Source organism: Ochotona princeps, chromosome 10, assembly GCF_030435755.1.
Source record: "Ochotona princeps isolate mOchPri1 chromosome 10, mOchPri1.hap1, whole genome shotgun sequence".
NCBI classification, from domain to species: Eukaryota; Metazoa; Chordata; class Mammalia; order Lagomorpha; family Ochotonidae; genus Ochotona; species Ochotona princeps.
In genome coordinates, this window is record NC_080841.1 from 31998271 (window position 1) to 32069531 (window position 71261).

A 71261-nucleotide genomic window follows, 5' to 3' on the forward strand; every position below is an offset into this window, starting at 1 on the left:
AAAAAAAAAAAAGAAAAAGAAACATTTATTCATGTATTTATTCAAAAAGTAGAGTGACAGAGAGGCAGGCAGAGAGGGAGAGATCTTCCATCCAATGGTTCACTTCTCAAATGTCCTTAGCAGTCAGGAATGGTCTGGGCGAAGCCAGGAATTTCATCCACGTTGCATATGTGGGTGGCAGGAACTGAAGTACTTGGGCCATCATCCACAGCCTCACAAGGTGCGTATTTGTGGGAAGATGGATTGGAAGTACAGGGTAGCTGGGACTTGAACCAGGCACATTCATATGATGTGAGTATCCCAAGTGAGGGCTTAACCCACTGCACCACAGTGCCAGACTTTTGTTGGCTACTGTTCTCCAGACTTATTTTCGTGTTTGTTTTCTCTAAAATCCCAAGCAGTGTTGGAAAATCACTTGTTAAACACGATCAAGGGATAGCCCCAGACCCTTGTGAGCCTGGGGAAACCTGGGGGATGCTGTGAAATTTGGTCTGGGGCTTCAAAAGAGTCACAAGAATCATCATCTTCATTCTGGACTCTTTAAGTCCCTTTCACCTGAAGATCTCAAGACCAGTGTAAACATTAATTTTTCTCACAGCACTGCTGGGAGGTAAATGGATACTAGGATTCTATGAGCTTCTCACTGAGGTTTTTCCTACATCTTCAGACTTTAGGTTTCTTCCCATTATTTACTTCAGAAAAAGAGTAGGACCTGGTTCAATTGGATAATGTTCCACCTTCAAGTGCCCGGACCCCATACAATGCCAGTCGTGTCCTGGCTGCTCCAACTTTCCATCTAGCTCCCTGCTTGTGGCCTGGGACAGCAGCAGAGGATGGTCCAAAGCCTTGCCGGCACCTAGGTGGGAGACCTGGAAGAAGTTCCTGATCCCTGGCTTCACAACAGTTCAGCTCTGGTTGTTGTGGCCATCTCCTTCTCTCTCTGTTAATTGGCCTTTCCAATGAAAACAAACAATTATTTTTAATTTATTGGAAAGTCAGATATACAGGGAGGAGGAGAGACAGAGAGGAAGATCTTCCGTCCGATGATTCACTCCCCAAGTGACTGCAACTGTCAGTGCTGCGCTGATCCGAAGCCAGGAGCCAGGAGCCTTTTTAGGGTCTCTTACACCGGCATAGGGTCCCAAGGGTCCTCGGCTGTTTTCCCAGGCCACAGGTAGGGAGCTGGAGGGGAAGCAGGACTGCCAGGATCAGAATTAGTGCCCATATGGGATCCCAGAGTGTGCAAGGTGAGACTTTCGCCACTATGCCATCACGCCGGACTCCCTCTTCTGTTTTCTGAGGCCACAAACAGGGTGCTAGATGGGAAGTGGAGCTGCCAGAACATGAACCGGTGCCCATATGGGATCCCAGCACATGCAAGGTGAGCATTTAGCCACTGAACCATTGCACCAAGCCCTGTGAATTGTTTTTAAACCTGGAAAGTTTTTCAATTCACCCCTATATATTTAAATTTAATTTAGATAAAATAAGCAAATGTACTTTAATTTTTTTTTTTTTTTTTTTTTTAAGATTTTATTATTATTGGAAAGCCGGATATACAGAGAGGAGGAGAGACAGAGAGGAAGATCTTCCATCCGATGATTCACTCCCCAAGTGAGCCGCAACGGGCCGGTGCGCGCCAATCCGAAGCCGGGAACCTGGAAATGTACTTTAAAAGAATATATTTTAATTACATTTTAATATTTATTTACTTATAGGATAAGTAATTTTATTTAAAATAAAGTTGTATTGAACGGAATAAATTTATCTTTTTTTTATGATCTTTGTCTATATTTTATACAAATACAACAGTAGTTTGTGAATACATTTTAAGCACATGATATACATGATAAGCCACTTGATTTCCCAATATCACAGAATAGCAATTTTAAATGCAATAAAAATATACAAAACTCAAGAATAAATTTATCTTAAATAAAGTAAAATATTTCTTTGAAAGGAAGAGTGGCAGAGAGGGAAAGACAGAGATCTTCATCTGCTGATTCACTCTGCGTGAGGCTGCACAGCTGGGGTTGGGCCATGCTGAAGCCAGGAGCCAGGAACTTCAGGTAGATCACCTACGTGGGTACAGGGACCCAAGGACTTAATGCCATGTTCTGTTTTCCCAGACTCAGGCATGGAAACAGTAGCTTTATCTGCTCTACTACAAAGTTGGTCCCCCTCCCTGGCATCCTAATACCTCAAGACCCCAGATGTTATTGATTTCATTTACTTCCTTAATCCTTTTTTGGAGGGAGGAAGAGAGGCAGTCTCCTCTCTCCAGTTCTCATTAACTCTTTCATTTCTTCTGCCCAATTTTACCCCACTTCTCTCTGGGCCATTCCACAAAGCATCACTTTATGATGGTTTATTTAGATTGGTTTTTAAGGTTGGAAACAGTGTAAACAAGTTGATAAAATGTAAAATAGAGTCGACTGCTTTGGAGATAAGGACAATTCCAAAAATAGTTGTCTGTCTCTCTATTTTTTGTTCTCCCAGTAATGAAGCTCACTGCCTTTAATTATAGTTTGAGACACTGTGTTGAAATATTTAATCTCTGAGTAATGACTGGATTTTAGTTTCCTAATTGGCATCTGTGTGCTTGGCATCTCTGCCAAAGCCTAAATCTGAGACTGAGTGTACAATACAAGATGTGGCTTCACTTGTTTGTAAGTATTTCTGATACCTGTCACCTTAGCTCCAGGCCATAATATTATAACCAACAAGGCAAGGATAAGAAATGGTGTATTTTATGATTACATATATTTTTAATGCCTAATCAAGAATCTGTCAGGGTTCACCAGTCAAACCAAGGGCCCAGGTGTGATCAGTACACCGTGGCTGTAATTGTAGCCTGGTGGAGGCCCTTGGCCCAGGGAATGTATCTAGCTCATTCTCCAGTGGTGTTTCAAGTACCTGGGAGTGGTTCCCAGACAATGCCCCACCCATAACTGGGTGACTTATTTAAAACCTTGTAAAACCAGTCGGAAAGGACTTAAGGACTTGGAGAGGTGGAGAAACTATTGTCTCTAGCTCTGTCCGCCGAAATTCCTTTGTGTTTGCCTGCGTGGAGAACCCAGAGAAGTGTCACTGGGCACATTCCCCATGACAGTGAACCTTCTGGTGTTGTTGGAAATGAGACACCAGTCATTATCATCTACCACCCAGCTCTTGGCTGAGTCCATGACACACACTGTGGGCGTGGAGTCTGCAAGGTCTCCCTTCCTGAATAATGCATGTGTCTGGCCTGCAGTTACACCTAGGCAAAGGTGGAGCCAGAGGCGTGGTGCGGAAGCTTGCTGCCTCTGCCCACGGAGAGCGTTCCTGCCATGGGAGGCCACCTGTAGACTGACGACAGGCCCTGTGGGCGAGTGAACATAGCTGCCTGTTCAGGTGTGGGGAGAGAGTGGTTCAGCTGTGCTCCGGTTAACATGCACATGCTGACCCAGTATCTTCACCCAGCAGTGTGAAAAAACCCTGACTGAGAACTTGGGATGAGGCAGGGAGCCTGTGGCGTCAGGGGCTCCCTCAGCACCTCCAGCCAGGTCCGTCAGGACTCCTCTGAAAACGAAACAATTTGTGGGGACACAGTGACCAGAGGCCACTCTCAAACACTACAACGTCTGCCAGGCTCACTGAACAGGACTGAAACTGGGCACCCCTCTCTGTGGCAGGCTGGCAGGCTGCTAGAGGACTGCAGAGGACTGTGGAGGCCTGTGGGCAGTGTGGCCCAGGGGGTGGGTGTTCCTGACACCTCACTGTCCCTGAATTCTCTCCACTGCACCTCAAAGGGAATCTTCTGGAATTGTGCAAGACTTGGAAGCCAAGGCTTAGAGCATTGAAGGCGGACCCAGCAAGGGGACAGCATGAGGATCAGCACCAGCTCTGACTCCAGAGAGCACATCCTACCCACTCCCTCATTTTTCCACCAAGAAAAAAAAAGATGAAAAACAACCTGTATCAGTTTTATAGATTTAAAAAAAGCACTATTGTTTGTCAAAACCTCACTTTAGGCTGCAAATGTCACTGTAACGGAGCTAATGATGCCCAAGTGGATCTAGGTAGAAATAATGAAGCACACTGAAACATGAGGCCCTAAGATCTCTCAGCATAAAATCAGTCACAGGAGTGAATTTGTGGCTCAGTGGGTTAAGCTATTGCTTGCAATGCCAAGAACTTGAGTCTTTTCTAGGCTGAAGCCAGGAGCAAGGAGCTCCATCTGGGTTCCCTACATGGGTACAGAGGCCTAAGGACCTGGGCCATTTCTGCCTCTTTCTCAGGTGCTTTAGCAGGGAACTGGATCAGAAGTGCAGCAGCAGGGACTTGAACCATCACAATGTCATCTGCAAATACACATTCCTTAAATTCCACTTTCCAAGAATGTTTGAAGTACTTCCCTGTTTCTCTGAATTTAATTTTTTTAAGACTTACTTATTTTTATTGAAAAGTCAGATTTACAGAAAGGAGAATAGAGAGAAAGATCTTCCATCTGCTGGTGCACTCTCCAAGTGGCCACAACGGCCAGAGCTGAGCCAATCTGAAGCCAGGAGCTTCTTCTGAATTTCCCACATGGGTATAGGGTCCCAAGGCTTTGGGTTATCCTCAACTGCTTTCCCAGGCCACAGGCAGGGAGCTGGACAGGAAGTGGGGCCAATGGGACACAAACTGGCGTCCATATGAGATTCTGGCACATGCAAGACGAGTTAGTCACTACTGTACCAGCCCCTCTGAATTTAATTTTAACATAATAAAATGTATTTAATATTTATGACCTTTATGTTCTAACTTGCATAGCTGAATAGATCTGTGAGAAGACCTATGTGAATCCTCGAGAAGGACAGCATGCCAAAGACACTTGTCTAAGGCAGATGCTGAGACTGGGGAGGGTCTTCTTACCTAGAATGTATTAGGGTTTCCAAGACAGAAGAAATCTGGGGGAAGGAGAGGGAGAGACTGTCCTAATGGAATCGGCTCACGCAACTGTGGTGGCTGAGAAGTCCCACAGTACGCAATTGCAAGCTGGCTTGTTTCCAAGGCCAAAGGCCTGGAGGTCTGATAAGCAAGTTGTCCCAGCTCCAGAAGAGAAGCTTGACCTTTCCTCCTTGTGATGAGATGACATCTGGCAGCATTGGGTCTGGTGGGTCTTCCTCACTTGTCCTCTGATTTCAATGCCAATCTATTCTGGAAACATGAACATATTCAGAAATACTGCTATTTCTTCTGTCTGGGTATCCCTTCATCCAGTCAAGTTTCTATCCAACATTAACCATGCCACAGAGATTGTGCCACTACTTAGTGGGAGTCCAGGGATGCCTTGCACCAGGTAGTCACAGCAATGAGTCTTAAAGAGGTTAAACCACTTGGCCTCAGGGGGAAGGAAGAGAAAGAAAGCAGCCTGAGGTCTCCCTGATTGACTTAGATGCATGGATGAGTAGTGGTAGTGCCGTCCTGACCTATGGAATACTGAAAGAAGCCCCAAGGTCAGCAAGGAGACCTGTAGAGCTAATTTTGGACTTGATGATTTTGAACTAGTCAGGGAAAACCAGGGTAAAATTAACAGTAAAGTGGCGATAGTTGACACTCATCTGAAAATTACTATTCGTTTCCACTTTACTAATCATTGGGGGATTGAAGCCAGGCTCACAGGTTTGGTGCCCTCTGCTACTTTTTCCCTAAGATTTATTTATTCTTTATTGGACAGGCAGATACACAGAAGAAGGAGAGACAGAGAGAAAGATTTTTTCCATCTGCTGGTTCACTCGCTACGTGGCCGCAATGGCCAGAACTGAGCCAATTCAAAGCCAGAAGCCAGGAAGCTCTTCCAGGTCTCCGACATGCGTACAGGGTCCCAAGGCTTTGGGCTATCCTCTACTACTCTCCCAGGCTACACGCAGGGAGCTAGACAGGAAGTGGAGTAGGTGGGACACAAACATGTGCCCATATGGGATGCCAGATGAGCTCTTTAGCCATTAGGTTACTACACCCTTCTTCTGTGATGCATCCAAACTATCATCTCAGAGTTAATGTTTAGAATATAAAACCCTGCTTTATTTCAGTTGAGTTGTCGGTAATTCTGAGCTCAGGCACCATTGTCTACCTCCTGGATTATTATGTCTTTTTTTTTTTTCTTCATTTCTTACTCTTCTACCACAGTCCTGCTAGACTCCTTCCCTACTTCCCAGTCCTGGCTGATTTTAGATTCCTTTCAGTTGGACTCTAGGTATAAATAACCCTCAAAATACAGCTTGTAAGCTTTTTTTTTCTTATGTTTCCCAAAATTCATAGTGACTCCTACTATCTGCTATCTTGGGTTAGGCTGTCCCAGAATCAAATCTTAAAGCAGAATTTGAATGCAACAATTTTCATTTTGCTTTTGTCCCAATTTTTTATTGTAGTAAAACACATATAACATAATTTTGATCATTTTTAAGCGTACAGTTCAGCAGCGTTAGATATGTTCACAATGTACAACTATCAGCACCATCCATCTCCATTATGCTTTTCATCTTACAAAGCTCAAACCAAAACCTTTACACAATAACCTCTTTCTCCCCTCTCCCAGGTCCTACCAACCACTCTACTTTCTGTCTTTATGATTGATTTAACCAGTTTATTGAAGAGGTGATTCCAGGAGGATCCCAGGGAAAGCAAGGCAGGGAAGAGAAGAAAACCAAGGAAAGAACATTATATTAAGCAAATTTCTGCTGTATAATTGCCACTGGGGCTTCATCCTGCTGGGTTGTGGGGACAATGCAGAATATGTCTGTGGGTTTTCCTATAAGAGGAACTATGAAACCCAGGAGCTTCCCATCTATTATTGGCTGACACTTGCTCCTAGGGACATTACGTTGCAAGCATGCCAGTTGCCCTATGGAAGAGAAGCTGTCAGATAGTATACACAGGGCTTAGCTTTTTTTTTTTTTTTGAAGCTGTTTGGGGCATGAACCAGCAGGAGGATGATCTTTCTGTCTCTTCCCCACTATCTATTGTTCTGTCTTTCAGGTAAATAAACTTTTAAAAAAGATTTATTTATTTTTATTGGAAAGTCAGATATACAGAGAGGAGAGACAGAAGATCTTCTGTCCAACGATTCACTCCCCAAGTGACCGCAATGGCCAGAGATGCACTGATCCAAAGCCAGGAGCCAGGAAAGTCTTCTGGGTCTTCTACGTGGGTGCAGAGCCCCAAGGCTTTGGGCCATGCTTGACTGCTTTCCCAGGCCAAAAGCAGGGAGCTGGATGGGAAGCAGGGCCACCAGGATTAGAACCAGCATCTACTCATAACTGGTAACTCATCGGCAACAGACTCGAACCAGCATTAGACAATAGCAAAACTACAAAGGCATATAGGGGGAATCAGGAGCAATCCTAACAACCTCTTAACAGGAGGTCATATGCATAGAGCAGGGGGGACCCCAGAGTGGAGCAGGAGGACAGGAGGAGGCTTTTATCCCAACCCTGAAGACTCCAAGATCCGCACCAAGGACTATCAGTACGAGCACCGAGGACTACATACATCCCTACTGCCAAGGAGACCACAGGGAAATGGAGTGCCTTCGGAGACCAAGAACTCTGAGGTCACCCACCCCCATTTGGATCTACCACATGGGATGGAAGAGGCCCAAGTCCTGCCTTGCAGGATCCAAGGTCACCGGAACGACAACCAGGATCCCTGAGCGGTCCACAGAAACAGAAGAAGAGTAAACTTCCTTCGGGACTAGGGAGAGGAGCTTTCTCTGGTCCTTGCCTGCTTCCAACTTTGGGTCCCCACTCCCTCTCCCGTAATGACATCAGGATCGCTCCAGAAACCCCTCAAAACAAACAAACTAACTAACAAACTAGAATAGATAGCAGAGAATAACAAGGAAAGCTTAGAAACAGACAGGAAACGGTCAGCGGGGATACACTTATAACTCACTGGGTGGGACACAAAGATTAGTTACACCTCACTGGGGTATTGAAGATTTCTCTGCACACCCCTCCTGTAACTGTTCACCTAAACTGTTGACATATGTCTTGTAATAGAGTTAGACTACCCAAAAAACAGCCAGGTTCAGAGAAACCATGCTTCAATGCTATAAACTGCTAAATACTAAAATTAAAATAGGCATGAGACAGCTGAATAGCAATCTAAGCCATTTTAAGGTGTATAGAACATGGTTGAATATAAACCAAAATTGAAATGTCTATGAAGAAGTCACAGGTTGTGGTTGAGAACCTGCATTTTCCTATTAACATACTGGTTAATCAATACCATGTCAATTAATGCCATAATGTCGTAATTGGTTGTAAATATTATGTTGGGGCTTTTAATTGATTGGGATGATACTCTGCTGGCTCTACCTTCAGACCAGAGATGGTCTCACCAAGAAACCATTGAACTTACCAGGACAATAGGATGCTGGACTCTAGGCTTGGTAAATACCTCCAATGAAAGAATCTCAACTGAATTTGAACTGTGGAAATGCAATAAGGTGGAGCAATCCAACGTGGAGGGAGAGTTTGGGGAGGGGTAGGGGGAATCCCAGTGCATATAAAAATGTGCCACATAATGCAATGTAATTAATAAAAAAGTTAAAATTAAAATTTAAAAAATTTAATATCTAAAAAAAAAAAGATTTTAAAATTTTTTATTGGAAAGTCAGATATACAGAGAGGAGAGACAGAGAGGAAGATCTTCCATCCATTGATTCACTCCCCAAGTGGCAACAATGGCCAGAGCTGAACTGATCCGAAATCAGGAGCCCAGAGACTCCTCCAGGTCTCCCCTCCAGGGTCCCAAGACTTTGGGCCGTCCTTGACTGCTTTCCCAGGCTACAAGCAGAGAGCTGGATGGGAAGCGGAGCCGGCAGAATTAGAACCAGTGTCCATATGGGATCCCTGTGCGTGCGAGGCGAGGCCTTTAGCTGTTAGGCTACTGTGCCGAGCCCAGGGCTTAGCTTTGGGATAGCCACTGGAATGTACTGGAATTGTGAGTGATGAGGGGTTATAGATGTTACAACAATTTTTTTTCAGCTCCCTCTAGGAACAAACTCTAGGGTGGTTCCCATGATCACCACATCCCAGCACCCACACCCTTGTGTAATCCCCTCTCCTGAGTGTGGGTGGGTCCCCTGACTGCTTTCAACCAATAGAATATTGCAAAGGTGATGGGATATCCATCTGTAATTAGCAAATGCAATGGAAGAGTCCTTCTCACTAGCTCTTCCTCTCTTCCTGGTTTTGAGGAACCAAGCTATGATTTTTAAAGACAAGCTCTGGAGCAGCTATGTGACATGGAACTCTAAGGGCTTCTTGGAGCTAAGAGTGGCTTCCAGCCAACAGTCAGCAGAAACCTGGGCCCTTGGTTCCAGAACAGCATGGAATAGGATTCTGACAACACCTTCATGATTCTGGAAGCAGCCTCCGGATGCAACTGATGACAGCTGTACAGGGGTCCACCCTGTCCCTCAGGGAATGAGAGAACAAATGAGTGTTGTGTTAAGCCACTAAGTTTGTGCTCATTTGTCACAAAGCATGGAAATCAAACACACTCCCTGGTTTATAAGTCTGGACAGAGTGGGCTCAGCTCCTCAATCTTTACTTCTTATTAAACCTTAACTCCGTATCTACCAGTCAACAACTCTCATGGTGTAAAGAAATGTATTGCTCTATAAAAGTAGAACATATTCCTAGTAAAACATATATAAAATAAATGTTAACAAAAAAATTAATGGTCCTTGCTGAGATTTTTCTTTGGGATATTCAACGTTTCTTTTACAAAGTGCTCTGTCTTTAATTTCTGTAATTTATTCTTTTTCATCCCTGCTCTGGAGGAGCCTGTACTCCAATATAAATGTATAATTAGAAAACGCTGTGTTCACAGGATTGTTCTTGAACTTTTCCAAAGAGACACACATGGAAAGAGGCCTTATTCCCAGAGGGAGAAGTTCCCATGGAAGTAGGAATGCCATTGTCCAGCCTTTGCTCAGACAAACTCTCCCTCTACCTAAGAAGAAACAAGGTGTAAAATGTCTGAGGAAGCTGACCCCAAACATCTTTTCAGCAAAGGGCCTCTAAATGTAGATTTGTGCTGCAGGGCTTAGCAAAGGAGGCCCAGTAGCCCAAGAGCCTTGTGTCTTTTCACTTCCTTTCCTTCTTCCCCTCTGGACTGCAGTGAAAGAATCTCTTGATTCTTCCCGAGGAACTATTTTCCCACTTCCTTCCTAAATTTCCCTCTTTCTGCTGCTCATGAAACAGTTTTAGGAGCCGGGGAAATCGCTTCATTGGCTAATGCTCTACTTCCAAACGCTGGCATCCCAATATGAACACTGATTTGTATCCCAACTCCTCCACTTCTTTTTCTTTTTTATGATTTATTCATTTTTATTGGAAAAGCTGGAGCCCATATGGGATCCTGGCAAATGCAAGGCAAGGACTTCACCCACTAGGCTTCTGCACCAGGCCCCATCTGTTTTACTTCCCATCCAGCTCCCTGCTTGTGGTTTGGGAAAGCAGTGGAGGATGACTCAAAGCTTTGGGACCCTGCACCCATATGAGAGACCCAGAAGAAGCTCCTGGCTCCTGGCTTCAGATCAGCTCAGCTCCTGCCATTGTGGCCACTTGGGGAGTAAACCAGCAAATGGAAGATCATTCTATCTCTCCTTCTCTCTGTAAATCTGATCTGCCTTTCCAATAAAAATAAATAAATATATTTTTAAAAGCAGTTCCATTTTGGCTATAGTGTAGCCACCTTGAGACCACCTGCTAGTAGGGGAAGCTCCTCACTTTCCTAGTGCACTTGGAGTTCCTTATGGGGAATCATTGGGTGTTTTGGTTTCATGTCACATTTAACATGATTCAAGTGACTACTCTGTGTGTATGTATGTATGTGTGCCACACATCACAGTGGATGCTGAATGAGTGCCTTGTATCTTGACAGCAAATTTCTGAGCCAATAGAGACTTGGAGGTGTACTATGACAGCCAACTGACCTCAGCAGGGTTTCCTTATCCTTGGACAGCGCTATCAACAGCATCTCAGAACTACTGAAAACACATGAACAGAACCCTCAGAAAATGGCCCATAATGGGAGCTGGGATGACATCAGGCAGCAGTTCCCCATCCCCTGGGTAATGCAGTGGTTGGGAGGTGGGTGTGGTTGCTCCTCTTATATTCCCCTCTCCCCAGTATCCAGAAAGAAAAGGAAAATGGGTAAACAGTGGTCTCAGCCACTATCTCCTGATTCTTTTCCCTTCCCATGCTGATCAACTATGTAGACATCATCACTAATAAAAAAAAAAAAAAAAGGGCTTGGGTCAAGCCCAGATTCTGCCTCCAATCTCAGTTTTCTGCTAATGTGCACCCTGGGAGGCAGTGGGTGATGGCTCGGTTTCTGGGATCACTGCCACCAATGATGGAGGCCTGGATGGAGTTCTGGGCTCCCGGCTTCTGCCTAGATTATTATAGGCATTTGGGGAACTGAATGAGTCAATGGGAAGTTTCTCTCTATCTACTATATCCCATATGTTTCTCTGCCTTTAAAATAATAAATACACCATATTTTTAAAGAATACTAAAAATGGTAGCATGTTTGTTCCAAGCATGTATCATGTATATAAACACTCATAGAACAGTATTCATAATAGCCAGCAAGTAGACACAATCCAAATGTTCATCAACTTCTGAGCATATAACCAAATATAGAAGTATATCCACATGCTGAAATACCATTTGGCTACAAGAAAAAATGAAACACTGACATAGACTAGAACACACATGACCTTGAACATCTTATGTGAAGTGAAAGAATCCGGAAAAATCCACATATTGTATGAGTTCACGTGTATGAAATATCTGCAATAGACAAATCCCCAGAGACAGTGAATAAGTGGTTGCCAGGGACTGGGTGGGGAGAATGGAGGAAATGATATGGAGTTTCCTTGGGGGTGATGAAAATGTTCTAAAACAGTGGTGAGGTTACACAACTCTTGTGACTGTACACAAAATTTCTCGAATCATGCATCTGGAAAGAGTGAATCTTTGGGGTGGGTGTTGTGGCAATAGGTTAAGCCACTGCTTGGGACACCTGAATGCCATTTGAAAGTACCTGGTGCGAGTCTCGGATGCTCCATTTCTGATCCAGTTCCCTGCTACTGTGCCTGGGAAGCAGCAAATAATGACTCAAGTACTAGATTTCCTGCTACTCATGTGGGAAATCTAGAGGGAATTTCTGGTTCCTGGCTTCAGCCTGGCTCAGCTCACAGTTTGTTGCCATTTGGGCAACAAACCCATACTGGATGGAATATCTCTCTTTCTCTCTGTCTTTCTGCTTTGCAAATAAATACATGTATTAAAGAAGGAGCAGGAGAGGGACAGTGGGGAGGGAGAGGAGATGGAGGAGGAAAAGAAATAATTTGGGAACGGTATCGTGATACAGTGAGCTGAGGCTCAGTCTGCAACATCAGCATCTCATATAGGTGCTGATTAGAGTCCCAGACACTTCATTTCTAATGCAGCCCCCTGCCAACATACCTGAGAAAGCAGCAAAAGATGACCCAAGTTCTTGGGTCTGCACATGTGTGGGAAACTCATATGGAGGTCCAGGCTCCCAGCTTCAGTGGCTGTTGGGCCACTAGAAGAATGAGGCAGTGAATGGAAGACCCCTCTTTCTCTTTTTCTCCCCCTCTGTTATTAGATCTTCCAAATAAACCTATAAACCTTTGAAAAAATATGTTTTATATCTCAATACAATTTATTGTAAAAATAAGTAATATAGGGCCGGCAGCGTGACCTAGCGGCTAAAATCCTCGCCTTGCACATGCCGGGATCCCATATGGGCCCCGGTTCTAATCCTGGCAGCCCAGCTTCCCATCCAGTTCCCTGCTTGTGGCCTGGGAAAGCAGTCGAGGACGGCCCAAAGCCTTGGGACCCTGCACCCGTGTGGGAGACCTGGAAGAGGTTCCCGGCTTTGGATTGCCACAGCACCAGCCGTTGCGGCTCACTTAGGGAGTGAATCATCGGACGAAAGATCTTCCTCTCTGTCTCTCCTCCTCTCTGTATATCTGACTTTGTAATGAAAATAAATAAATCTTAGAAAAAAAAAAGAAGTAATACAGAGAAATCCTATCTACTCTTCATCCATCTTCCCCTAATGACAACTTTTTTTTAGATTTATTTATTTTTAATTGGAAAGTCAGATATACAGAGAGGAGAGACAGAGTGGAGGATCTTCTGTCTGTTGATTCATTCCCCAAGTGGTTGCGACGGCCGGAGCTGAGCCGATCTGAAGCCAGGAGCCAGGAGCCTCTTCTGGGTCTCGCATGTGGGTGCAGGGTCCCAAAGCCCTGGGCTATCCTCGACTGCCCTCCCAGGCCACAAGCAGGGAGCTGGATGGGAAGCCAGGCTGCCGAGATTAAAACCGGTGCTCATATGGAATCCAGCACATTCCAGGTGAGGACTTTAGACACTAGGCTACCACATCAGGTCCAATGACAACATTTTGCATGACTATTGTACAATTTTGCAATCTGGAAATTGACATTGATAGAATCCATCAATTTTACTCCAAGGTTAGCAATTTTAAATAGATTCGTTCACGTATGTATATGCATCATTCTTTTTTTTTTTTCCTCTTAAGTTTGCTGGATCTTAATTGAAAGCCAGAGCAAGAATGATTTTCCATCTGCTGATTGACTTCTCAAATGCCTACAAAAGTCAGGGCTGGATCAGGCTGAAGCCAGGAGCCCAGAACTCCCCTGCTTGAATGACAGGGACTCAAACACCTCCGCCATCACCTGCTTTCTCCTAGGATGCACATTAGTAAGAAACTAGATCAGAGGCAGACTGGATCGCAGGCACTCAATATGGAATGTGGGTCTCCCAACTGGTGGCTTAACATGCTGTGCCACGACACCTGGCCTGTACACGTTTTGTGCCATGTTAGCACCTGCATGAATGGTGCGGCCAGCGGTGGGAGCAAGCTGCAGGTGAGCGTCATCACACAGATCCCTGCACTCCTTTTTAAAGGCCACAGTTGGACCTGGTGCGGTGGCCTAGCAGCTAAAGCCCTCGCCTTGAATGAGCTAGGATCCCATATGAGCACCGGTTCTAATCAAGTCAGCTCCACCTTCCCATCCAGCTTCCTGCTTGTGGCCTAGGAGGGCAGTTGAGGATGGCCCAAAGCCTTAGGACCCTGCACCCATGTGGGAGACCCAGAAGAGGCTTCAGGCTCCTAGCATTGGATTGGCTCAGCTCCAGCCATTGCAGCCCTCTCTTCTATCTGACCTCTGATCTGTTTTCCATTTCTATAAATTGATTACTTTCAGAATATTATCTAAATGGGTTCAGACATGATATAACCAATGGAGACTGACTTTTTCACCCGGAACCATTCTCTGAAGAATCTCCCAGATTTTTTTTTTTTTTTTTTTGTCCTGCTGAGTAGTGTTCTATGCTATGGATGCCCTATAGTTTACTAAAAGACGTTTGGGTTCCTTTGATTTTGGGGCCATTATGAATCAAGCTGTTATGTTGATACATTTGCTCGTTTTGGAATGTATGTAACTGTCATTCTGAGATAGATGCTCAGGTGTGCATTTGCTACATCCCATGTCGAGCACATATTTGGTATTGTAACAATGATCACAGGCTGCTAGAAAGCCCATACTATTCACCTCCACACCAGCAGTGCAGGAGTGACCTGATTTTACACAGGCTGTGGAAAGAAACCAAAAGAAAGGAGAGAGTCTGCTACCACCACGGGGAGGGCTGGCTGGCTGGCCTCTGTCAATCACAGACCCTGCTTTTCTACTCTGCTGTGTGTTCTGGGAGATCCGTCAGCCACTATATCTGCCCTTAGCTTTCCTGAGTCATTGCAGCACTAGTGGGCAAAAGAAAGAAAACAGAGGCAAGGCTGGCCGGCCTCGATCACAACCACCCTGAGTGTCACTCTCAAGCCCATGCTCTGCGGTGCTTGCTCTCCCCAAACTGAAGGTCACCCTTTACCACAGTCATGGCCTAGTCCTAGTGTCGCCCCCACAACCCTAGGGTCACCTTTTACTGCAGTCACAGCCTGGGCCCAGTGTCCCACCCTGGGCTGCTCACACCCTACAAATGGCCTCTTCATCAAAATTCCTCAGTGAACCCCTGGTGCTGCCTGCCAGTCTCATTTCCAACCACATCCCGCCTCTCCTGCCAGGAACCTGCTTGGCACTGGTAGCACGGGAATCCCCCAGTATACCAGGAGAGATAGTGTAAACCAATAGCTAGCATAGGAGGAGGCCCGGCTGCAGGACTAAAGGAAGGCAAGGATCTGATGGAGAGTCCTTCAGGTGAGCCAAGCGGGTAGAATCCACATCACAGGACTGGTGTGGTTAAAATGATCCTGCAACACTGGCACCTGACGTCTGAGTGCCTGGTTCAAGTTCCAGCCACTCCAGTTTCAATCTAGCAACCTGCTAATGTTCCTAGGAAAGCATCAGAAAATGTCCCACGTGCTCACCCCCTGCCATCCATGTGGTAGACTCAGATGAACTGCCAGGCTTCTGGCCTGGCCTGGCCTGGCCTAGCCAGGGCTGCTGCAACCATTGGGGAATGAGCCAGTGGATAAAACTACCTCCCTGTATCATGCTGCCTTTCAAATAAATTTAAAAAAAAAAAGAATTCACTCTAACTTGAGCTGGGATTTACTGAATTTCTCCACCAAAAGGCTGAGAAGTGATAAGAATTCACACTTAATTCCCCTGATCCTCTTAGTGAATTGGGAGGCAATGACTTGTGATAGGTCCTAGGACTGGAGACCAGTCTTTTGAAAAAGATGTATTTTTTTTTTTTTATTATTTATTGGAAAGGCAGTGTAGAAAAGAGGAGAGAGAGAGAAAAGATCTTCTGTCTGCTGGTTCACTCCCCAAGTGACTGCAATGACCAGAGCTGAACTGATTCAAAGCCAGGAGGCAGGAGCTTCTTCCAGGTCTCCCACATGGGTACAGGGTCCCAAGGTTTTGGGCCATGCTCTACTGGTTTCCCAGGCCACAACCAGGGAGTTGGATGGGAAGTAGAGCAGGTGAGATTCAAACTGGTGCATATATGGGAGCCTAGCAGATGCAAGGATAGAATTTAGCCACTAGACTATCATACTGGGGCCCAATCACTCCATTTTATAAGCACACATCCAGAAGGAATAGGCTTGCTCTTTTTTGAAGAATAAAGAGTTTTTGGAGCTGGTGTTGTGGTGTAATGAGTTAAACTACTATACCTGCAGTGCTGGCATCCCAGATAGGGACTAGTTTGAGTTCTAGCTGCTTCACTTCTGATTTGGCTCCCTATTAACATGTTTGGGAAATCAGTGGAGGATGGTCCAATTGTTTGGGTCCTAGTGCCCACGTGGGAGATTTGATGAAGTTCCTGGTTTCAGCTTAGCCCAACTCTGGCTGTGGAGGTCATTTAGGGGATGAGACAGCCAATGGAAGCCCTGTCTTTTTATCTATCCCCTTTTCTCTTCATAATGCTGCCTTTCAAATAAATAAAATCTTAGTAAAGAATTGTCTGTGCTCCTTTATTTAGGCTACTGAGAACTGCTGGGCTTTATCATCACTAAACTTAATAAGGGGTTAAGTATGTTGACTGGAGCCAGCCTGCCCAGCTTGAATCCTCATTAGTTGTGACCTTGGACCAGTAACTTAGTCTGGGTGTCTCAGCCTTCTCACTTGTGAAACAGGAACGGTAATAACAGGACCCACCTCCTAGACCGGGGTGGGGGTGGAATGTGTGTGAATTAAAGGCATACACACAGGTAACACACTCAGAATAGCACTGAGGGAGAGAGGGCTGTGGGAAAGTAACTGGAGCAGGTGGAACACCAGCAGTGACAGGCAACAAGTTGCTGAGACAAAGTTTAGAGACCCTGGCTGAGGCTGGAGACAGCAGGTTGCATCCAAACACTACCCTTGGGTGTCAGGAATTGAACCCGGGGACCGAAATCACAGCCACAAACAAAGTGGAGTTTCAGCCCACACAGATGGAAGCGTGCGGTCTTTCTGCTAATATTTTCCTCAGCACTGGCTTCCTGGCTTGCTCCACAGGCATGGACAAGATGCTGCTGCAGGCATGGAGACTTGGGCCACAGGGTCAGGTCCCTGCTTCAGACAAGAGCGATGGGCGTGGCAGAGGGCGTTAGGAGGGCACACTAGCTGTCTCAGGCTGTAGGATTCAAAGAGCAGGACACGAAGCACAACAGATGGAGTCTCAGGGTCCCTGCTACCCAGGGTGGGACAGGAAGGGAGGTCCTGCCACCTGGCTTTGCTGTGGGCACTTCCATTTTCGGCTCTGCCTCTGTCACATGATTGCGGCCGAGAGTCTGCAAGTCTGTCCCCATTCTCTGGGGACAGCATCCCTTTCTCGGTGCAGGCAGTGACTGCTCGGTCTCAGGGGGCAGACAGACAGCCCTGGTCCCTTACCACCAGGCACACCAGGTACAGCTTGGCACACCCTATATCTGAAATTTGTGTTCCTATAAGATGAGTTTGCTATGCTTCTCTCATGGTCCAGGGAGTAAAAAGCAGGAACCCTGTGTGGTTTCATTGGGTTGCATTTTTCTTTGCTTTATCAGAGCTTCCTCTGGCCACGAGAAAAACAAATGCAGGATACATGGGGACCTGTGTTTTCCCTGGCCCACCTCTCCTTGTGTCTGTTTTGTCACATTCCAGTTCCCTACCTTCCCAGAGCCTTTTTCCTACCTGTCTCAAAATTGTCTCATCCTTCTGAATTATCTCCCAGTCCTCTTGGTTCTCTGCCTTGGATGTTTTTCTTGTTTCTTCTTCACTTTCATGAAAGTTCTTAATTTGAACTTACATGAATAGCAAATGGACTGGCATTGTGCAGGGAGTGATACTGGGCCATTAAAAGGCACCAGTTGGTGTCCCAGTTGCTGCATTTCCCATCCAGCTTCCTCAGAATGGCCTAGGAAAAGTAGAAGATGGCTCAGGTGTTTAGGCTCCTGTTACCCACAGGGGAACGTCTGATGGACCTTCTAGCTCCTGACTTCAGCCTGGTCCAGACCTGGCTGTTGTGGATATCCTGGTAATGAACCAGCAGATGGAAGATTACTCTCTCCCTCTACTAACTCTCTCAAATAAATAAATCTATAAAAAATAGCATAGTCAGCAATTCCCCGTTGTCATATTTGCAAACTTTCATATCATTATCATAGCTATTAAAATGACCAGTTATTCCTTGTTATCGTCTTAGTCCCACTTCGAGCTGCTCTAACAGAAAACCAAAAACTGGGTGATTGGCAAAAAATAGAACTTGATTTCTCATACTTCTGGAGACTGGAGATGCCAGGTCAACACACCAGCACTTGCTGGTCTGAGGCAGGCTGCTGTCCTCCGACAGAAGGAATGGTGTGTCCTCGCATGGTGGCAGGCAGAAGTGCCAAAGAGTAACCTAGTCAAATGCCAGGGGAAGCCTCTTTAACACAATCCTTAATTCCACTGATGAGAAGGCGCCCTCCATGATCCAATCACCTCTTAAGGGTGCTATCGCTTACTGCTTCACTTTGTCTATACCTTAATGTGGTTGCAGACATATTCAAGCCATATTGTCTAATATCTGGTCCATATTCAAGCTCTTCCAATTGTCCTAGCTGTTTGATTCACTGCTCCTGAATCTTCCTACCTTAAAACTACATTCTGATGCTTATAATCCAGTTGCCCTTCCTCTGCAGTAAAACTTTCTTGGAAGGAACCAAGAATGTTGAATTAATTACAACGACAAAGGAATCTGGGATAAAATGTGTTCTCTGTATCTGCCAATGTTCTGCTTTGGCAAAGGAAAAGTCAAGGCATCTCTTTGATGTTCTGTTTACATTCTGTGTCTGCAGAGTTCCTGGTTCGCAGGTTTGCACAATGATGGCTCACAAGGGACCTGACCATGGCCATAGGTAGTTCTGATGAAGCAAATTCTTGGCAAGATTCTGTACTGGTCTTACTTGCCTCAGGAATTGATTGAACCATTTGTAAGAGAAGACTGATCTCAGCAATTTCCCCCGGTTTAATTCTCCGAGGGTAGTCTTTGCTTCATCTGGCCTTGGGAGTGTCTTCAGGTTGAGCTTATGTACCCACTAGAGACCCAACCTGAATCAGTAACTGATAAGTTGCGGAGTGGGTAGGAGGGAGGGTGTGAAGAGTGTTAATGTTTGGATAACTAGTATTGTGGGTGGATTTTTCTTTTCTTGACCTATTCTCTGTTTTCCAATGCTTTGTGAGGTGAGAATGTTTCTTTCATAATTAAAATTTCTCACATTAAATGTTTTAGAGTTAGAGGGACTGAGTTGTTAGTGTTTACTTCTGAAAGAGTTAAGATCTTCCTTTCACCTGTTTGGTCCCAGCACCTCCAACCTTGCACATACTCATGGGAGGCAAGATTTGACAGGCAACCTGTAATGAGCCCCAAACCTGCTCTAAACACAGCAGGGATCAGGCCCATGACCCAGGGCTGGTTGCTTCATCTAGCTGATCCATTCCACACCAGGCTGACTTTGGAAACTGAGTACCTCAGCAACCACATGCACTTCCATAGAGGAAGCGCAGAGTTTACTACAAAAGGCAACGAAGTAAGAATGGATTTTCTGGGGTGACCATTCCCTTACCCCTCAACTTCCTAATCCATTGGGGGGCCAACATGGAGAGTGCCAGGGGAGAGAAAAAGAGACCATGTAGCCTAGACCACCATAGAGGCCAATGAGGCATGGGCTTAGTGACTGAAGAAGCAGCCTGTCGTATTTCAAGTCTCTGATGGAGAAAAAAGCAATCAGCCATACCTGTTGATCCTAAGAATTTTGTTTTCAAGTTGAATCTTTGAGAATTTGCTCAGACTGACTCTTGCCAACGTCAAATCCCAGGCATCAAAGAAATTTGCTTAACAAGTTCCTAGGAAGCCTTCTGGACAAGTGGTCATGAACAGATTAGTATTAGCAGAATCTCTCCAAGGGGACCGACCTCCAGAGCTGCCTTCAGAGAGGAAAACAGCCACTCCACTGCTCCGTTATTCAAGAGACACACTTCATTGAGTTTGTCTAGTACATGGCACCTATCCCCAAGGTCTTCTGCCCTCCTTTTTAATTTTTTCTTTTCTTTGTTTAAATATTTGCTTATTTGTTTATTACCTGGAAAGGCAGATTTACAGAGAGAACGAGAGGCAATGAGAAAGATCTTCATTCTGCTGGTTCACTCCCCAAAAGTCTGCAATAGAATTGAGCCAGTTCAAAGCCAAGAGCCAGGGGATTCTTCCAGGTCTCCCATAGGGTTGCAGGGTCCCAAGATTTTGGGCCATCCTAGACTGCTTTCCCAGGCCATAAGCAGAGAGCTGAATGGGAAGCGGAGCAGCCAGGACACATATTGGCACCCATATGGAATCCTGGAGCTTACAAGAGGAGGATTAGCCAATTGAACCATCACTCTAGGCCCTATTTTTTTTTTTATTTCTAAAGCAGGTTTACAGAAAGAAGGCGAGACAGAGAGATCTTTCATCTGCTAGTTCACATCCCAAATGGTTGCAACAGCAGGAGCCAGGAGCCAATCTGAAGCTGAGCTTCTTCTGGGTGTCCCATGCAGGTACAAGGTCCCAAGGCTTTGAGCCATCCTCCACTGATTTCCCAAGTTACAAGCAGGAAACTGGATTGGAAATGGAGCAGTTGAGACCAGAATTGATGCCAATATAGGATGCCAGCATGCACATAGAGGATTAGTCTTTAAGCCACCACGCTTGCCCCTGCCCTCCCCTTTCTGAATTTTCCTGTCGGTTTCCAGCCAAAATCAAAGCAATTGAGTAGGTCCAATAAGGCTCTGTAGGCCCTCTTCCATTTGAGCCATGCTCCCTGATGAGCACGTGGTCCCATTCACCTAGGTCACCCCCACCCACCTCCCTGATAGCCTCTGGAGTAGAGTGCTAAAGGTCTTCCGGTTGTTGCCCTCTAAGAGCCTGGGAGGCATGGCAGTGTTTTCCTATGGTCTTTAAAAATATATAATTATTTATTTTCAGTTTTATTTTTAAAATAGAGAGAGAATCAATCTTTTCATTTGTTGGTTCATGCCAGAATGCCAACAAAATCCAGATCTGGGCCAGCCCAAATCAGGGACCCAGAACTCAGTCTGGGTCTCTTATGTGGGTAGCAGGGATGTTAGTATTTGAGCTGTCATCTCCCGCCGCTCAGGGTGCACAGTAGCAGGAAGCCAGAGCTGGCATTGGAACTGGTCTTTAATTCCAGCATCTAGTGCATTACATCTGCTTTAACCAATCCTTAATAAATGACCAAATGAATGAATGAGTGAATCTTTAGGACATTCATCAGTGTCTTCCAAAATTTTAAAAATTTGTTTATTTGAAAGGCAGAGTTACAGAGAGAAAGAGAGCTTCCATCCACTGTTTGGCTCCCTAGATGGCCTCAAGGGCCAGTGCTGAGCCAGGCCAAAGCTGGTATCCAGGAGATTCATCTGAGTCTCCCAGGTGGGTGTAGAGGCCCAAACACTGGGGCCATCCTTTGCTGCTTTTGTTGAATGGAAATTAGAGCTGCCAGATGGTGAACTGGCACCTCATGGGATGCTGGCATTTTAGGCAGTGACTTTACTAGCTATGCCACAATGCCAGCCCCAGTACCTTTTTTATTAAAATTTAATTTGGAATTTATGTTACAGAAGAGAGAGAGAAAACAGTACAGATAAGCATCTGTTTCTGGCTGCTGGCAGCAGTACTGATTGCTGGAGGCCAGAGGACATGTCCTCTGCCAGGGTGGACTGAGAAAAGTGTGAGCCTTTAAACTCCAAGGAACAACTTCTCAGTCACTTAGTCGCACATTTAGGTTGGGACTAGCCAAACTGACCTGGATGCTGACACTACTACCAAGAGCCAAGTTTCCTGGGTGAGACAATTGCAGAAAAGACACTTTTCGCCACATGAAGGGGTCAGTTTTATTAGTCCCCTGGCAACTTGGGGTGATGGTACCATGGGAGGCCTTGAGTCATTGCTCACACAGTGAGAAGGGTTCCCTTAAGTCAAGCTGGATTTCTTGAGTCACTTCTGATTTACAGCCATCATGGCTAATTTACCTATGCATGTGTATATTTCCTGGTGTAGGAAATCATCCCTGGGTCTCTGCCTGCTACCTGGTGGGCGTGACCTAGAGCTTGTCTGCCTTGGTCTAGGGTGTGACTTCCAACCCTGTCTATAGTATGTGACCTCTGATATGATTGGAAGGTCAACAGGATTAGGTATGCCTTTTTATCCAATCACAGTGTCTTTATTAGATGAAGGGACTACTGAAAATGCCTTCATACCTTCCCTTTTCTTAGCCTTTCATAAATCTGGAACTTGGGCTGAATAAACGACATTCCTCACCAGCTTGTCTCTGGTGGTTCTTGCGGCCAAAAGCCACCATCTGCCTCACCCTCGGTGGCCTCGGGGACTGCCGACAGGTCTAAATTCCAAGATCATGGATTTGGGGAAATAATTCCAATTGTAATCCCCGCAGCCTATTGCCAGGTTGTAAACCAGTCCATATGTTCTGCCGTCTTCAAGTTATAAGAAATTTCATCATAATGACACATGGTTCTAACTACATGTAACAGAGGTTTTTAAAAATTAAAAATCTTTCCATTATAAAAATAGTGTAATAACACTATTAAAATTTTGGAAAATTAGGAAGAAAAGCACATTACCCACAATACTATCATCCTGGTGTGTGGGAACATTCAGGTGTGTAATTTTCCCAGTACTCTGCCAAAATACTAAATGTACAGTTTTATATCCTACTTCTCCAGACAGCATTACACGTAAAAAATTTCTAGTAAACATTGTTAAAGATAGCATTTTAATGCCAAGATAGTATTTCATTCAGAGGACTACTCAAATCTGTTGATCATATTTCTGTTTGTTTGTATATAATTTTTCAGTTATTAAAAACCAGCAATAAATAATATTGTAGCCACTTTTACATGTTTAATTTTCCCTTACTTTAAATTCTGGAACTGGAATTTTAGGCTCAAACCAGAAATAATATGGTTTTAACTCCAGATGCCTATCATAAATTGTTTTTCATAAAGGCTATATCAATTTACACAGCCATCTGCAGTGGCTGAGGGAGCTAGTTCATACCATTACCAACAACAAACCAAAGTGCTGAGATGAAGTTTGCCAAAGATTCTCATGACAGTTTTCCACTCCCATGTGCCCCTGTGTTGGTAGGTAAAATACAGGCACAAAATGTGTACTAAACAGATGCTATACTGAGCATGATAAAAGGAAGAGTGATATCATTTAAAACCAGGAGATTATTAAAACACACACACACATACTTGAATGATGGATGGTTCAAGACAATTTCCCATGATGTATCTGTGGTATGCTAGGAAACAGATGCTGGCAGACACACTCAGCGTCTCGCTCGGAACAAAAGGCTCCTGCAGATTCAAGTCTCAGGTGGAACTCAAACTCATTCCTGGCACACCACCTTCCAAGAAGCGTGTAAACACCACAGAAACACTGCTACCACACATGCGTTTTGAAAATTCTACTCAAAGGTACAGTAAATGAATGACCACTGCTTTCTAATATAACAATACATGGTGTCTAGGCCCTAGCCTACCAACTATTCACCGGCAAAGGAGAAAGTCTACAGAAGGGTGGGCTTCTCTCATTGGCTTGTCCATTTAACAAGCCTGGGTCCAGTGTGCTAATTTTTAGCCTCATTTGAAAAACCTCATTGTAAAAACCATGTTTTGAAAACATTTTATTGTATCTCTACTTTCAAATCAAAGATGGACTCCCAATGAAACTGTTAAATATATCTTAACAATAGGATGCTGGACTCTCTGTCATTGTCCATACCTACAATGTCAGGATACAATTAAATAGCAGAATGATGAACTTGTGACTATTTATGAAAGATTATACTATTCTAATGATATAGGTGAAATTACTAGGGGGAGAGGGAAAGGGAAATCCCAGAGCCTATGGAATTGTATCATAAGATAATAAAATAAATCAATTAAAATTTTTTATTCACTTATTTTGTTAAGATTTATGTATTTGAAAGGCAGAATTACAGAGAAAGAAGGAGACAAAGGAAGAAACAGAAAGAAAGGAAGAGAGATCTTCCACTACATAAACGACTCCAACAGCCAGGGCTGGGCCCAACCAAAGCCTGGACCTGGAACTCCATTTGGATCTCCCACCTGAGTGGTAGGGGCCCAAGCATTCGGGCCATCTTCTACTGCTTTCTCAGGCCATTACCAGGGAAATAGATCAGAAGTAGAACTGCTGGGACTTGAACAAATGCCCATGTGGGATGCTGGCACTGTCTATGTTCTTTGTTATACAAACATTTCTGAATTTTAGTTTATTGCTGCAACAGCCAGAGCTAAGCTAATCCAAAGCAGGGAAACAGAAACCTCTTCCAGGTCTCACATGTGGGTGCAGGGTCCCAAGCACATGGGCCATCCTCATCTGCTTTCACAGGCCGTAAGAAGAGAGCTGGATTCAAAATGCAGCAGCCAAAACTAAACTTGGCACCCATATGGGATGCTGGTGCCACAGGGTGGAGGATCAGCCTGTTGAGCAATGGAACCAGCCTCCATTTCTGAATTTTAGTGACTTGTTGTAAGGTTACTTTTTTTGTGACATGCTAGAAAAGTGAATCCTTTAAAATTTTTTAATTTTTATCCAAGAAACAGAGAAACAGCTACAGAGCTGCTATCCACTTGTTCACTCTGCAAATGTCTGTAGTGACCAGATGTGGGTTGCAGCTGAAACCAGGAGTCAGAACTTCATGGAATTTTTTTCACAAGGGAGCAGAGACCCAACTACCGGAGCCGTCATTACTTCCTCCTGAGGTCTGTGTTAGCAGGGAAGTTAGAGTCAGGTGCTAGAAGCAGTTAGCAAATCTAGCAAATTCTGATGTAGAATGTCTTAACCAATAGGCTAAACACTTGCCCCAAATTGGTCAAATCTTAATATGGAAAATATGATCAAACATGGTTATTATAAGGTTTCTGTTTCTTTTTTCTTTCTCTTTCTTTTTCTTTCTCTCTCTCTCTCTCTTTCAGATTTACTTCATTGATCTGAAAGCCCATTATAGGCAAAGGTAGAGAAAAAGAGAGAGAATGACTCTTCTGCTGCTCGCTCATTTTCCAAATGGCCTGGCACAATGGCTCAATGGCTAAATCTTCACCTTGCAAACACCAGGATCCCATGTGGGCATCAGTTCGTGTCCTGGCTGCTTCACTTCCCATCCAGCTGCCTACCTGTAGCCTGGGAAAGCAGTCGAGGATGGCTCAAAGCCTTAGGATCCCGCATCCATTTGAGAGACCCAGAGAAATCTTCTGTCTCTTGGCTTTGGATTGGTTCAGCTCCAGCAATTACGGCCACTTGGAGAGTGAACCAGTGGATGAAGAATCTTGGCTCTTTTTCTCTTCTTCTCTCTGCAAATCTTATCTGCCTTTCCAATAAAAATAACTAAGTTTTAAATAGATACATAGATATAGGTATGTTTATTTGTTGAAAAGATAGAATGACAGCTTTTCAGCCACTGGTTCATTCCCCAGATGACAGCAATAGGCGGAGCTGGGTCAACCTGAGGCCAGGAGTTCCATAGGAATCTTTCACATGGTTAACAGGAAATAAGGAATTGAACCATTCTCTGTTTACTCTCCCAGGCAAGTCAGCAGGAAACTAGATTAGAAACAAAAGTAACTGGGACATGAACCTTAGGTCTGATAGGTGAAACAGGTGCTGCAAGCGTTAGCTTAATCCTTTGAGCCACAAAGTCCGCCTCTCAGAACTCATTTTAAACAAAATCAAGTGCAGGAACCAGAGTGCGGGCTCTTAAGCCAGTGCAGGGATGGAAACCTAGTTCTACCACTAGCTAACCTGGCTTATTAAACTGATCCACTTAGCCTGTTTCCTCAACTGTAAATGAGGCAGTATAATAGATACTTGTTACTACTGTTAGGAAAAAATAATAATAAATAATGGCCAAGATTTTTATCCATTTTTTAAAATTTTTGATTATCTTGTCATAGTTGATTAGGCTCAAAGGGTCAAGGGTTACAGGAAATTGGTTAAGACCATTGTTTCCACATTCTCTTTTTTCCTTCCTGTATGTGGGGGAAGGGGAAAGACAAAGGCAGAAGCCACACCCACCCTCCCAACCAGACCAGGGTCCCTGATGTGGGGCATGCTCCGAGGGTACTGCTCAAATGGTTTTTTGATCGGCCAAGATTTTTACTGTAGTTGTTGCTAGTCCATCAGATAGATGAAAATGCACAATATAAACTTGAATGCTTCATTCCATTTGAATTCCATATTATCAAGCCATTTGATCATCTTTGCTGAAAAGCTAATTATGTAAATTAATTATAAGGTGAAAATGACTGTATCTTTATCCAAAGAAATATGTGTTCTTACTTTTTCCTCATGAGTTTCTTCATCTTCAGCCTTAATCTCCTCTTTATAAACACACCACTCAGCCTACTGCCTGCATCAAATTCACAAAACAAAATGAAATCCTGTCGGGGTCTGCATGGTGACTTAGGAGCTGATATTCTTTTTTTTTTTTTTTTAATTATTATTATTGGAAAGCCGGATATACAGAGAGGAGGAGAGACAGAGAGGAAGATCTTCCATCCGATGTTTCACTCCCCAAGTGAGCCACAACGGGCCGGTGCTGTGCCAATCCAGAGCCGGGAAACAGGAACCTCTTCCAGGTTTCCCATGCGGGTGCAGGGTCCCAAAGCTTTGGGCCGTCCTCGACTGCTTTCCCAGGCCACAAGCAGGGAGCTGGATGGGAAGTGGAGCTGCTGGCATTAGAACCGGCGCCCATATGGGATCCCGGGGCTTTCAAGGTGAGGACTTTAGCCGCTAGGCCACACCGCCGGGCCCAGGAGCTGATATTCTAACTGCAGCACCAGCATCCCCTATGGGAGCTGGTTTGAGTCTCGGCTACTCCACTTCCAATCCAGCTCTTCGCTTATGGCCTAGGAAAGCAGCAGAGGATGGCCCAAGTGCTTGGGTTCCTGTAACCCACAGAGGGGACCTGGATGACTCTCTAGGCTCCTGACATTGGCCTGGTCCAGCCCTAGCCATCACAGCCATTTTGGGAAGATACCTTTCTCTTGGTGCCTCTGCTTTTTCTTCTCTTTTTGTAACTCTGCCTTTCAAACAAATAAAATCTCAATAAGCTAATCCAAAGCAGGGAAACAGAAACCTCTTCCAGGTCTCACATGTGGGTGCAGGGTCCCAAGCACATGGGCCATCCTCATCTGCTTTCACAGGCCGTAAGAAGAGAGCTGGATTCAAAATGCAGCAGCCAAGACTAAACTTGGCGCCCATATGGGATGCTGGTGCCACAGGGTGGAGGATCAGCCTGTTGAGCCATGGAACCAGCCTCACAAAAAGACTAACATAAAATTATGCTCAGAAAACCAACCTGTCATTAAATCTTTGAAAATATCTTATGGGGCTGGAACGATGGCTCAGCTGATTAACGGACATCAGTTTGTGTCCCTGCTGCTCCACTTCCCATCCAGCTCCCTGCTTGTGGCCTGTTAAAGCAGTAAAGAATGGCCAAAAGCCCTGGGACCCTGTATGCATGTGGGAGATCTGGAGAAAACTCCTGGGTCTTGGATTGGCTCAACTTCAGTTCTTGCGGCCATTTGGTGAGTGAACCAATGAATGGAAGATCTTTCTCTCTGTTAGTCTGCCTTTCCAATAAAAATAAATAAATCTGGGCTAAAGTCCTCGCCTTGCACATACTAGGATCCCATATGGGCACCAATTCATGGCCTGACAGTCCCGCTTCCCGTCCAGATCCCTGTGGCCTGGGAAAGGAGTTGAGAACGGCCCGAAGCCTTGGGACCCTGAACCCACATGGGAGACCTGGAAGAAGCTCCTGGCTCTCCTCCTCTTTGTACATCTGCCTTTCCAATTAAAATAAATAAATAAATAAATCTTAAAAAGAAGAAGGAGAAGAAGAAAAACGTCTTGTTTGAGAGTTTTATATTTCATACCTTTCCTAAAAGCTGATACTTTCCGCTATAGTAATTATTTTTTCTAAAGATTTATTTATTTTCATTACAAAGTCAGATATACAGAGAGGAAGATCTTCCGTCTGATGATTCACTCCCCAAATGAGCACAACGGTTGGTGCTGTGCCAATCCGAAGCCGGGAACCAGTAATCTCTTCCGGGTCTCCCACGCGGGCGCAGGGTCCCAAGGCATTGGGCCGTCCTCGACAGCTTTCCCAGGCCACAAGCAGGGAGCTGGATGAGAAGTGGAGCAGCCAGGACAAGAACCGGTGCCCATATGGGGTCCCGAGGCATTCAAGGCAAGGACTTTCGCAGCTAGGCCACGCCACTGGGCCCTCCCCTATAGTATTATATAACATATACACACATATAACTTGAAGTTTATTTGTAAAAAATGGTTGTTTGCTTATTTTCATCTACTTGGGAGGCAAAAGGATAATTTATTTTATACACTGGTTCATTCCCTCAAATTACCCTAATAAGTTTGGGCTACACCAGCAACCCAGAACTCCATTGGGGTCTCCCACCTGGATAGTCACAATGTATTAGAAGAAGCTGAATTGAAAGCAGGCTGCCAGGATAAACTGGCATTCTGTTATGAATGAGGCCAGCCTAAGGGGTGGCTTAACCTGCTACACCCTAACGCCCTCCCCTAGACAAATGTTTTAAATCTCCAAATCCCTTCCACTGTGCCCTAAGGTATCTTACACATAGGATCATTTTCTAGCAAAAGTACACAGCAGACATTGGAAAGTCAGCTTTAGAAAACACCATGCCGGCTTTAGTAGGCTTGCATGTGGGTGCCTGCTCGTGTCCTGGCTGCTCCACTTCCCTTCCAGCTCCCTGCTTGTGGCCTGAGAAAGCAGAAGAGGATGACTCAAGGCCAAAGCCTTGAGACCCTCTGCACCTGCATAGGAGACCTGGGAGAAGCTTCTGGCTCCTGGTTTCAGATCAGTTCAGCTCTGGTCCTTGTAGCGACTTTGGGTAGTAATTGAATCAATGATAGAAGATCTTTCCGTCTGTCTCTCCTCCTCTTCGTAAAACTGACTTTGCAAGAAAAGTAATTAAATCTTAAAAAAAAAAAAAAAAGAAGTCGTGATCCAGTCCTTCGAGGAGCTTGGGGACAGTCTACAAGCCTGAGAGAAAGCAAGTGCAGTAGTAGTTCAGAGCAACAAGTTCAGAAGTAGCGAAAGACTGACTGGACCCAGGGGCTCCTGGGCAGCACAGGGCCTGGGGGGAGATAGGATGCATGAGTAGGGCCATAGGTGTGCAGTTTAGTCAAGGTCCACGAGAGGCTGTTGAGCCGATTTAAGCAATGGTGAGACCTAAGCTGCTTTAGGACCTATAGACACTAATCTGGGTTGTCATGAAGAAACTGGAACGCAGAGGAGCAGAATGGAGAAAGGGTGCCCAGGAGGTTCCTGGGGGAGTGGCTGGGGGAGGGGAACAGGCTTCAGGAGAGGAGTAAGTCATCTGCGACACTGACACTGACCAGGAGTGTGGCAGGCAAGCTCAAGGCTCAAGCAAAGTGTCTGTAACTGGAGTTCCAGAAACTGAGTAAGTGACAGTGCCATGTTCCAGGCAAGACTGGAGAAAGAACTGGAATCAGAAGCCTCACAGCCAACAAAATGCAAATGTAGATGACTCCTGATATCTGATGATTCAATTCATATTTTCTCTACTTTACGTTGATGCAAAAGTGAATGGCATACAGTAGAAAACTGTACTTTAAATTTTGAGCCTCTCCTGGCTAGCTGTGCAATGTGTCTTGGGGTGCTGGGTAGCAGTACCCTACAACATGAGGGTGAACCTATAGAGTACTGTGTTGCTGCGTTGGGGCAGTTCAGGTAAGGTGGGAAAGATTCAGTTTTTTACATATATTTTATGATCGATTTAATCAAGTACAAAGAAAAAAAATGTAAGAGAAGAGGTACATCAATTGTTTATTTGGCTCCTATGATGTATACTGAGAGATCTACAAATGCAGTGAGGTATCCTGGGACTTGCTTCAAATAATTTAAGTGGGAAAAGTAGGAGTAATGAGCGGAAACCCAGAGAGATGAGCTTGAATCTGAGTGATGGGAACCGGGGGTTCATCATACCAGCCCTTCCACTTAGGTGCATGAGTTTCCATACAACTGGAGGAAGTCACATGGGAATAATACAAGTGTGTACCAGTGTGACTGTGGAGGGGGTGGGCAGGCAGTAGGGTCAGGGCCAGCAGAGAGACAGGTAAAACCACTGCTGTCCAGGAGTGGACATGGTTTAGGGAAGAAACAGACCACAAACAAGCATGTAAGTGAGAGACTGAATCAGAGTGGCAGAAATTGATGACGTGATGCAGTGCGCAGAGGCAACTCTGGAGGGACCAGAGACATCTCCACGAGGCAGAAATCTCCATACCTGGCACAGAGGAGCCACATGGGGATGGAGAACAATGCTTTTAAAATCCCTTCCAGACTACTCCTTCACTGATAACCAAATGTAAATTAGTGTCTTTAAGTGTTCTATTACAGGGAAAACATTTTAACTTAAAAGCTTTTGCTCCCTTCCCCACCCCTTAAAAAAAAAAAAAAAACTCCAAATGTTGAGGCCATTATTAGCCCGGAGTTCTAGAAGTAGGGCAGACTCGGGCACAGTGGCCCTGAGGCCCATGTAGAACTCCTGCTTACCCTGGCAGCTCTCCTTCCCTGCGACCTGCACACTCTCTGCCCCTCTTGGGCACAGCTTTTGCCACTCTGGGGATACTCAACTCTACCCTCCGGCAGCTGCTGCCTCCCTGTGCCAAGCCTGGCTACCAGGGATCACAAGCCCCAGGAGGACGAGAACGTGGCTGGTGTGGTTCACCACTGCAACTCCAGCCCTGGGAATTGTGCTGAACACAGGGCCGGCACTCAGTAAACATTCAGTGAGAACCTCCCCTTCTCCTCCCCTCCACCTTGCCCACCCGCCAGGCGCCAACACTCAGAGAGTAACCCACCCCCAGGTGTTTAAGGACTCTATCCTGCAGTTACAGCTAGCAGCCCACAAACATTGCTTCCTTGTTAGACGAAGCATTGAATTGTTCAGATAATGAATGTATGGTCAAAACCTGAAAGTCTTTCCTACCTTAAAAAATTAAGCCAAAACTCCAACATATACAGGGCCTGGCACTGTATCCCAGCAGCTAAAGTCCTTGCCTTACACACGCCAGGATCCCATGTGGGCGTGGGTTCTAATCCTGGCTGCCCTGCTTCCCAACCAGCTCCCTGCTTGTGGCCTAGGAAAGTAGTTGAGGATGGCCCAAAGCCTTGGGATCCTGCACCCAAGTGGGAGACCTGGAAGAAACTCCTGACTTCTGGTTTCAGATCAGCTCAGCTCCAGCCGTTGGGGTCAATTAGGGAATGAATCAGAGGATGAAGGATCTCTGTCTCTCTTCCTCTCTGTATCTGCCTTTCCAATAATAATAATAATGAAAACTAACAAAAAAATCATTACTCGGGGCATAAAACAGTTTCTGAAGATATGATGAATGATAACTCATGTAGAACAGCGTTCCTGGATAAACCCAACTACAAATATTTTGATTTCCTGAAAGCAAAACAAAACACACAAAAAACAAGAAAAAAAAAAACCTTCTTGGCTCAAATTATAGAAACTCTTTGCTGGCAGCTCAGCCTAGGCTTTCTGCATACGTGTTTTTCGGATCTCAGATTGCATGTGTTCTGCCCAGCAACCACGGACACTTAAGAGTCATTAAATAATAATGAAACAGGAGGCCTGAGGTTTAAAAAAATTTTTTTTCTTTGTTCGTCCAGGTTCTGTTCCATACTTAACCGACCTTACACAAATCCATTCCTTCCCTCCTATCTCATTTCCACCTATCTACCTGAGAGATGCTCTGTGAGCTACTCAGATGACGGTCGGTCCCTGGCACCCTTCACCTACATGTCTCCTATTCACTATCCTTTGGGACGTCTGCAGGAGACCTCCACACGCACAGCGAAGCATCGCAGCTGACAGCCTGAACCTGGCTGTCTGTTTCCTGGCTTCTGAGAATGAAAAACTGCCAATAAATTGCCAACGTGAGAATTCTGAAACCGCAACTTAGGCCGGTTTCAAGTCCCTTCTAAACTATGCAGAAGCCGCTGACGACACTCCTTAGGCGAGTTCTCGCCGAAGCAACCAACCCAACACCGAGCGGCTCCAAGGCCCGCACTGGCTGGCAGGACGTGCTGCCGAGCCCTGGCCCAGTTGACTGTGTATGCCAGCCAGCCTTTCAGAGGCTTTTAAAATACAGCCATCTTGCGTCAGCCACCTTGGCCCGGGGAGACGGCGAGCTCCGTCCCAGGTGCCCGCCACCTTGCAAGAGGTACTAACCGTCAGGAAAGAGGCTGCAGCGCTCACCCCCCGGGCTCGGGCTCGCAGTCCGAGCCGCCCAAGTTGGTTGCGGGCGGAATCAGGCCCAACCCGCAGACCCGGAGCGCGCCGGGTCGCCCCTCCCCCGCCCGTCGGCTCCTACACCGGGCGGCAGCCTGAGGAGAGCCGCCCGCTCGCCCTGCCAGCTGCCGCGGCGGCCCAAACCGGGAACAGGGGCGGGACAAATCCACTCCCGAGCTTCCTGGCAGAGTGAGCTCCACTAGGGCACGGCGACCCGGCCGGCCGTGTCCTTCTCCCCGCCCCCACGCCGCCCGGGGCGCCTCGGGGGCGCGCGCCGGGGCCCGCGCGGGAGCGGGGGCGGCCCTTCCCCCTTCCGCCGCGGCCTGAGGCGACCGCAGGCCGGGCGTTGATCCGGGCCGCCGCCTCGTGCTCGCCCCTCCCCCACCTTCCTCTCAGCGCCCCAAACCCGGGCCTCGAAGTTGGGCGAGTGGGTGAGGGGCGGGGTGCGAGGCCGAGAGCGCGGGCGCGCGCGCGCTCGTGGGGTAGGGGGCGGGAGCCGGCAGCCCCTCGGCGTGTCTTTTGTGTTTGTACACACACGGCGCGAGGCGGCCGGGAGGAGCGAGCGGGCGGCGCGCGGGGGAGGAGCGAGCGCGCTCCGGCGAACGGGCGCGCGGGGGGAGGGGAGGGGGCGGGGCGCGAGCGGGGGAGCCCGGGGGCGGGGCCGAGCCTTCCCTCCATTGTGTGTGATTGGCTGGCGCGCGGCGCGGGGGCGGGGCGGCGTGTGTCGGGGGGGTATAGCCTCGGTGTCAGCCATCTTTCAATTGTGTTCGCAGTTACCGCCGCGCCGACGTCGCTCTCAACGCCAGCGCCGCCTCTCGCTCGCCGAGCTCCAGCCGAAGGAGAAGGGGGGTAAGTTTCTCCGGCTGCCCGTCTCCCCGGAGCCGAGCCCCGCTCGCCGTCAGCCCCCGAGCGGGGCCCGGGGCATGCGGAGAGGGGACCCGCGGCCCCTCCGGCTTAGCCCACAAACTTTTTGGCCCAGAAATGGAAGTGAGGGGCGAGTTTCCCTCTTCCCTCCGGCGGCGGCTCCCCTGCCTCTCGCCGCCTCGCTCCAACAGCAGCAACCGCCGCGGCGCCGAGCCTGTTCTTCCCTGCTCCCCGCGCCCCTGGCTCCCTTTTCTTCGGTGAAATCCCGCCCGCCGTCCCTTCCCCGGACCCCAAACCTTCACCACGACCCGCGCGGGCTTCTCCCCCAGCGCCCCCGGACCCCGGGCCCCAGTTTAAGGGCGGGAAAGGGGTGGAAATCGCCGTCGCTTCCCACCCTGGGGTAACTCGCTTTTTTGCTGCCTCCCCACAGTTGTTGCTAAGCTTCACCATCTTGTCTTCTCTGGTCACCGACCATATTCCCCCCCCCCGTTTCTCTCTTCCCCATTTTAAAAAGGAGGAAAAAAATTTAAAAAGAGGGACATTTTTTTCCCTTTTTTGGAGAGGCGGAAACTTGATGCATTTGAAATGCAAAAAAAAAAAACTTTTACATTTTGGAAGGCGGCACGTGGCAGGGGATTGAGGCTATTTTGGAGCGGTTTGGTTGTTTTGTCTTCTCTGGAAGGGAATCGGAGACGTTTTGCGATTGTTTCCATTTTGTTCTGGTTTGGGAGCCGAGTTGGTGATTGCGCGACGTGGGCCGGCGGAGAGGCCGGAGGAGGCAGAACCAAAAGTTTATCTGCGGTGCTGGGTGGACCGGTCGGCGGGTGTCGGGCGGTAATTAGAGCCCAGGTGTGGGGCTCTTATCATTTCAGCCCGAAGCCGCGAGGACCGGGCTTTGTAGAAAGCTCGCTGGTGCTAGCTTTTTTTTTTTTTTCCCCTCTTGTTTTCTAGACGGCTTTTCAGTCAAACTGTTAAAGATGAAACAAGAATGTAGTGTTTTCAGACATTTACAGTAATCCCTCAACTGCCAGTCGCAAGTGGGGGGCGGCGTGGGGGGGGTGCAAAACCTTTTTTTTTCCCCTGTAATTTGATTCGACCTTTTCTGTGGTTTGTGGTTTCGTTCTTTCGACTTGTTTGTGGATCGAATGTTTACAGACATTTCTGATTTCTTCTTTAATTAGAGAAATTAGATCAAAGGCTTTTAGGGGTCTTTTTGTTTTGCCGTTTGGCGCTCAGAATTGGCGTTTGGAGACGTAATTAAGGCTAGCGATTTTCTAGCATTACAGTTTGTTTCTTGAAGTCATATTTGGGTGGGAGATATAATCTGCGCCCTTTCAAAATTATATAACATTATGGACATGTAAGAAAATGCATATGCTGATCATTATTTTCTGATTTTGGCGGGTGGGGGAGGTGACACTGGTAGGAAAACTTCAGTAGTCGCATATGGTGATTTGCTTTTTTTTTAAACGCTAGTAGGTGAGTAAGGAAGTACTTGCACCATGGCTCGTACAAAGCAGACTGCCCGCAAATCGACTGGTGGCAAAGCACCCAGAAAACAACTGGCTACAAAAGCCGCTCGCAAAAGTGCGCCCTCTACTGGAGGGGTGAAGAAACCTCACCGTTACAGGTATTAAAGGGAAAACTGGACAGTGTCTCATTTAACAAAAGAGATGGATAACAGGAAAACTTTAGGGAAGGTGGTATTTTCTTTCTTGGAATATTTGGTGATTCTCAGAAAAAAAATAATTTAGTGTTAGGTTCTATTGAAAATGTGTTTCATTTGAAGCTGTGGTCTGACCTAGAGGTTTAAGGGGATTTACTTAATACATTGCTGATGTTGATCGGATATATTAATGTTTTCGTTACTTGTAATTCTTTTTTAAAATAAAACTGTTTTAGTTTCTGAGAATCTCCATGTTTTAATCAAGATAGGATTTTTTTTGTTTTCATAAACTTGTCCCTCATTTGCCTGATTGGCTTTTTCTGTACTAGCTCATTTGGTTCTGAACTGTTTAGTGCTGTTAAGGGCATTTGCCATTAGAGGGCAGAAGTTGTCCAGACTTAAGTAATCTCTGTAAATTTTACTTAATCAAAAGTAAAACCCCAAATAGTGGAAGAAATAAAGCAGAATTAGAGGTAAATTCTTTGTTGGCAGTTTGAAAAACAAACAAAAAGCAGAAATTTGTCTCTGAAGTGGTTGAGAGACACACAATCTGGAGTATTGTAAATTATTTATGAAGTATGACCGATAGAGGAAGTCAGGTATTCTGGAAACTCAAAATACCACAATGTTATTTTTAAATGAGAAGCCCATTGGATTGTGTTGGTAAACCAGAGGGCTTTGAGATAATTAAGGATACAGGTAGGAATGAGAGTGGTGCTAAGTTGGAGCAGGTCACGGTTTATTTATTGGCAGCTGATTAATACTATTCCAAGTTCTTTTTTTTTTTTTTTTAAGATTTATTTTATTTTTATTACAAAGTCAGATATACTGAGAGGAGGAGAGAGAGAGGAAGTGGAGCTGCCGGGATTAGAACCAGCGGCCATATGGGATCAAGGCGAGGACCTTAGCCACTAGGCCACGCCGCCAAGCCCCTCCAAGTTGTTCTTACACATTTGATCATTTTTATGTATGTACTCATGTGTGTATGTTTGTGTGTTTTAAAATGGAAATAGGACTTTGACAAACTCCTTTCCAGAAGTGTCCCAACATCTGTATTGTGACTTACTAATAGACTCATATGTTTGGGTCGTAAGTGGAATTGGTTTTGTACTAGGGATGATGAATAGTTGAGTGGATTGCTTTTTGAGAAACTGCAGTATGTGTTTAAAGCCAACCACTTTATCCTTTGTGCTGTTTTTATGCTTGGTAACAATTTTTTTTGTTAATTTTTTATAGGCCTGGTACTGTGGCGCTCCGTGAAATTAGACGTTATCAGAAGTCCACTGAGCTTCTGATTCGCAAACTCCCCTTCCAACGTCTGGTGCGAGAAATTGCTCAGGATTTCAAAACAGATCTGCGCTTCCAGAGTGCAGCTATTGGTGCTTTGCAGGTAAACTGGTGAATGGGAGAGGGGACTACTTGAGGCTGTGTTCTGCCATATACGAAGAACAACAGTCGAGTCATGTAGTCATCTGAAAATCAGATGTAGTTGATACTGTTATTTGTTAAGGATACTTAGGGAAGGTTAAGTTGCTCAAGGTCATTTGCATAGAGAAATGGAAGTAGAAATTTAAACCTATTTGATTTCAAAGCTTAATGCATATTCCATTATGCCGTTTTTAAAATTCACTGAAAGCTAATGTTAAAACACAACTTGAACTTCATGGGATGCTGTGGAACATCAAGATGATTGAAGTCTAGAGGTTACGGTGTTTGCAAGTCACTGAGACCAATGTGACTAGTATAAGTGGTATGTTTTGAATACCCTTTGAACCTGAAGAGACAGTTACAGGTGGAGAGCCTAAATTCTAGGCTGGAGTGGCAGTATTATAACCATGCTGCATTGAGTGGTGGTTAGCATTGGATTGATTATAGGGACAGATGGTGCTCAAACATGATGCTGGACATGTGAAGAGACAGGGATTTGATGGTTGCAATTTGCTAAGAGAGACTTTGGACCTTACCTAAATAGGAGCATGTTGAGTTTCGGCTTGGATCCACAGTGCCAGGAATTTGAGAAATGTCATTCTAGAAGTGGTTATGTATTTGAAATGTGGCGTATGCCAAGATTAAATCTTGACATTTCCATGTGTTAAGGTATTTTATTCACTATATGGATGTAATTGTTAGTTGCTTAAGGTAATCTACATTTTATATTGGCATTCTTTAAATGGCTGTATCTCAAAAATGTAGTGAGACCTCCACTGGAATCCTGGGGCTGCAGGGGTGGGAACATTGCAGAGCTGAGAGTCTCTTTGGTGGAGAAGGTCTAGATTTGCACACAGCCATTGGAGGATTTTCAAGGCTGCTGTTGCTGTGCCAGGCTTTTGCTTTATATGGGGAAAAGATTTGATAGGTGGATTCTACCCTGATGTATAATTGGTCGAGCTGTTTCTATGGTTAGTCTACACTTGAATTGATTGGTGAGTTCCAGGAGTAGGCATCCGTTAAATTCTCAGTGGGTTGAAATTACTGAAATTTCAACTACTAAAATCTTTGCATGCTGGTACTTTTAAAACTTTATTTTCTGTTTTAACAGGTAATTATCTCCAGTTTCCATTTCCCTATTTTAAATGCAGAAATATTAAAATATCCAAGCATTGGTGCAGACTTGCTCATTATATTTTCTAGGTACTGTTAGAATTGTGCCTAAAGAACACAGCACTATACTTTAAAAAAAGTCCAGCATGTTTTTAGCTTAAATGTAATTAAAATTAATGAGACAGTTAGGGATAAAGGACTTTAAATTAATCAGGTGGGAGCTTCCATTGTTGCGGTTCCTGCCTTGTGTATTTGTTAAGCCTGGCTCTGTAGGATTTGACCAAGATGTTTCTCTGCTGCCCCAGCTCTCTTGGATTTTTATTGAAAGTAATTCTTGTACTTTTTTGGTTTCTTTTATGCCTAGTTTAGTTCTCTGAAGATGGGGAGTGTTTGATAATGAAAATAGGGCAATAGAAGCTGGTGGTGAAAATGAAATTTCAAAAAAAAAACAGATAAATTTTAAAAAGTGGAATTTTACAAATAGCTTTACTTTTGATTTTACAGTTTAGTGCTTTTCTAATAGAGTGGTCTGCCCATGACTGTGTGGGAGGAAATGCACCAGGACCTGCAGTGCTGAATCTTGAATACAAGGGAACTTCAGAAAAATTGGGGGGAAATGAAACAGATACATTTTAGTGCAAAAGAATTGAAAACCTTGGATAATCTTTTCCTAAAATATCATACATAGTCTGAGCTTTCTGGAGTATACTCATACTGTCTTCATAAGTATAATTTAACAGAGTTCAGCTATGAACTAAGCACGGAAATACAGTAATGACAGTAAAAACAGTAGTGTAGTATAATAAGTATTTGAATTTTATGTCTGTGATATCTGTTTAATACCATTATGGACCATGATATGCAGCAAAAACAACCTACTGAGTGACTGAAGGAGAAGGTAGTCCAATGAGAATAGTATGGGAGTTTGCATCTGTCATGCTGTGCATTGACTTAAAACTTTTACTCTACTTTTAACTAAAGTATATTAAAAACGGAGTTTTGGAATAGTACATTTGATATTGAATAAGGCTGCATATTTTCTTGTATTAAAACCTGTGTTCATTGAGACTTAAATTGGGTGGTTTTTAGTTCCCTCTACAAAGAGCCTTGATGGGACCTGGCGCAGTAGCCTATTGGTTAAGGTCCTCGCCTTGCACGCGCAAGGATCCCATGTGGGCACCAGTTCTAATCCCGGCAGCCCCGCTTCCCATCCAGCTCCCTGCTTGTGACCCAGGAAAGCAGTCGAGGATGGCGCAAAGCCTTGGGACCCTGCACCGGCTTGTGGGAGACCCGGAGGAGGCTCAGGACCCCTGGCTTTGGATCGGCTCTGACCGTGGCGGCTGCTTGGGGAGTAAATCAGTGGATGGAAGATCTTCCTCTCTGTCTCTCTTCTCTGTATACCTGCCTTTCCAATAAAAATAAGTATTTTTTAAAAAGAGCCTTAATGCTTAAAAAACAATATGATGTTATTAATAGGTCATGGTCAAACTCAGTCTGGATATTGAATCTGTCCAGAGCTGACCAGACATGACCTTTGGAGGCTGTATTCATCAGAAAGAGCCCCAGTTACCATGCGCCTCCTGAGCAATCCCCTGAGAAGCCAACAGGTGATCCTGGATTGTGGTCTCAGAACCCACGGTACCTATTGGCTTGGCCACACATGGCAGCTGCATTTCACAAAAGCATTCTGCATTTCCATAATCCTAGTTTCTTTCCTAAAGAGTTTCAATTTAGTTTTTTTTTTTTTTTTTTTAAGATTTATTTATTTTTATTACAAAGTCATATATAGAGAGGAGGAGAGACAGAGAAAGATCTTCCATGTCCGATGATTCACGCCCCAAGTGAGCGCAACAGCCAGTGCTGTGCTGATCAGGAGCCAGGAACTTCCTCCAGGTCTGTCACGTGGGTACAGAGTCCCGAAGCATTGGGCTGTCCTCAACTGCTTTCCCAGGCCACAAACGGAGCTGGATGAGAAGTAGAGCTGCCGAGATTAGAACTGGCGCCCATATGGGATCCCTGCGGGTTCAGGGCGAGGACTTTAGCCGCTAGGCCACACCGCCAGGCCCTCAATTCTAGTGTCTAATGTACATTATGAACCTCTAAGAATGGGGTATTTTTTTAAAAGCAGGTTGGAGAATGCAGTGTTTTCCAGACTTAAGCATATTTGTAGATTATCCAAAGAATAATATTGCCTGAATGATGTGGACTTTGATACTTTTGGAATAAATAAGGAAACCCTGGTAATATCCGAAAACACTAGCAAATATTGACCATCTATTGGAGAGTAATGGATGCATTGTGAGTGGAAGGAGCCCTCTGATGAGCTAACTCAAAGGCGTTACGAGACAGCTGAAAGCTACACGGCTCGAGAGCTGCAGAATGTGGAGTTCCAGGTCACCTTCACTGGGGACAGGGGCAAGAGGCTTTCTTTCTACATTGTGGAATAGTTTGAACTAGGCCTTAAAAGATAGGTAGATAAGATTAGGTATTAACAATAGAGAAAGCCATGTATAGGTAGTAATATGTGAATGACACATTCTTGAGAGTTGCAGAAAAGGATGGAAGCATAAATAATAAAGAGCCATTTTGAGTTAATTGCTGCTTTGTTAATGCTTTAAAGCGGAATTCCAATTGTTTCATTTGCCTTTTAGGGAAATTGTCCCATTTATCCTGTTTATCATGTAGCATTATAGGAATTAAGTTGTTCCAAGATTTTTGGGTGGGGGGGGTCTTTTTAATTGTTATTATCCAAAGGGATATACTTTATTACCATGTAAGGAACAAGAATAAAAATCTGGCCTTTTCTCTATATTTTGAACAAAGAAATAACTTCCTTTAGACAAAGGGCCAAATAATCTTATGCTCCAAACCCAGTACATTAGGGCTGATGACCATTGAAACAAAATGAAAAATGAGTGAAGAGATGTTTAAACTGCTCTAAAACGTGCTGACAGTTTGTGTTGTGAGGTTTAAGTGGAAGTCCTGCCTAACAAGCCAAGTACTATTGAGTGATTGAAACACTAGCGCTGTTGAGTGGTAGGCATAAGATGCCTTGAAAGAATCTCATAATCAAATAGGAAAAGCCACAGGGGTTGATATTAACACTAGCAGGCAACAAATGTTGGTAGAGATTGGAATACATACATAAAGAGAAGATACTTAGTAGGCAACATCATCTAGCCATATCAAATCAAAATATATAAATAAGTTAATCTGTGATGTTTGGGGACCTGTATGTACTCTACGATGAAAGCACGCTGAGGACTATTTGATGGAAACCAGTTGTCAGCCATACTGCACTGCTTGGTGAAGCAAAGGTTGCTACTGCCCCGTGGGGGTGGGCTTTGGAATAACTGGACTGGATAGAGTGCGCTATTTGGATTTGATACAGCTTTATTTTAAGCATGATAATGGTAGAGTGTAAAGTGGACTTCTTTATTCAAGACATTTCAGTTTACTAGAAATCATATTAGTACTACAAAAGTTACCAGTAACTTGTTTAATTTGATAGATTTACAGGCTTGAACTTTTGACCTTCCATAATCTTAAATTTTGTCCCCCAGGTGTTAATTTAAATATTTAGTATAATTTCTGTGATTCATGTAAGTTTGTCTTAAGCTATTGGAAATAATACAATTAATCATTTCTCTTAATTCTGGTTGCAGGAGGCAAGTGAGGCCTATCTGGTTGGCCTGTTTGAAGACACCAACCTGTGTGCTATCCATGCCAAACGTGTAACAATTATGCCAAAAGACATCCAGCTAGCACGCCGCATACGTGGAGAACGTGCTTAAGAATCCACTATGAGGAGAAACATTTCATTCTCAAAACAAATTTTTTTTTTCTCTTCTTACCTGTTATATTGGTAGCTCTGAACGTTTAGGGGTTTTTCTTTGTTTTTTTGGGTTTTTTGTTTTTTTGTTTTTTTGGTGGTTTTTTTTGTTTTTTTTTTTTTTTGTTTTTTTTTTCCCATGGGGTCAAAAGGTACCTAAGTATATGATTGCAAATGGAAAACTAGGGGACAGAAATCAGGTATTGGCAGTTTTTCCATTTTCATTTGTGTGTGGATTTTTAATATAAATGCGGGGACGTAAAGCATTAATGCAAGTCAAAATGTTTCAGTGAACAAGTTTCAGCAGTTCAACTTTATAACAATTATAAATAAACCTGTTAAATTTTTCTGGACAATGCCAGCATTTGGATTTTTTTAAAACAAGTAAATTTCTTATTGACGGCAACTAAATGGTGTTTGTAGCATTTTTATCATACAGTAGTAGATTCCATCCATTCACTATACTTTTCTAACTGAGTTGTCCTACATGCAAGTACATGTTTTTAATGTTGTCTGTCTTCTGTGCTGTTCCTGTAAGTTTGCTATTAAAATACATTAAACTATATCTGCTTTTGGTCTTTATTATCTTACCACAATGGCTCACTCATTTTCATATTCAGGATACAATTTTAATATCACATGCTTTGTCATGTAATTATTGAGGGGGCTGGCTGCACCTTGGCTGAATAGGACATTCCACTTGAGTGCTGGCACCCCATGGGGTGTGGGTTCATGTCCCAACTGCTCTACTTCCCATCCAGCAATCTGCTTATGGCCTGGGGAAGCAGCAGATGGTCCAAAGTGCGTGGAATACCTGAAGAGGTTCCTAGCTTCAGATCCGCTCGGCTCTGGTCCTTGAGCCACTTGTTGAGTGATCCAGAGGATGGAAGATCTTTTCCTCTGAATCTGCCTGTTTCATAAAAATAAATAACGGGGGGGGGGTGCTTCTAAAATATTTTTATTGTCCCTAAAGGCCACACTGGGAGCTTCTTTGAGTCTCACAGCCAGGTGCAGGGTCCCAAAGCCTTAGGCCATCCTCCACTGCTCTCCTAGGCCATTAGCAGGGAGCTAAATGGGAAGTGGAGCAGCCATTATGAATCTTTAAGAAACTATTAAGGGATAGGGAAAGTATGAGCTTGTTACTGGCATGGGGTGGGGGAAAACCACTGGCTTTTCCTTTTTTTAAAAAGATTTACTATTTGCCAGCTTTATATAAAAATTTGCTATTCACATGGCTGTAATAGGCAGAGCTGAATTGATCAGAAGCTGGGATTCTGGAATTTACCTGGTGTTCCAGGTGGGTGCAGGATCCCTAATGGCTTGAGCCATTCTCTGTTGCTTTCCCAGGCCAATAAGCTGGAGGATGGATCAGAAGTGGAACAGCAGTGACATGAACTGGCGCCCATAGGGGATGTTGGTACTAGCAGGAGGAGGAGTATACAGGTTCTGACCCGTGACTTTATTTGTAACTATTGAAAACTTATAGATAGTAAATCTGCAAAACCAAATAAGATTCTCACATCCTGCAAAGCTGTTTCAGTACTGTTGCTAAAGTTGATGTTTGATGAAAACCATGTCTCCAGCTGAAATAATTTGAGACTTTGGCAATTTAAGATGACTGCAGGGTGTCTCCCCTTTCAAGAGGCACCCCACCTCCTGGTTTTCTCTCCAGAGGTGCTTTCCTCTTCCCTGCTCACCTGGTCTCTTTGCAAACAAACTTTTGTCTGCAAAAAAAAAAAAAAACCCCGCTGTGTATTAACTGAAGCTACTAGAGCTTGGCACAGTAGCCTGGTGGCTAAACAACTCACCTTGCATGTGCCGGTTCAAATCCTGGTGGCCCCATTTTCCCATCCAGCTCCCTGTTTGTGGCCTGGAAAGGCAGTCAAAGACGGGCCAAAGCTTTGGGACCCTGCATCTGCATGGGAAACCCGGCAGAATCTTAATCTCTGTCTCCTAGCTCCAGATTGCTCAGCTCTGATTGTTGTGGCCACAATCTGAAAAATAAAAAACACTGAAGCTACCAAATCAGTTAATGATTTTTTTGCCTTGCGAGGAACTTTTTGAAAAGAGTTGCAGAGAATGCAAGAGTATTTCCGTCCAATGATTCACTCCCCAGTTGCTGCAATAGCCAGGCCTGAGCCAGGACAAAGCGTCTTCTGCATCTGAGTGCAGGGGCCTAAGCACTTGGGCCTTCTTGGCCTGTGGTACTTGCCATTGGAATGACTAAGGGGGATTGAGGATGATGAATCTTTCAGGACCTCTTAAAAATGACTGGTATACTGATGTTGAAACATTTGTGTGTTTATAACTGGGAAATGTTAAGCAGTAGGCTTAAAAACAGTTTTGTATCACTAAGACATTTAGGTTGCAATTAGTCTTAAACTTTTTAGCAGTTAATTTTAAATTTTCCAGGTGTTTTATAAAATTCTTTAATTGCAGAATTAATGTAGATTTACAGCCCTGATTGCAATTTGTTGCCTGTGGTAAACATTGTTATTTAATAATTTGGCAAGAGTATCTTATTCATTGTTTAGCATTTCCTTAATAAAAGTTACTAAAAATACTTCAGAAAGGAACGTGAGTGTCTCCAATAAGGGAGGAAATGGTGTTACTTTCTGGAATCTAATGGACACTGATTATGTACAAGTAGAAGATAACATGCTTTTTTCTTGCCTTTAAAAAATCATGTTAGATGATTACATACTGTATCAGGGTGGGATGGATCTAGGGTTAGGGAGAAGTGGGTGTGATCATAAAAATATGGAATACAAATTGGCTGTCATCCTTGCACAGGGGGCATGCTAATCTCTGTTGATCCAATTTTAGTATATGTGCTGCTAAAGTGAGCACTAGTCAAGCTTTAAAGATTTGTTTTCCTCCTACTCTGAAATATTTGCTAGTTGATTTTTACAACTGTGCTCATTGGACACAATAAGTCATGTGTTACAAAACTGACCCAAGTAGGAAGAAAGTAGAGAGACTTGGCACTGAATGTCACATACTCTAGTATGATTAAAGTACTACACATGCTGATTGTACTGTGGTGGTTCAGTATTTGGTGATTAGACACCTCTTGCCAAGAGACTATTTTGAGGGTGGGCCAATCTTTGGGGAATGGGTGATCTGCCAGCTCTCTGATACCCTGGGTTCATGCTGCTTTAACCTTTAGACCAATAATTTTGGAGTTAGATCATCTAGCATTCTTACCCAGTGCAAATCTATGAAGTACAGATGGGAGCCAAAATGATGTATGGGATCCATAGCAAAAATCCGCTGTCTGCAAGGATCAGCTTTTGAGTAGTCACATATTCAGAAGGAAAGGAAATAGCCAGTTTACACTTAAGATTTCTGGAAAAGGTTACTAAAGTAAATTTTTAAAAAGAAACGGCTAGAGGGCCCGGCGGCGTGGCCTAGCGGCTAAAGTCCTCACCTTGAAAGCCCCGGGATCCCATATGGGCACTGGTTCTAATCCTGGCTGCTCCACTTCCCATCCAGCTCCCTGCTTGTGGCCTGGGAAAGCAGTCGAGGACGGCCCAAGACTTTGGGACCCTGCACCCACGTGGGAGACCTGGAAGAGGTTCCAGGTTCCCGGCATCGGATCGGCACAGCACCAGCCCATTGCAGTCACTTGGGGAGTGAATCATCGAATGCAAGGTCTTCCTCTCTGTCTCTCCTCTCTGTATATCTGACTTTGTAATAAAAGTAAATCTTTAAAAAAATAAAAAAATAAATAAAAATAAATTAAAAAAAAGAAATGGCTAGAATAGTATGTTGTAAGAAAAAAATTTAGGTAAACACAGGCACTTATGTTTTTGGGAAAAATCAATTAAAATTTGATGCAAAAAAGTTTGAGGTCCTTAAGTAAGATCTTAAGAGTCATGGCTTTCCAGTTTTTGAAACAGGATTTTTTAATTCCATTTTCCACACATTTGAGATTTGTAGAACCTTCATGTCTTGGGAAGATTGGGAATATTTATTCAAAGAGCTTTTGTAGGAGGAGATTGGGATTTTCTTTTAATTGAGTGAAAACTCAGCTATTACAAAAAGATGTGTACTTGAGTAAAAAACTGCATATTTTGACCAGTATAGAATCAGAAAATACCAATCTTGGAGACTGAAGATGAAGAATAGTAGATAATTCAGAGGTGAAGAAACACTCCAGGTTATGCAACAAATGTAGGGAAGGTGGACGGAATCCAGGACCGTGCTCAAGTGAGGTACAAAGTACCAGAACAGTTCATCTTGCCAAGGATTTTAGAAGCTTTGGTATTTAGTAAAAACATAGGTAAAAGGGGCAAAATTGGGAATGAGGGTGACATAATTAGAAACCAAAGAAAGGGCTGTTCCGTACTGCTCCTCGCCTGCCTACCTCAGCTCCCCTCTCGCCTTCATTTATTTTGGCTCTTCCTCAAAAAGTGCAATCCAGAGTTTGCCCTTAGCATCCTAGTGCAACCTGGCAGAGAGTAGTTGAAATAATATCTAGCCATTTTCTCATCCCTTCAGGTCTCTTCTTCACAATCTAGAAAAAAAAAATTCTGAAACATGAATTGTTGATAATTTCCCCACTTTATTATTTTTAAAAATTTTTATAATGATTACATGGTTGATAAGGGTGGAAAGGATCAGGGTTTAGGGAAAATTGCATGAACTTATTGTTTTCAAATTTGCTATTTCTTGTTTCTGGGGGAAGGGGAGAGACGGGGAAGCTACACGTGACTTTCCAAACGTCCCAGTACCCAGGGATGAAGAACCGCCACTTCATATCAACCCATGGTCTCCATGTGTAAATATTCCGAGGGTTCTGCCCAAGTGGTTTGGGTAGTTCTGGAATGTTGATTTCACTGATTCAAGGATGAAGCCACCCTCGCGATGTCCATTGGTTGATATAGTAATCCTCAAGTTTCCATTCACTGAGATTTTTCACTGTCATCATTTGACTGGGGTGGTTGTCCAGTTCTGTTCTGCTACAGCACCAAAAGAGCTGCCATATTCTTTTACAGCTGGGCTGGGCCTATGTCCACTGCTCTGTGTTTTTCACTCTTGCAGATGAGCCCAAGGACCTGGGCCAGCCATCCCAAGCCTCGCCAGATTCCCCACCCCTGAAGCTCATGAACCCAGCACCGTCCTCACAGGCAGACCCGAGGACCTGGGCCATGTGATCTGAGCCCCACCAGATCCCCAACACTGAGGCTCATGAACCTGGCACCCACCTTATAGGTGGGCCCCAGGACCCAGGCTAGGCGACCCGAGCCCCTCTGGGTCCCCCACACCCAGGGCTCACAAACAGCACCCCCCCAACACAGGTGGACCCAAGGACTCAAGCCAAATGACCCAAACCACGCCAGATCCCCCATCCCTGGGCTGGGGCTCATGAACCTAACACCCACCTCACAGCCAGGTCCCAGGAGCCGGGCTAGGCAACCTGAGTGCTGCCAGATCTCTCCACATCCCCAGGGCTCACAAAACTGGCCCCTACCACACAGGTGAGCCCCAAGACCCAATCCAAGCTACCCAAGCCCTGCCAGATCCCCAGCTTCCTAGGACTCAAGAACCTGGTCCCTGCTGGCCCCAGACTGGCATGACTTGCCTCACCTCAGCATCCACAGTCTTATTGTGCAGCATGTCCTGGTCTAGTCTGTCCCCTGGTCCAGCTTCTGCTGGTGGGTGCTGCAGCCTAGCCCAGCCCAGCCCAACCCAATTGCTATCATGGCCCTAATGTGAACTGGCTGATGTTGCAGCCCAATCTGGCTCCTCCTGCCTCCTGCCCTGGTTCTCTGATTTGCCAGTGGGTGTTATAAACTGGCCCAGACTGATCTGTCCCCAAATTTGACCCATGTGTGTGCCAGCAGATACCTATGATCTGGGCTGCTCCTTGCCTTGATTCTTGTGCTCACCTGCAGGGACTGCATTCCAATGAAGGAGTTTTCTAAGGTCCTCCATCAAGTCTCCTCCCAATGGCAATTCTCATGCACACCAGTGTGTCCTTGACTTGGTTGACTTTGTCCCTGTCCTGGCAAGAACAACGGCCTTGCTCAACTGGCCCACACCCATTCTGATTCTTGCCTATTGGGTGTTGCCGCCCAGCAAAATCTGGTCTGTGCCCAGACACAGCTTTCATGTGGTTCAGCGGGAGTCTAGACTTAGCCCAGCTAGTTCTACATCCAACCTTGTTCTCATGAGTACTAGTAGGGGGTCAGAATCTAGCCCAGCCTGTTGCTCCCCAGACCCAGTGGACACCAGCACCAGTAAAGGCTGTAGCTATGTCCAGCCAAGCTTGCTGCCCTCAATCCTACACTCATCCTCACTGGAGGGAACCCAACGCAGCTGGGATGTCCCCTTAGATCACCAGCCAGGCCTGTTCTTCAGCGAGCCAGCAGAGATTGCAATTCCACAGGAGTGAGCCCACATTTCCCTCACAGATTCTGCTATCAGACCCTCTGACTCTTGTCCTCCCCTCCAAATCAACTTGGTGTTAGCCCCCTACTTACATACATATGTTGTGGACTTATCTATGGAGATCTTTCATCTGTAATTCCTAACTTGGGCATAAAACCACAGGGCATCACAAAATACCACCTGTAAACACCCCCATTCCCCTGTAAGTCCTGACCCATCAAACTGCCAGGGCGTGCTACCGGGCGGCCTGAGGGACTTCGTCCAGCGCCTTTGGTGCCCAGGCTGTCCGGCTATATGTACCTGTGCAGGTAAAAAAAAAAAAACAAAACTTCCAGGTGGGGTGGTCCCGGAAGCCTGCTGAGGATCCTTTTCCCCAGGGAGCCAGTGTGCTCACCTGTGCATACCTGTGCTGGTTAGAAAGGCCTTGAAGCTGGGGATCCTGAAGGCCTGCAGCAAAATCCCCTCCCCCAAGGGAACCATGCAACCTGGCTTCAGACATGCGTGCAGGTTAAAAAAAAAAAAAAATTGTAACAAAAAAATTCAAGGTACTCACTGGCTCAAGCCCTGATGTGCTCTGGCCTCATGCTCTGTATTTCCCACCACTTGTCTAGCCAGTTTCTCATTTTCATTTTCTTTGGCTTTGATTTCCTTAATATTTATCAAGATCTGAAATTATCTTGTTAATTTGTAGCCTTTTTTACCAACTGCTTTCGCTCAGATATTGTTAAGAATGAGGGTTTCACATTTCTCACTGTAGTCCCAGTACTGGTATACAGAGTAAAAAAATAGGACTATACCTGCTTGCCTTGCAGATTTGTTAAAACTTAAGAGGATTAAATGTAAATACATGTGAAAACACATATACCAATGCAGTAAGTACCCTGGGAAAGCAGTTGAAGATGGCCTATAGACTTAGGACTCCGCAACTAAGTGGGAGACCTGGAGGAAGCTCCTGGCTCCTGGCTTTCGATCAGCTCAGCTCTGGCCATTGTGGCCACTGTGGGAAATGAACCAGCAGATGGAGGATCTTTCTGTCTCTCCTTCTCTCTGTAAATCTGAGATTCCAATAAAAATAAACCTTAAAAAAAAAAAAAGACAAAATAGAATCTAATAGTGGCACCAGGGCAGTGACATAGCCAGCTAATGCTATGGTGCTGGTTCAAGTCCCAGTGGCTCTATTTCCCAGTCCAGCTCCCTGCAAATAGCCTGGGAAAGCAGTAGATGATGTCCCAAGGCTTTGAGGCCCTGTGGGAAACTTAGAACAAGCTCCTGATTTCAGCCAGCCCAGCTCTGGCTGTTGTAGCTGTTTGGGGAATGAATCAGTGGATGGAAGATTGTTTCTCTCCTCAAAACTCTTTCAAGAAAAATAAATATTAAAAACCAAAAACTATACAGTTGTTAACAAAGCAAACCAACATAACTATTGTTCTTGCAAACTGCTGAGAAAAACTTGACCTCAAACTTATAATCTTCCAAGTAGTAACTTGAAATAGGGATTAAGTGGGTATGATGGTAATGAGTAGAATTACTACAGGCCTAAGTGATGAAACCCCAAGTAAGTTATGAATACTTTCCTACCCTTATTATTGAATTGAACACTGACTATTCCTGGTCAATAAGGAAATAAGGGAAATGATTATTTGCAGTACAGCTTCAGAGTTCCAAGTTCAGGCTCTCGAGCCCAACTGCCTTCTCCTCCACGCAGCCTCTCATACCTCCTACATTCAGTATGTATTTATGGAGCACCTTCTGTGTACCAGGCACTGTTACAGGGATACATAAGTGCACAAACGAGTCCCCCCAAAAAGCCACATTCTGGTGAGAAAAACGAAGAAGGGCGTATGATATACAGGTCATCCCACTGAGAATAAGTAATGTTGCAGAAGAGGTGGGTGTTGGAAGTTTGAGTGGCCAGAGGTATCACTGGGTTGTCCTTGGAGTAAAGTCCTGAAGAAAATGAGCAGATAAATCCCTGGAATGTTGGGAGTACGGCAGGTCCTAATGGGAGTGCTGTTGGAGCCAGGGATGTTTCAGGAATATCAGAGAGATGAGTAGCTGTAGTAGAGTAAGTGAGAAGAAAAGTTGGAGGAAACAGAACAGGAGCTAGGGCAGTAAGTACAAGGATATGGAGATGGGGACCCTCCAGAGAGTTCTGAGTAGAACGCTAAAATGATCTCACTCGTGTCTGAACTGAATCACTTCATCTGCCGTAGGTAGAGTAATGGAAGGTAGTAAGGATGGAGAAGTAGAACCAGTTGGGAAGCTATCATAATAACCTGAATATGACATGATATAGTGACTTGGGCTTGGGTGGTGGCATTCTGGGTAGGTTGGCTAGGACCTTCTGGCTGATGGATGTGGGCATGAAGAAAGAGGGGCTTACAGTGCCAGGGTTTGGGACCTGGGAAACTGCAAGAATAATGTCACTGCTTGACATAGGGAAAGCTGAGGGGAGCAGGTTTTAGAGTAGTACAGATGCTCATCTTGAATAAGCTTGAAATGAGATTTCAAGTAGCCTGTTGGGTATGAGCCTGGCTCATGGGACAGGATTTCACAATTTGGAAATCATCAGCAAATCCTGGGATTCAAAGCCAAGAAGTTGGGTGACATTACCAACAAGAAAGCACATGTAGACAGAGGAGAGAAGAGGTTCAATGATGGGCACTCAGCATTAGAGTTCAGGCACTGGGGAAGGCACAGAGGTGAATGAACAGTGTGTGAAAAGACCCAGGCACCCGTAACCTGTGAATTAACAAAAGTTGCTCCAAGGAAAAGAGGAAGTCATCTATTGTGTCATGGTGCAGATTAGTATGGCCATTGGATTTGATAACATGGACAAAGTCATGATGTAACAGCTTTGCTGAAATAGAGGCAACTCTCTGAAAATAAATGTTTTGGAACTGGATTGGAAGTGGAGCAGCCAGAACTCAAACACCAATGGGATGATGGCTCCACAGGCAGAGGATTAAACTACACCATGGCACCAGCCCCTGAAAAACAATTTCTAAAAAATTTTTAAATAATCTCAGTGAGCTATTAAATTTTCTGAAAAATGAGATAGTTGGACTACTTATCGAGGGGATATATTTATTATTTCATAACCTCAATTTGATTGAAAGGTCAGCCATCAAAAATAAAATTAATATAATCAAAAGTAAATACAAAATTGCTTTAATCATTTTCTTCAAAAGCTCCACTTCTCTTAACCTATCCCCTAGAAATGCAGATGTAGGGCCTGGCACAGTAGCCTGGTGGCTAATGTGCTTGTCTTGCATATGCTGGGATCCCATAAGGGAACTGGTTCTAATCCTCGCAGCCCCACTTCCCATCCTGCTTGTGACCTAGGAAAGCAGTTGAGGATGGCCCAAAGCCTTGAGACCCTGCACCTGCATGAGAGACCTGGAAGAGCTCCTGGCTCCTGGCTTCGGATCGGCTCAGCTGCAGCCATTGTGGCCACTTGGGGAGTGAATCAACAGATGAAAGATCTTTGTCTCTCTTCCTCTCTGTAAATCTGACTTTCCAATAAAAATAAATCTTTTAAAAGAAGAAATGCAGATACACAATAGTAAATGTAAATATTACAAAAGCACTATTATTGTTTTTAAGTGGAAAGGTAGCTTTCCAGAGAGGAAAGAAACACACACACATACATACACACACACACACACACATATATATATATATAGTCTTTTTAAAAAAAGATTTATTTATATTCATTGGAAAGTCAGATTTACAGAGAGAAAGATCTTATATTCACTGGTTTATTCCCGAAGCAGCTGCAACAGCCAGAGCTGAACCAATTAGGAGCCACGAGCCTCTTCTGGGGGTTTCCCATGTGGGTGCAGGGTCCCAAGACTTTGGGCTGTCCTCGACTGCTTTCCCAGGCCACAAACAAGGAGCTGGATGGAAGTGGAGCATCCGGGACACAAACCAGTGTCCTTATGGGATCCAGGCATGTGCAAGGCAAGGACTTTAGTCACTAAGTCACTGTGCTGGCCCCATATATTTAGATTTTATAACTGTTAAAAAGAATGAAGCAGAGAAACCTATATATCCTGTGGGAAGATTTCCAGAGTGTAGAGGGACAGTCACTGTGTTCCAGCTGGTTAAGATGCTGACTGCAGCACTAATGTCCCATATGGACAGCAGTTTGGCTGTTCCACTTCCAATCCAACTAACTGGTAATGTGCCTGGAAAGGCAGTGGCAAATGGCCCAAGTGCTTGGGCCTCTGTACCCACATGGGAGACCTGGATGAAGCTCCTATTTCCAGGCTGCAGCAAATGGCTTTCCTATGCTGCCATCTGGGAGTGAACCAACAGATGGACGATCTGCCTCTCCCATTATTTATTTCAAATAAATAAATCTTTAAAAAAAAGAGCAAGCTGTGGAGTAAATATAGCATTTGCTTTCTATGAATTTAAAATTAAGCATTCAAATAACTTATAACTTTGCATGTGTGTACCTGGGTACATGTGATAAATACCCAGAAATTGTATGAATAGCCTAGGGAAAGTCTGAAAAGATACACATTCCACTTGTAGCGGTGGTGGCCTTAACAAGACCAGCATTTGTGGACTGCTGCATAGGAGCCACCCAGACGCCTCACTCAGAAAACCGTTACTTTTTTTTTGGGGGGGGGGGTTTCTTTTATTCTTTTTCTTGAGCCATTACTTTTTGTTATTTCTTTTTTTTACCTTAAAGATTTATTTAATTTTATTACAAAGTCAGATATACAGAGAGGAGGAGAGACAGAGAGGAAGATCTTCCGTCTAATGATTCACTCCCCAAGTGAGCCGCAATGGCCAGTGCTGTGCCGATCCGAAGCCGGGAACCTGGTACCTCCTCCGGGTCTCCCACGTGGGTGCAAGGTCCCAAGGCTTTGGGCCATCCTCAACTGCTTTCCCAGGCCACAAACAGGGAGCTATGGGAAGTGGAGCTGCCGGGATTAGAACCGGCGCCCATATGGGATCCCGGGGCGCTCAAGGCGAGGACTTTGGCCACTACGCCACGTCGCCGGGCCTGAGCCATTACTTTTTACAGTAACATTATAAAGGTAAGGACTGATGAGTGTTCTCTTTGCCAAGTACTGCGTTGAATTTCTTGTTTTATCTCATATAATTTTCACAAGCAGGTAGTGTTTGCTTTTATCTCCATTTCAGAGATGGAGGAAGGCACTTCACAGTACTTTGTGTGCCCAATAGCACGTCTTAGGGAGATCCTAATGTTTGTCTTTGGGCTTTGTGGGATCACCTTTTGACTCCAGCTTCGAGTTGCCTTTCCCACACACTACCTCCCAGCACCTATGTATGGTTTGAGGTGGTTTGGGGTGTTGAATGGAAAAATAGCTTGCCTGATGCCATCTCAGAGGGCAGGACACTTCACTTTCACAAGCCATTGGTTGTTTATGCCTGAGGAATAAACTGAAAGATGTATAGAGTGGAGCTGGCATGTTGGCTCAACTGGCTGATCCTCCTCCTCCAGCCACCAGCATCCCATATGGCCCCCGGCTTGTGTCCTGGCTGCTGCACTTCCATTCTAGCTGCTTGCTTATGACCTGTAAATCAACAGAGGATGGCCTGATGCCTTGGGACTCTGTACCTACAGAGAACCAGAGGAAGTCCCTGGCACCTAGCTTCGGATCAGCTCAACTCTGGTCATTGTGACCATCTGGAGAGTGAACCAGTGGATGGAAGATCCTTCTTTCTTTTATCTCCTTCTCTCTGTAAATACGCTTTTCCAATAAAAAAATATATAGACCTTAAAAAAACTCAGATCTACAGAATTGATTATCTAGTAAAATAAGCCTCATCCATCAAACCTGTGATTCTGAGTTTGAAATTTCTCAGTTAGGGCCTGGCGGCGTGGCCTAGCGGCTAAAGTCCTCACCTTGAATGCCCGGGATCCCATATGGGCACCGGTTCTAATCCCGGCAGCTCCACTTCCCATCCAGCTCCCTGCTTGTGGTTTGGGAAAGCAGTTGAGGACGCCCCAATGCTTTGGGATCCTGCACCTGTGTGGGAGACCCGGAAGAGGTTCCTGGCTCCTGGCTCTGGATCAGCACAGTACCAGCCGTTGCAGTCACTTGGGGAGTGAATCATCGGATGGAAGATCTTCTTCTCTATCTGTCCTCCTCTCTGTATATCTGACTTTGTAATAAAAATAAATCTTTTTTAAAAAATGAAATTTCTCAGTTAAAAAAAAACAAGTAGTTAGCAGTTGAGTTTTACAGTGATGCTGCCAATGAAAACCAATGAAAACTGTAGGACACGGTCAGGGCTCGACTCATGGGGGAGTGTTCTTTGGTCATCATCATCATCATCGTGAAAGCGAGGGGGATGAAATGGAGACAGGGTGGTGGCCAGGATTTCTGCGGAGAAGTCACCAAACACAGACAGCGGGTATTCTCAATCCATGACAGGTCCAGCTGGAGCTGGGAGTGGAAGCCTCACTCGGTGAATTCACTGCCAGCATAGCCAGGGGGACCTCGTTGGCTCCAGACTGAAGAGCAGATGGCCACACATCAGGTCCTTCCTGCCAGGGCCGGGAAGGCCAGCTCAGTGCCCGCAGTAGCCAGCCATGGACGGACTACCGAGGAGCACTGCCCCTGGTCTCAGAAACTAGGAAATAGGCTGCTCCTTCACCCCTTCTCCAGGAGCCTCGTCAGGACTGGTGTCCTGAGAACTGAGGGTTTCAGTGCTGCTTAGGTGCCTCCCAGCTTCTCATCCTCCACCTTACCTACCACCCGGGCCGGGAGGCCCATCCCACCTATCTTCTTCCCTTGTTGGTTTGTTGGGTTTTCTTTTTCATTCACTTCTAACGCTCCCAAGCTGAGCGTTCTCCGTCGCGATAGCCGTCCTCACTTTGGGGTGCCAGCGAACCTTCCCTTAACGTTAACCTGAGCCTTCAGAACCACGCCTTACTGCTGGGTTCCGCATCACGTGATACAATGCAACCCTGGCCCCGCCCACACCCAAAGACACGCCCCTTTGTCTTTGCCACGCCCACAGAAGCCTTGTCCCATCCGGTCGGGTTCCCACCATATTGGCGTCTCGCAGGCTAACAACCTAGCAGGGTTTGCCACACCCTCCCAGTCAACTACCCGCTCTGTGTCACCTCTCACGGCCTCGGACTCGTCCTCCTGCCCTGTTGGGCCTCTATTCATTGCCCGCCGTGACGCCTCCTGGGCCTGGGCCTCGTCTAGAGCAGGGCTGAAGCCGCCTCCGGCCCTTGTGGGGCGAAGCCTCCCTCAATGAGCTGGCCGGGCCAGGCTGGGCCAGGCCGTGTGGCCGCCTCGGTGCTGCAGCCCTGCGGGTGCCCATCTTTCACAGAGGGCTTCAGTGGCTCAGGACTAGGGACCATGTGGCTTCAGAATCGGCTTTACTTAGGAGTTTGTTACGGAAGATTGGGACAGAGTGATCAAATAGAAGGTCACCGTGGGGATGGAAACCTTGAGCCTGGCAAGAAAGAACCAGCCCTGGGAACCCCAAAGGTGGAAGGGTATGTAAATGACCTTCGGCAACTATTCCTAACTTGTCAGCAGCGGTAGTGGAAAGAAAACGACTGGCAAAGGGGACCCAGGGATAGGCTCCCAAGGGTGGGGTGCAGGGAGACAGGCCGCACTCCCCCGGTGGGGATTTCATCTGCGCTCCCCACCAACCCCGGGGTCAGGGTCTCCCCAGAGCCTGGCATCTGCTCTGCTAGGGGGGAGATGGTGGGCATGGCGACCTTCCAGGGCCCACTCTTGGGAAATAAAGAACAATGGCACAGCCTCAAAGATTTTCAGGGACCCTGGGGCTTAATAATGAAAATGGTTGACAAACCACTTAAAAGAGGGGGGAGGGGTTGTTTGGCTTCCCATTCAGCATGAACAGATGTTTTTGAATATTTTCTTCACTGTGTGCCAAGTGCAACACCAAGCTTGCATTCTCATACCACCTTAGCAACCCTGAGCAGTAAGTACTGTTTTCCCAGTTTTAGAGATACAGAAATGGAATCTCAGAGCAACGAAATGACAGGCTACAGTAACACACCTATTACAGAGCAGAGGCCGACATATAAAACTTCAGTCTTGGTAGGAGAATGAACTTAGATAAGATATATACACATTTACGGGGCTAGTGTGTGGAGCAGTGGTTAACACGCCACCTGGACAGAGCATCTGGGTTTCGGTCTCGGTTGCACATCTGATTCTAGGAGGCAGCAGGTGATGGCTCAAGGATTTAGCTCCCTGCCACCTACACAGGACAGCTGGAGAGAGTTCCTGGTTCCCGGCTTTAGCCTGGCCCAGCTGTGGCTGATGTGGACATTGGTAGAGTAACCAGTGATGGAAATCTCTCCGTCTCTATCTTTTGCCTTTTTTTTTTTCTTAAGATTTATTTTATTTGGGGCCCGGCGGCGTGGCCTAGCGGCTAAAGTCCTCGCCTTGAACGCGCCCAGGATCCCATATGGGTGCCGGTTCTAGTCCCGGCAGCTCCACTTCCCATCCAGCTCCCTGCTTGTGGCCTGGGAAAGCAGTCGAGGACGTCCCAATGCTTTGGGACACTGCACCCGCGTGGGAGACCCGGAAGAGGTTCCAGGTTCCCAGCTTCGGATCGGTGCAGCACCAGCCGTTGCAGCTCACTTGGGGAGTGAAACATCAGACAGAAGATCTTCCTCTCTGTCTCTCCTCCTCTCTGTATATCCAGCTTTCCAATAATAATAAAATCTTTAAAAAAAAATTATTTGAAAGGCAAAAGGAGGGGCCAGTGCCATGGTACAGTAGATTAAGTCTCCCTGCAGCCTATATGGCACTGGTTTGAGCCCTGGCTGCTCCACTTCCCATGCAGCTCTCTGCTTATGTCCTGGAAAAGCAGTGGAGGACGGTTCAAGTGCTTGGCCCTCTGTACCTATGTGTGACCCAGAAGAAGCTCCTGGCTCCTGGCTTTGGAGCAGTTCAGCTCTAGCTGTTGTGGCCATTTGGGGAGTGAACCAGTAGATGAAAGAGCTCTCTGTCTCCTCTTGTAATTCTGCCCTTCAAATAAAATAAATCTTTTTTTTTTAAAGATTTATTTATTTTATCACAAAGTCAGATATACAGAGAGGAGAGACAGAGAGGAAGATCCTCCGTCGGATGATTCACTCCCCAAGTGAGCCACAACGGGCCAGTGCGCGCCAATCCGATGCCAGAGCCAGGAACCTCTTCCAGGTCTCCCATGCGGGTGCAGGGTCCCAATGCATTGGGCCGTCCTTGACTGCTTTCCCAGGCCACAAGCAGGGAGCTGGACGGGAAGTGGAGCTGCTGGGATTAGAACCGGCGCCCATATGGGATCCCGGGGCATTCAAGGTGAGGATTTTAGCCCCTAGGCCACGCCGCCGGGCCCTGCCTGGGCTTCTTGAGCCAGGTGCTGAGAGGCTGGGAAAACAGAGCACCTGACATTTTATAAAATATTGTATAACATGTTTTGTTTCTGTTAAGAACCTCCTTTGGAGCCAGCACCATGGCTCAACAAGCTAATTCTCCACCTGCCAGTTCTGGCATCCTATAGAGGTATCAGTTTGTGTCCTGGCAACTCCACTTCCCATCTAGCTCCCTGCTTCTGACCTGGGAAAGAAGCAGAGGATGGTCCAAAGCCTTGGGTCCCTGCATCTGTGTGGGAGACCCAGAAGAGGTTGCTGGTTCCTGGCTTTGGATCGGCTCAGCTCTAGCCTTTGTGACCATTTAGGGAGTGAACCAGTTAATAGAAGATTTTTCTCTCTTGGTCTCTCCCTCTCTGTGTATATCTGCCTTTCCAATAAAAATAAGCATAAAAGAAATATGCCTCCTGTAAGGTTGGGCCCTCTGTTGAGCAAACATCTTCACATTCCAGGTTCACATGGAGACTCCACTTTCCATCTTCTAGGCCTTCTTGTCAGCAGGGTTCCAGTCACATTCCTTCTACCTTCCTATCGTTGCATCCACACAGGGCCCTGCTCTCGCCACGTTTCATTCCAGATAAAGTGGACAAGCAAGTGTGTCCACTAAGAGGATTTTCTGTACCACTGTCCTTCGGGGCCACCTGGGGCAGGACTGTAGAGCTGCAGCTGTCTACTTTGTCATAATGCAGACAGCATATCTCACAGAGCCATCTGTAAGCCAAGACTGATTTTTTTTGTCTTCCGCAATCAACTGATCACAAGGAAATTTCTATGAGATTTTGAGACTAAGGGAAAAGACGCAAGGAAGCAGGAGACACGGAGAAGGGAGTCTGAGCCACCTGCTAGCACAACTTCCTGGGCTCTGACCCTGCCAAGCCCAGTCTGCCATCTGCCATGTCTATGTGGTGAGATTGCTGCTGGGCATCCCCAATGCCATGGTTCAGCGGGTAAGCAAGCACAGAGCGTGGGCTGGTAAATGAACCACAGTAAATCGCTGCTTGGGATGTTGGCATCCTGTATCAGAAGGCTTTTGACACCAGTCCATTCCCATGTGGGATGCCAGCATCGCAGGAGGTGTCTTCACTTGGTATTCTGCAGTGCTACACCAAACTGCCTCGAATCGAGTCCTGCTTCCACTTCTGATCTAATGACTTGCTAACACATACCCTGAAGGGAGCAGGTGATGATTCAAGCATTGGAGTCCCTGCCCTCCATGGGGGAAATCTAAATTGAATCCTGGACACCGGGCTTCAGCCTAGCCCAGCCCTGTCAGGTATAAGCATTTGGGAAGTGAACTAGCAGATGGAAGATCTCTCTCCTTTTCTGTCGGAGGAACACACAGTGGTATGTGTTTTCTTCCAGGTGTCAGCAGCAAGTTCCAGATCAGTTAGCTCTAGCACAAGCTGTGGGTTTACACCACAGCCCCGAAAGCCTGTCCTCCGACTTTCTTGTCAGTGCCTGCCAGAGGTTAACACCACACCCAGTCTGCCAAACACACTTTGGATGTTGTTGGAACTGTTAGATCACAAATGCCAAGTGCAAGAGCAGCTAATACCGCAGTCTGGACTTGCTACCAAAAATTCTCTGTGCTGGTCCTCCATCAAAGTTATTTATTTAGCATGTTACTTTAAATTGACTTCCTATTTTTTTTGAAGATTGTTTTGTTTTTATTGCAAAGTCAGATATACAGAGAGAAGAGAAGAGATAGAGAGGAAGATCTTCTGTCTGATGATTCACTCCCCAAGTGACTGCAACGGCCGGTGCAGTGCCAGTCCGAAGCCAGGGGCCAGGAGCTCTTCCAGGTCTCCCATGCAGGTACAGGGTCCCAAGGCTTTAGGCTGTTCTCCAGTGCTTTCCCAGGCCACAAGCAGGGAGCTAGTTGGGAAGTGAAGCCACCAGGATTAGAACCGGTGCCAATATGGGATCCCGGGCGCGTTCAAGGTGAGGACTTTAGCCACTAGACCACCCGCCAGGCCTGACTTCCTATTTTTTTATTTAATAAATTTAACTCTATCTTAGGCTATGACATTTGTGATGAGCTGGATATATATATATATCTCCTTTATTTTTATCAAAAAGGCATATTTACAGAGAGATGGAGAGACAGAAAGATCTTCCATCTTGCCTGAAAATGAGCATGTCCAAAACCAGGAGCCAGGAGCTTCCTCCAAGCCTTGCACATGGATTCAGGGTTCCAAGAACTTAGACCATCCTCTAGTGCTTTCCCATGCCACAAACAGGGAGCTGGATGGGAAGTGGAGCAGCCGACACATGAATTGGTGTCCATATGGGATGTCAGCAAATAAAGGGAAAGGATTAATCAGTTGAGTCACTGTGCTGAGCCCTGGGTTTATTTTTTGTTTCCTATGCATAAGTAAAATAAAGACTTGAAGGCAAAGCCTTTCATCCAAATTAGCCCAAGTGCTTTGGGTGGCACAGAGTTATTCCTTTGTGAGACACTTGCTAGCACAGGAAAAACATGCTAAGAGTAAGCCAGGCTGGGCCCGTCACAGCAGCCTTGCAGCTAAAGTCCTCACCTTAAAGACACCAGGATCCCATATTGGTGCCGGTTCTAATCCTGGCAGCCCCATTTCCTATCCAGCTCCCTGCTTGTGGCCTGGAAAAGCAATCAAGGACGGCCCAAAGCCTTGGGACCCTGCACCTGCGTGGGAGACCTGGAAGAGGTTCCTGGCTCTTGGCTTCAGATCAGCTGGGTTCCGGCCATTGCAGCCACTTGGAGAGTGAACCATTGGACAGAAGATCTTCCTCTCTGTCTCTTCTCTCTGTATATCTGATTTTCCAATTAAGAAATTAAAAAGAAAAAATTAGTAAGCCAGGCCTGGCCCAGCATGGCCACACTACACTGCAGGAGGCCAAGGAAGTCCTATTTTATTTGTTTGAGAGGCATGGAGTAAGAGAGGTATATAGGCAGCTACAGCCCACTGACTCTCCTCATGTGCTTACCAACAGTTAGGACTGGAGCCAGGGTTGGAACCCAGAGCCCAGAACTCTGTTCAAGTATTCTTGACCGCCAAGTTGGGAAGGAAAACAAAAACAATTTGTTGTTGTTGCTGATATTGTTTTACATAGAGCTTTTTAAAATTTTTAAATATTTTTAAAGATTTATTTATTTTAATTACAGTGTCAGATATATAGAGAGGAGGAGAGATAGAGAGGAAGATCTTCTGTGCAGGATCCCAAAGCTTTGGGCCGTCCTTAGCTGCTTTCCCAGGCCACAAGCAGGGAGCTGGACGGGAAGTGGAGCTGCTGGGATTAGAACCGGCGCCCATGTGGGATCCCGGGCATTCAAGCTGAGGACTTTAGCCGCTAGGGTTTTTTTTTTTTAAATGTGAGAGAAAGAGAGCTCCTGTCTTCTGGGTCACTTCTCAAATGCCCTCAGGAGCTGGGACTGAGCAGGTTGAGGCCAAGAGCCTGAACTTCAGTGGAGTCTCACTAAATTTCACTTCAGTGGTGATTAGGTTTCTGCAGCAGCCCACCCATCCTGTGTTTGCCTCTAGACCCATGCCACGCAGGAATCCACTTGCCCTCCCCAGCACTGGATGGGCCTATGTGCTAGAAGAACACGGTGGAAATGACACTCTGTGGGATGGTGGTAGTGCGGTTGCTAGCTTATGAGCCGCAGTCCCGAGCCTGCGAGCAGTAAGTGGCTTCCCTGAGGCTTTCCTGCCGTGTGTTAGAGCAGCAGGTTTAGTAGAGCTTTGTGGGTGGCCGCTTTTGGAGACCAAGGCGGTTAGTTTTTCCAGATGCATCGTTCTTCCCACAGAATCTGCCCCAGTTTGTGTTGGATTCCTTTCTGCCCCCCTGGTAGCCTGACTGCTTTGAGAAAGCTGGCTTTCCTCCCGGCTCTCAGCTCCCGAGATGGAAGTGTGGCTTTAGTGTGGGGCCCAGAGCTAACCTTTTGTGACCACAAGTTGGATCTAACCTTTAGACAAAAGCTGTCTATGAAGTCAGAGTAGAGGCAGAGAAACAAAAAACAGGCCTTAAAACAAGCTGAGGCAGCCCTGAAGTCCTCCGTACGTGACACTTAGCCCCAAAGGATGTATCAGGAGTAAGGCCTTTAAGGTAATCAGTATAATAAGGAAGGGATTTCAGGATATATATATATATATATTTAATGTTAAGATAAAAAAATCTTTGTCCTATGATTGACATTGTGGTACAAGAAGGTTAAGTCGCCGCCTGTAACATTTGCATTCCATTAAAATTGTGAGCTGGTTTCATCCCTGGTTCAAGATTTCAAGATTAGACTACTGGGCCCGGCGGCGTGGCCTAGCAGCTAAAGTCCTCGCCTTGGACGCGCCGGGATCCCACATGAGCGCTGGTTCTAATCCTGGCAGCTCCACTTCCCATCCAGCTCCCTGCTTGTGGCCTGGGAAAGCAGTCAAGGACGGCCCAAAACCTTGGGACCCTGCACCTGTGTGGGAGACCCGGAAGAGGTTCCTGGCTCTGGATCGGCACAGCACCGGCTGTTGCGGCTCACTTGGGGAGTGAATCATTAGACGGAATATCTTCCTTTCTGTCTCTCCCCCTCTGCATATCTGACTTTGTAATAAAAATAAGTAAATCTTAAAAAAAAAAAAATCGGACTACTTACTCTAGCATTCTCTTTTATTTTCTTCCTTTTCATTTTCTCTTTTTTCTCTCTCTCTTTCTCCCTTTTTCTCTCTTACTTCCCTCTTTCTTCAAGATTTTATTTGAAAGGCAGAGTTATACTGTGGGAGGGATATACACACGTATACTTGTAAACGGATCTTCCATTTGTCAGTACACTCCCCAAATGGCCACAATGACTGGGGCTGGGCCAAACTAATTCCTGGAACCTGTAATTCCATCTGGGTCTCCTACATGGGTGCTGTTTACCCAAGAACTTGGTTCATCTTTCACTGCTTTCCCAGACACATTAGCAGGGAATGGGACTTGAACCAGTACTCATATGGGATGCTGGAATTACAGGCAGCAGCTTAACTCACTGTGCTACAATTTTGACCCAGCTTCTTGCTCATGAGCCTGGAAAGCCAATGGAGGATGGCCCGAGTGCTTGGGCTGCCGATTTGGGAGACAAAAATGAAGGTCCAGGCTCCTTTCTTCGACCTGGCCCAGAACTAACCTAAGAAACTGCGGGGCCCAGCGCGATAGCATAGCGGTCAAGGCCCTCGCCTTGGATGCACCGGGATCCCATATGGGCGCTGGTTCTAATCCCGGCTGCTCCACTTCCCATCCAGCTCCCTGCTTGTGGCCTGGGAAAGCAGTTGAGGACAGCCCAGAGCATTGGGACCAGCACCCGCATGGGAGACCTGGAAAAGCTCCTGGCCCCTGGCTTCGGATCGGCACAGCTCTGGCCGTTGTGGTACTTGGGGAGTGAATCATGATGGAAGATCTTCCTCTCTGTCTCTCCTCCTCTCTGTACATCTGCCTTTCCAATAAAAATAAATAAGTCTTTATTTATTTTTCCCATTTTTTATTATATTTTTGACAATCTTTACATAGTTAATTAGGGTAAAAAGGTTCAAGGGCTATAGGAAAGTGGGTAAGACTATCATTTCCATATTGTTTCCTTCATGTATCTGAAGTAAAGGAGGATATTGAGGGAGAAGCCCCACCCAGTTTCCTACCCACCCCAGGTTCCAGATGTGGGACATGCTCTGAGATTCTTGCTCAAGTGGTATTGATAATTCGCCAGTTATGAATTGCTGCCAATCTCTCCACTCTAAGCATGATGAGGTCATTGAAGAATCCACTAATTGACACAGTCCATTACAGAATCTCCGTTTGCCCAGTATTTTGCTGCCAACATATAGCTGAGGTAGTTGATTGACTTGTTCTGTCTTTTGTCTTTTCTTGGTTAGGGTTCTGAGTCTGGCAGTTCAATTAGGGAGATCCCCAAAGAAACTTTGTCTGAGGTGTTCCCAGACTAGATTCTTGTATGTACTAGCAAGCACAGGGCCCGGCACAGTCCATCACCCCGATCAGCTGGTGGTTGTAATTGCTGGGTTGGTTCTGTTTTCAGCCCCAACTTCCACTGGAACCAATGGGTGTTGCAGTCCAGCCTGGTTCTGCCCAGCACATACTTGGCCCTCAGACAAACCAGTGGGGGCTGCAGCCTAGTCAGAGCGACCCACAATAACCCCCACCAGGCTTGCCCCCTACCCTGGTTTGCCAGTATGCGTAGCAGTAGTCCACTCTGTCCCACATCCCATTTGGCTCTTGTACTTGTCAATGGGTGTTAAAGCCTAGTTGCATCTAACCAGCTCAACTTATCCAGCCCTCATGGCTGTTGTTGAGTGTCTCTCTGTCTACCACCCCAGCCCCTGTGCTAGTTTTCGTGCCCTTCCATGGTAGTGGTAACCCAAGAGGGAGGAGCCCACTATTTCCCAGGCTTCTCCCATTGCTGGATTATGCACTCTCCAGGTGGTTCTGTGGTTTGACTTGACAGAATTAGCCCCCAGTGCCAGCTTCTGCCAGCTGATGCTGTGGCTAAGCCCAAACAACCCTCACCCACTCTGATTTTGTTTGCACCAGCAGGAATAATCAGCCCATCCTGGCTTTTCCCTGATATAGTCCACATGAGGCACACAGGTGTTGTATCCCTGCTTAGTCTGGTCAGTCTCCATCCCAGCTCACGCTCTCCAGTGGGAATAGCCGTCCAGCAAGGGAACCCCCCCATATTCCCCCTGCCGGCTTTGCCCCCTCCCTTCCTGGTTGCCACGCGTGCTGCTTGGGTATTGCGGTCACATCCAGTACAGGCAATCTCACCTTGGTATTCCGTATTGTGCACTGTTTTTTTTTTTTTTAATTAATTACATTGCATTATGTGACACAGTTTTATAGGTACTGGGATTCCCCCCACCCCTCCACAAACCCTCCCCCCATGGTGGATTCCTCCACCTTGTTGCATTACCACAGTTCAAGTTCAGTTGAGATTCTTTCATTGCAAGCATATACCAAGCATAGAGTCCAGCATCTTATTGTCCAGATAAGTTCAACGGCTTCTTGGGGAGACCATCTCTGGTCTGAAGGTAGAGCTGTCAGAGTATCATTTTGATCAATTAAAAGCCCCAACATGGGCCTGGTGGCGTGGCCTAGTAGCTTAAGTCCTCGCCTTGAAGTCGCCAGGATCCCATATGGGCGCTGGTTCTAATCCCAGCAGCTCCACTTCCCGTCCAGCTCCCTGCTTGTGGCCTGGGAAAGCAGTTGAGGACGGCCCAAAGCTTTGGGACCCTGCACCCACGTGGGAGACCTGGGAGAGGTTCCAGGTTCCGGGCTTCAGATCGGCACAGCACTGGCCCGTTGTGGCTCACTTGGGGAGTGAATCATCGGACAGAAGATCGTCCTCTCTGTCTCTCCTCCTCTCTGTATATCTGACTTTGTAATAAAAATAAATGAAGCCCCAACATAACATCAGCAACAATTTATAACGTTATGGAATTAATTGACATAGTATTGAGTAACCAATATGTTAAAGAAAAAAAATGCAAATTCTTAACCACATCCTGTGACTACTTCATTGACATTTCAATTTTAGTTTATGTACAACCGGGTTCTATACATCTTAAAATGGCTATAGATTACTGTTCAGCTGTCTCGTGTCTATTTTCATTATAATATTTAGCATTTTGTAGTGTTGAGGCATAATTTTGCTGAACCTGGTTGTTTTTCGGGTAGTTTAGACTGGCTTATAACTCTAACAAGACATATGTTAACAGTTTAGGTGCAGAATAGTTTTAGGAGGTGTGTTTGCACTGGTTTTGCCGCGACCGAATCTGGCTTGACCCACACTCTGTTCTGGTGCTCAGATTTGCCAGTGGATGATGTGAACTGATTCAGCCTGGTCTGCCCCTGACCCATGCCAAATGTACGCCAGTGGGAAACTTTTCATGGCCTATTCTGGGCTGTTTCCTATCATGCTTCTTGCACTTACCTGCAGGGACTGTGTCCTGTTAGAGGAGTTGCCCAGGCTCCTCAAGCAGAACCTCTCCCAATGCCAGATTTTGCGCATACCAGGGGGACCATAAGCCAGCCCTACTCAGTTCATCTCCTGTCCTAGCAGGAACAGTGGTTTTTCCTGACTGGCCTTCAACCCAAACTGGTTTTTGCTGTGAGATGTTTCAGCCCAGCCATGGCTTGTCCATACCCACAAACGGCTCACATGTGGCTCAGTAGGGGTTGAGACCTAGCCTAGTCTGTCCCACATCTACCCTGGTCCTCCAGGACACCAGACGGCTTGGTGCGTCCAGTCTCAGTCCACACTTGTGCCAATGGAGACTACAATCATTTCCTGATCAGAACGCAGCCCCCATTCCAGCCCACATGCCCCTTGGTGGGAACCTCAACCCAGTTAGGGTGTCACCTTAGCTCCCCAACTGGGCCTGTTCCCAGCCACAGATCACGCGCATGCCAGTGGTTGCTCTGACTCAGCTTGGCTCAGCCCCTCACCTGTCTTGACCTCTGCCTTAGTGTCCCTGGCTCACGTAGACCAGTAGGTGCAAGAGCCTGTGCTCCATCCTGGTTTCTAGTTTTGCTTGTGGGCTAAGGTTTGCTCAGTCCTGCCTGGAAGAAGCTGTTTGGGGCATGAACTAGCAGGAGGATGATCTTTCTGTCTCTTCCCCACTATCTATTGTTCTGTCTTTCAGGTAAATAAATTTTTTAAAACATTTTTTTTTTATTGGAAAGTCAGATATACAGAGGAGAGACAGAGAAGATCTTCCGTGCAACGATTCACTCCCCAAGTGACCACAATGGCCAGAGATGCACTGATCCAAAGCCAGGAGCCAGGAGAGTCTTCCAGGTCTCCCACGTGGGTGCAGAGTCCCAAGGCTTTGGGCCATGCTTGACTGCTTTCCCAGGCCAAAGGCTGGGAGCTGGATGGGAAGCAGGGCCACCAGGATTAGAACCAGCATCTACAATGGGATCCCGGTGTGTGCAAGGCAAGGACTTTAGCCACTAGGCTACCGTGCCAGGCCCCTAATTTTATTTATTTATCTCCTAGTGGTTTAAATAGACAATTTTGTGAGGCTTGTTTTAGATTGACAGCAAAACTGAGCAGAAGTACAGAGTTCCCCGATCTGGAGAGCCTCCTGCACTGCCAGCCTCTCTCCCCACACTGTGAGCCTATGCACTGGCATACCAGTAGCCCTGAGGCCGGAGATCACATCAGGGCTCCCTTTGGGTGGCACACATTGTGGGTTTGGACCAATGTAGAATTCTGTATATCCTCCCTAGCAACATCATACAGAGTAGACTGAAAAGTTCCCCTGTATTCTGCCTGTCATCCTGCCTCCTCCCATCCCTATCCCTGGCAGGTACCAACCTTTCTACTGCCTGCATAATATTGTCTTTTCCTGAACTGCCTATGGTTGGACTCACAGACTATAGAGACTTTGCATAATGGCTGCTTTCACACAGTAATGTGCACTTAAGTTTCTACCTTGTCTTGTTTCTTTTAGTGCTGAATGATATTTTGTTGTACAGATGCTACGGTACCAGACTAAGTCATAAGCAAATGGATAGAGGGTGGAGACTGGGTTTAATTACACTGTTTGATGGCGGGCCTTTGGAAAGTGATCAGATTGGGTTGGGTTGCTGGGGTGGACCCCCTATCAAATTACAATGGCTGTATTAGAAGAGACCTCATAGAGGATGGGTGTCCACAGTGCCCCCTGCCTCTCTGCTCCCTGACTGGCCACACGACCCTTTCACTACATGTGTTCCCCCTCCCACTGCCTTCACATGGACCACCCTGTCTTAGACTGTGAACCTCCCAAACCACAAACTGAAATCAACTTTTGTTTCTTTTTGGTTTGTTTCTTTGTTTTAAGATTTGGTTATTTTTAATGGGTCAGTAGATTTTACAGAGAGAAGGAGAGACAGAGAAGCTCTTCTATCGGTTGCAAATGGCCACAATGGCCAGAGCTGAGCTGATCTGAAGTCAGGAGCCAGGAGCTAACTCCAAGTCTCCAACATGGATTTAGAATACAAAGGCTTTCGACCATCCTCTGCTGCTTGCCCAGGATACAAGCAGGACTCAAACCAGTGTCCATATTGGATACCAGTGCCACAGGTCCAGCCCCAGTCTATTTCTTAATTACTTTTTCTCACATGTTTCAGTTATGGTGACAGAAAGCTGACTATACCCTTCTCCCCACTCCCCAGTTTCTTTTTTAGTTGAATTCTCATCCTTGGTAATGACTGCTCTGTTCTTTATCCAGACAGTTCTGCTTTTCACACATGACATGCCGTATCAGTAGGTTTAAGCAGTATGGAACCTTCTGACACTGGCTTCTTGTATTAACTGAAAGCCTGTAAGACTCATTCACATTGCTGCATATTTCTTTTCTTTCTTGTTTCAAAGGCAGAGATATATGGATAAGGAGAAACTGAGAGGTTTTCTGTCCACTGGTTCACACCCTAAATGGTTGCAATGGCCAGGACTAGGCCACACCGAAGCCAGAAGGCCAGAGGTTCTGGGTCTCCTACATGCATGTAAAACCCCATGCACTTGGGTCATCCTCCACTGCTTTCCCAGGTACATTAACAGGAAGTTGGATTGAAAGTGGAGCAGCCAGAAAATGCCATAAGAAATACTAGCACTGCAGGTGGTAGATTAAGCCTCTATGCCATAGCGCCAATTCCTTTCATATTTCAGTACTTCATTCCTCTTTATTAAAAGCTGAACAATAGGGCCCAGCGCAGTGGCCTAGCAGCTAAAGTCCTCGCGTTGAATGCACCAGGATCCCATATGGGTACCAGTTCTAATCCTGGCAGCTCCACTTCCCATCCAGTTCCCTGCTTGTGACCTGGGAAAGCAGGCTCAGATGGAGCAGCGGGCAGCATAGCCAGGTGCACGTGTAGGATATGGCAGTCCATCGGAACCAGCAGAGGACACCTGGCACCACAACAGAGGACAGAACAAATCAATCAACTACCCCAGCCATATGTTGGCAGTAAAAAAAAACTGGGCAAACGAAGACTCTAAGGTGGACTATGTCAATCAGTGAATTCTGCAGCAACCTCGTTGTGCTTGGAATGACAAGATTGGTAGCAATTCATAACTGTTGAACTATTAAAACCACTTGGAGCATGCCCCACATCAAGGACCTGGGATGGGTGGGAGACTGGGTGGAGCTTCTTCCTTTATCTCCCACTTTACCCCAGATACAGGAAAAAAAACAATGTAGAAATAATAGTCTTACCCACTTTCCTGTAGCCCTTGAACCTTGTGCCCTAATTAACTATGTAAAGATTGTCAAAATAAAGAAAAAAATGGGGAAAAAGCTGAACAATATTTCATAATAATGAATGACCCACTCATTGAAGAAAATCTGTTTCTAGTTTTTGTTGACTTAACCAAATTGCTACAAATATTTGTCTGCAGGTGTTCGTGGGAATATAACTTTTTTTTTTTTTTTTTAAGATTTTTACTTGAAAGCAAGTATTACAGGGAGGGGGAGAGAGATACATGCCATCTGCTGGTTCACTCTCCAAATGACCACAATGGCTTCTTCCCTTCCGTTTCAGATCCCTGCTTGTGTCTAGGATAGCCCAAAGCCTTGGTTCTGCACTCGCATGGGAGACCCAAAGAAACTCCTGGCTCCTGGCTTTGGATCAGCTGATGTGGTGACTTGGAGAGTGAACCAGCAGATGGAAGATCTTTTACTCTTTGTCTCTCTTTCTTTCTGTAAATCTACCTTTCCAATAAAAATAAATAAATCTTTCAAAAAAAAAAAAAAAGCATCCTGACAAATACATTCCTCCAGAGCTCATAGGCAGGACCCAGGCATTACATGGCCCCTGATCTTTGACATATTTCCCTGGTATCTCAGCTAAGATGTTCATGATCCCTGGAGTCCAGATGCTCTATTTTTCTTAAACATTTTTCTGTTTTAGAGACAGAGAATGAGTCAGAGTAAGCCAAAAAGCACTAGCTCTCATCTGCTGATTCACCCCCTGGAAGGTCTCGACTGGCCAAAACCAAGAGATAGGCACTCCAGCCCAGTCTCCCATGGGTGACAGGAGCCCAGGCACTTGGGCCACTTTCTGCTGCTTTTCAGGTGCACAGGCGGGAGCCTGGACTGAAAGCAGAGTGACCCAGCCTTGATCTCACACTCCAGTATGGAATGCTGGCATCATGGTGTGATCGCTAGGTCACAGTGCCAGTCTCTGCCATGTACATCCTTTGGCAGACTTCCCATCAACAGTGATGCTTAATCCTCTTCCCGTTGAATACGGGTCTTGCGTCTCACAGGGATGTGGTGCTGCAGAGTGACATTGTTAGACTTTAAAGGAGCATAAGCTAGAAAGCTCAGTGAGCGATTCTTCCCTCCCCGCCACACACACCCCCTGTGTTTACCCCACCCTGTCTCTTTCTCTGAGCGAGCCCTTGGGAACCCAGCCCTACACTCTGAGAGTGGCCTGAGCTGCTGCTCTGAGGACAGGCTTTCCTCACCTAGCATTTCCTGGGGAGCAAATTTGAGAAGAAAATGTTACCAATGTTTATCACTGACAGGCTTGCAGATTTCATTTTTTACATAGTAATATGTTACCAAAGTAGACCTTTCTCCTCTGGGTCTTACCTCTTGCCCTCCTGCCCCCGCCCTCACCCCTGTCCCCTGGAGCACTCAGCAAAATCTCTTCAATGAAACAAGCTTTGGGAAACCTAAAGCCAAAAAGGAAAATGTGCTGGTTGTGCCTCAAGGTATTTCTTCCATTCTTCTTTAGATAGTCTTAGATAGACACACACAGCTCTAGCAGACCACATTTCCCAGCATTCCTAGCAGCTAAGTGGACCCATATAATCCCAGGCAATGGAGTGGGAGTGGAAGCAACAGGTGCCACTTCCCAAGATTACCAATAACACATTTGAATATGTGCTCTTCTCTTCCCAAGAGCTGGAACACAAATGGGGTAGTATACCAGCTGCAGCCAAGCAGATGAGGACAGCAGCCTGGAAGATGGAAGAACAAAACAATGGCAAGAAACCTGGATCACGTGGCCCTTTGTGGTAGCCTAGTGGCTCAAGTCCTTGCCTTGTACATGCCAGGATCACACATGAGCACCAGTTCTAATCCTGGTGCCCCACTTCCCATCCAGCTCCCTGCTTGTGCCCTGGGAAAACAGTCGAGGATGGCCCAAAGCTTTGAGAACCTGCACCCCTGTGGGAGACCTGGAGGAAGCTCCTGGTTCCTGGCTTTGGATCGGCTCAGCTGTGGCCATTGAGGCCACTTGGGGAATGAATCTATGGACAGAAGATCTTCCTCTCTGTCTCTCCACCTCTCTTGTATATGTGCCGTTCGATAAAAATAAATTAATCTTTAAAAAAAAAGAGAGAAACCTGGGTCACAACCCCTGGTGTCCACCTTCAAATTAGTTTGATCTTGTTGGAGTGACTGCAAGTGTGTGGTGTGTATATGAGATGGGATGGTATCTGTTATGTCTGATTGACGTCAATCCAACTAATTGGGTAAGTGTCTTAACCCTCCCCAAGGAAAAGGCAGAAAGTGGATAAATACAACCAATGCTCAAGAAATTACCCTACTAGAAAGTCTTATTCATTTCACTTATTTGAAAGGCAAAGTAAAAGTTCAATCTTCCATCTGGTGATTCGCTCCCCAAATGCCCACATCCACCAGGACTGGGCCTCTCATGTAGGTGGAAATCCAAGTACCTGAGATACCTGCTGCTTTGTGAGATGCGCATTGGCAGGAAGCTGGAATCTAAAGCAGAGGCAGGACTCTTGTCTCCCACAGTCTGATGAACTGCCAGGATCCCAGGCATTGACTGCTGCCTCAAACACCCAACTCTGAGAAGAGACAGGTCTTTTCTGAGGAATGCCGTGTAACTGACCCTAACAAGAGGGAGACATTGCCTTCAAATGGCACTACTAGGGGAGATGCTGCAGGGCCCATGGTGTTAAATTGAGGGTAGGATTTGGATACAGGGCAAGGCGGGGAGCCGTTCAAACGAGGGGAGTTGAGCACAAGGTGGCTGTCGGAAGGGACCAGATCTTTTGGGTGGGAGCAACAGAGACATTTTATGATTTAAAGCAGTGCTAAACATAAGCCCATACTTTGGGGCTAAA

General features: G+C 45.9%; 1 protein-coding gene, 1 long non-coding RNA gene and 1 pseudogene across 3 annotated transcripts; 1 reads left to right on the forward strand and 2 right to left on the reverse strand.

Annotated features, from left to right (window-relative positions):
• Positions 1-33164: 33164 nt before the first annotated feature.
• On the forward strand, positions 33165-41787 carry LOC101528843 (histone H3.3A). Of its 2 annotated transcripts, none has more exons than XM_012930949.2 (4): positions 33165-33322; positions 34814-34967; positions 36240-36393; positions 41210-41787. In XM_012930949.2, exons 2-4 carry the CDS (start codon positions 34840-34842, stop codon positions 41336-41338), a joined length of 411 nt encoding a protein of 136 aa, XP_012786403.1. In that variant the 5' UTR covers positions 33165-33322; positions 34814-34839; the 3' UTR covers positions 41339-41787. The 2 variants fall into 2 exon arrangements, with proteins under 2 accessions (XP_012786403.1, XP_004578655.1); XM_004578598.3 differs by having other exon boundaries at positions 33174-33322; positions 34817-34967.
• A 2343-nt stretch (positions 41788-44130) lies between these two features.
• On the reverse strand, positions 44131-44226 carry LOC118759164 (U6 spliceosomal RNA; annotated as a pseudogene).
• A 22783-nt stretch (positions 44227-67009) lies between these two features.
• On the reverse strand, positions 67010-70060 carry LOC131481247 (uncharacterized). The gene is made up of 3 exons (XR_009246179.1): positions 70039-70060; positions 69757-69839; positions 67010-68069 (listed from the first exon to the last, which is right to left on the reverse strand). It is a non-coding gene; the product is annotated as an uncharacterized LOC131481247 (long non-coding RNA).
• Between the last annotated feature and the right edge of the window lie 1201 nt (positions 70061-71261).

What these genes read in the sequence shown, in the direction of transcription:
- LOC101528843 (XM_012930949.2), top strand. Translation starts at nt 34,840, where the DNA reads ATGGCTCGTACAAAGCAGACTGCCCGCAAATCGACTGGTGGCAAAGCA. An exon ending in AAGAAACCTCACCGTTACAG is followed by an intron (nt 34,968 to 36,239) that starts GTATTAAAGGGA and finishes AATTTTTTATAG; the next exon opens with GCCTGGTACTGTGGCGCTCC. An exon ending in CAGCTATTGGTGCTTTGCAG is followed by an intron (nt 36,394 to 41,209) that starts GTAAACTGGTGA and finishes TTCTGGTTGCAG; the next exon opens with GAGGCAAGTGAGGCCTATCT.